This window comes from Cydia splendana, chromosome Z, assembly GCF_910591565.1.
Source record: "Cydia splendana chromosome Z, ilCydSple1.2, whole genome shotgun sequence".
Taxonomy (NCBI): Eukaryota; Metazoa; Arthropoda; class Insecta; order Lepidoptera; family Tortricidae; genus Cydia; species Cydia splendana.
Genome location: NC_085987.1, coordinates 14,827,044 through 14,898,836, shown reverse-complemented (window position 1 = coordinate 14,898,836; position 71,793 = coordinate 14,827,044). Strand labels below are relative to the sequence as shown.

The 71,793-nt window shown below is 37.8% G+C and overlaps 2 protein-coding genes and 1 long non-coding RNA gene across 3 annotated transcripts; 2 read left to right on the top strand and 1 right to left on the bottom strand.

Moving 5' to 3' along the window:
- Positions 1-11,170: 11,170 nt before the first annotated feature.
- On the bottom strand, positions 11,171-24,437 carry LOC134804404 (methylcrotonoyl-CoA carboxylase subunit alpha, mitochondrial). The gene is made up of 14 exons (XM_063777434.1): positions 24,173-24,437; positions 23,891-24,089; positions 23,041-23,258; positions 22,487-22,634; positions 22,263-22,400; positions 21,919-22,014; positions 21,443-21,626; positions 20,770-20,960; positions 20,305-20,436; positions 19,739-19,909; positions 19,346-19,466; positions 17,422-17,612; positions 16,825-16,956; positions 11,171-12,151 (listed from the first exon to the last, which is right to left on the bottom strand). The coding sequence occupies exons 1-14, from the start codon at positions 24,202-24,204 to the stop codon at positions 11,981-11,983; spliced, it is 2,124 nt and encodes a 707-aa protein (XP_063633504.1). The 5' UTR covers positions 24,205-24,437; the 3' UTR covers positions 11,171-11,980.
- Positions 24,438-27,950: 3,513 nt separating this feature from the next.
- Positions 27,951-34,874, top strand: LOC134805285 (flap endonuclease GEN). The gene is made up of 11 exons (XM_063778600.1): positions 27,951-28,145; positions 28,230-28,324; positions 28,393-28,597; positions 29,369-29,458; positions 29,823-29,976; positions 30,210-30,342; positions 30,549-30,710; positions 31,855-32,023; positions 32,396-32,540; positions 32,940-33,017; positions 33,947-34,874. Exons 1-11 carry the CDS (start codon positions 28,083-28,085, stop codon positions 34,834-34,836), a joined length of 2,184 nt encoding a protein of 727 aa, XP_063634670.1. The 5' UTR covers positions 27,951-28,082; the 3' UTR covers positions 34,837-34,874.
- Positions 34,875-39,244: 4,370 nt separating this feature from the next.
- On the top strand, positions 39,245-59,631 carry LOC134804437 (uncharacterized). Its single transcript, XR_010146125.1, has 3 exons — positions 39,245-39,782; positions 48,316-48,442; positions 59,521-59,631. It is a non-coding gene; the product is annotated as an uncharacterized LOC134804437 (long non-coding RNA).
- Positions 59,632-71,793: the final 12,162 nt, after the last annotated feature.

The window sequence follows — 71,793 nt, the reverse complement described above, 5'->3', positions numbered from 1 at the left end:
TTAATCAGATTGGCGAAAATTGTCCCGTCTGGACTGGGCATTAAAAAAATCTAAGGCCCGTCCAGACGGGTTGTGATTGGAATTGATAATACAGGGTGTCCCATATTAAGTGACACGTCACAGTGACACTGAAGGTAGACCAGGCCAAGAGGACCCAAACCAACTTAACATGACCCCAGTAAAAGTGACACGGTTTTCGAGTTATGGCCAAATTAAGGTTTTTCATTAATTTTGACCGTTTTTAAACAATGTTAGTGCCAGTGTGCACTCGGAAAGGTCTCGAAGTTAGTTTTTTTATGTGTACGGCATCATGAATAGTTAATTAAGACAACAGAATAGGTATTTTAACGATAAACAATGTAAAATGCAAAAATGCACTGGTTTAATTTTGAATTAAATTCACAGCGAAACATTAATTTCGACTTTGACCACCTGTCGTGAAAAAAAAATACTAAAAAAGTAATGAGCAAATAACGTCAAGCTATTAAGCATGTTATAATAATTATCATCTTTCGAAAGCCTCATAAAATCATTTGCTCATTACTTTTCTAGTAATTTTTATTCACGACAGGTGGTCAAAGTCGAAGTTAATGTTTCGCTGTGAATTTAATTCAAGATTAAACCAGTAATTTTTTGTATTTTACATTGTTTATCGATAAAATGCCTATTTTGTTATCTTAATTAACTATTCATGACGCCGTACACATAAAAAAAAACTAACTTCGAGACCTTTCCGAGTGCACACTGGCACTAACAATGTTAAAAACGGTCAAAATTAATGAAAAAACCTTAATTTGGCAATAACCCGAAAACCGTGCCACTTTTACTGGGGTCATGTTAAGTTAGTTTGGGTCCTCTTGGCCTGGTCTACCTCCAGTGTCACTGTGACGTGTCAGTTATGGGACACCCTGTATGATCAGAATAAATAAAAATGGCGTCAATCTCATTCATCGAGCATCCACACCAAAGAATAAAATACTCACTAGGTCCAGACGTACACAATTTCATAGTGGAATCAAAGAAAATTTGAAATAGAGGCGGATTGTCAAAGTAAATTATGTAGCTACAGTAAATTTACTGCCATCTTTCGACAGAAGATTAAAACTGTTAGAACGCCATTTGACTTTGATCCTTATTCTTTCACTGATATGTGTTAATTTGTTAAATATTGAAATTAACGCCATCTACTCGACACTAGGCCCAAGGTATGGTGCAATCTTTTCGAGCGATGGCGCCATAACCTTTGGGCTACTGTCGAGTAGATAGCCTTAATTTAAATACTAACTTAACACATAACTATCAGTGAAAGAATAAGGATCAAAGTCAAATGGAGTTCTAAAAGTTTTAATCTTCTGTCGAAAGATGGTAGTAAATTTACCATGACAATAAATCTCTATACACTCTATTCTCTTTGATAACAATGCATGAGCATGAGTAATGAACACTATGAACATAAACACGTCACCAGCCTTTCTTAACTTCGTTCCAAGTGTTCCACGACAGCGACACTCACCATTTTTTAATTTGCCGTCCTTTACTTCAGTCAAAGTATAATTAATAGCCACAGCACACAGCACAGGCACAGCCGCCACAGTATAATTAATAGCCATAACATACTACCGCACCGCACCGCGAGCTCTATGCGGTGCGGCAGTGTATTACGGCTTTAACTTGACAATTTGATCAGATTGGGCAATAAATTGTCCCGAGTGGACTGGCCTTTAAGAACGAAAAGGACAGAGAGCCTATAGCCCCCTCCAGACTAGGAGGGGGCTTAACGCACGAATATTCGAGGGTGGAACTATGGGTGGAAGCCCTAAACGACGGCGTTGCATGAACAAAAGATTTCCTTTGGCAGCATTGGTCCTTAGGACCCAAGGATGGATTTAAGAAGTGGAGCCACCGAGATTTTTGATGTTAATTTTTAGGGGGGGCTCTCAACTTTATCTTGATATCTATATCATTTTAGTTACTAGGCCAAGTTTGGTATCGTTTTTGTATAAATCGGGGATGCCAAATTCATTTATGATATCATTCCGGCACCATTCCGAAGTAAAAATACATAAAATATGAAAAAAATACATGTTTTTTTATTCCTTTTCACGCTCAAACTGCTGAACCGATTTAGTTGAAATTTGGTATAGAGATGGTTTGAGTCCCAGGGAAGAACATAGGATACTTTTAATTTCAAAAATAATCCCTAAAGGGTGTAAAAAGGGAGGTGGAAATTTGTATGGGGATTCAATTGCCGCTGAACCGATTTAGATAAAATTTGGTATAGAGATAGTTTAAGTCCCGGGGAAGAACATAGGATAGTTTTTATTTCAAAAATAATCCCTTAAAAATGAAAGGTAAGGTGTTGGATTGTATGGGAAATCGATAAACGCTGAACCGATTTCGATGAAATCTATGTCTACTTTGATTTAGTCGAAAATGATACTAAACTTGACTTAGAACCTGAACTTAAAGAATCATAACCTCAGACGTCGCAGACGCTTAAAAACCCCCCCACCCCCCACCTGCATCAAAAATCTGGGTGGCTCCACTTCTTAAATCCATCCTTGGGTCCTAAGGACCAATCCTGCCAAAGGAAATCTCTTGTTCATGCAACGCCGTGGTTGACCTTTTTATGCTCTGAGCACCATCAACTAGAATATGGAAAAACGATAGAGGCAGTTAACGAAATTTCGTTATTCGCGGTGGGCCTTCAGAGGTATGTCGCTCGGCACATCTATTGAAGGCGTGAGCGCAGTCTACTTGAGGTAGGTACGGAACCCTAAAAAGGACAAAAACGGAAATTAAAGGGCCTACTACACGTCTATCATCCTATCTAGAAGTCCAGAAGGGACAATCAAATTGCCAATTTGACTGTCAATCTCATCTACCTATGTATACCTACCTACATAATACTTATACCGACAAAAAAAATGTTTTGGATCATTTACCAAAGACAGTTTTGATGGGATTTCAATTTCGCAATGTCCAATAGACTTACAAAGTTTGTTATGGGTAATATTTCCAGAAAAAATCACGTTTCACAATTAATCACGTTTCATAATAATTAGAAAACCATGTCGAATCACGTCTACATACTTTAGTTTACCTACACTAATCAGCCGTCGACTTACAAAATACTTTAAAGTTTTTATACTCAATAGATAAGTATAAGTACACAATTACACACCCAAAAGAGCAATGGAAACGGATCATTTAAATAATATAGAAAATCAATACAAAGTGGCCGTATACCTTGCTCTGTAGTGTAGTGTAGGCATATTAACTTGACCAAGTGCGAGTTGAACTTGCGATCCGAGAACATTCGTTTTATGTACTTTCGGCAAGCCGTACAATTTAGGCGGTAGTACAATCGGCAGCTGTCAAAAATCGTCAGGTGATTGTTCTGCCGTGGTTGAGCATTTACTGGAGTCAGGACCAAACCACTGGATTGAGCTGCATAATCCTAAAATTCTTTCCACGGATCGGCGTTTCTACAGTAGAAAAGTAAATTAAAAAAAAAATGCAATTTTAATCGGGACGTGGGTTGTAAGATCTCAGACATCTCAGCAGGGGCGTATTTACCCTAGGGCCATCCGGGCCGTGGCCCGGGGCGCCAATCCGCCAGGGGCGGTATATCGGCCGTATGGCGCCCCTGGCGAATTGCATTTTGTTTTTCTTCCTTGACTTCTGGGGCGGCGAAACGTATTGGCCCGGGGCGCGAAATTTCAAAATACGCCCCTGCATCTCAGTCGTTAGTAAATGTAAGCGGAAATAAATATCAATAGTTGAAAAATCGATATCGTGTAGTGTATGTAGTGTGTCGACCGAGGACCGAGTAACATTCCAAGTGCGCAAAACGTTCACGCTGATAAAAAAGACCGAATGCCGGTAGTTCGAAAAACTCACGCGGCTCGTGGCTAGAAGATGTTGATGTCAACTTTAGCCAGTCTTTTCCGAGACCACCAAATACCAAGACTTTGTGAGGTATCTATGGCGGTGGCCCAATGATGAGTGATATACCAGAATATCACCATCGTACGCTAATAGGAGCTGGTTGTTAACCACGCGCTCCATCACCTTGGAGAGAAGGGAGGTAATCGCAATTGGCCGGTAGTTGGAAAGGGTTTGTGCGATCACCCTTTTTAGGGATGAGATGGATCCAAGCAGTATTCCAGGAAGTCGGGCATTTACCTGAACAGTATGAAAGCGCGTTGAAACCGGAGCCAGCTCTGGAGCGTACGTTTTTAGCACAATAGCGGGTATACTGCTGATAGTATTTTTTTACAAGGTATTTTTGGCATAAAATGGATTTTGTTGGCATAAATAAAGGATGGCTCACGTTAGACCGGGCCGGAGCTTCGTTTTCTATGGACAGCACCACGTGATCACCGATCAGCCGTCATAGAAAATTACATGTCGGACGCCCCGGCCCGTGCACGGCCTGGTCTAGCGTGATCGAGCCATCCCTAAAGCGTAGAGGGTTTTTTAAATTTGTAATTTAATAGTTACCTACATATTTATATTTGCCGCCTTTTTCTACTGACGGAAATAGCGTGCCAATAATAGCCACCTTTCAAGCTATATTTTAGTTTTCAAATTTCAAACCCTAACTACACCCGAATCGTCCCCGTCCCAACCCAAACGTGCCAATTGTAAGCAATCCTAACGCAGGTATTCATTATTCTAAAACAAAATTCGACAAGCGTTCGGTTAGCGACCGGGTTCTCTAAATAAGCTGTTATAGCTCCAATACGAGTTAGCCGAGCCTTTTCCTTTGTTCCTAAACTCTGAAGGTGCAGGGTTTATCCCCAGGTGCGGTGGGAGCTTGTTTTTTTTGCTTTTTTTGTGTTGCCGACAAAGGCAAACACTCTAACCTGTTCTGTGCGTCCCAAAATCTCATGCCCTTGGGGAGGCGTGGATGGAGAACCAGTGCTCGGTATCAATATGCTTACCTATAACATTAGGGAAGATGGTACCTTCTTCATATTAAAAAAAAAACATAAGGTAAACCGTTTGTAAATTGACGACGCCGTTTGTAAACGGCGGATTCTTACAATTTGCCTGCGACATTTACATACCGAAGATGGACACCAAAGGTGGCTATAGGATGAGATGGTAAGACAGCACAAACTCATTGAGTTTGAACTTGTTTGAATCGTCTCGGCGAGTAGTAGGTACTAGGCGCCAATATGAATGTAACGGCAATATTTGGAATTAGGTTCCCGTTGTTAAATGTTAAGCACAGGCTTCTATAGGATGCCACTGCAAATTACCAAGATAAAATAAGGACATTTATAAATTAGGTGGGTACGAATAATTCGGATCGAGTTGAGACTGCTACACCGTCCGTACCTAATAATTTATGTCGTTTAATAGGTAGGTAAGTAAGTAACTTAATTTTGTTTTGTGCAAATAAAACGATGATGTGAACAAAACAATTGATAGGTTGGTAATGTTATTACTGAATCATCGTTTGTAGTGTTTGTACGTACTGTTTCTAAATGGAACAGGTACCTACGTAGGTATATATCATTGTTTTAATAATGTACCTACTTAAGTACGTATAACGTACTGCCTATGGTTGAGATTTTCATGCTACCATCTCCAATTTAGATTTAAGCAAAATTATTGTTTTCTCAGTGTAAAGTGATTTAAGTAAAATCTTTTGAGAAGTAAATGTCCTAGACCATAAAACGAGATAACTATCGTACAGTATAAAGTTATATACTTACCTACTTACGGTACGTATAGTACTCTATTTTACGTATAGAGTGAGGGTTAACTTTAAACCAATCAGGAGATCCCGCACAAACACATGGGTTTGTTGTGTCGATCAGCTGTTCGTGGAATGTCAAAAAAAAGACAACAAACCGGCTACCCCGGTCGAAGCTGCGCAGGTAACAATTTGTATGTGAAGTAATAATAACTAAAGTTTTAATTCACAACAGAGAGTCAGTAAAATTGACGTATGACGTATGACGTCAGTAATATCTTCTAAGGACGGGCCTTATGGGCAATAAGAATGCGGCCAGTACAGCGGTGTGCCACCGCTACAACGCGATTGGTTGATGAGTTCGCATCGCGCGCGGGATTGGTCGCAACTAGCTGCGTTAGACTGCACGATTGGCTCGAATTCGTGAGTGACATCGCTGAACTAGCTCTATCTTTAGTGCCTGTAAGGCCCGTCCTTAGATATACGTCAATGATCAGTAGGTGATTGCAACCGCGTCGATGCGATACGCAACGCAAGGCATGTTTTCAAACCTACTTAATTTTATCTATTTGTTAGGACTATTAGGACTTCATATTTCGTTGAAAAGAACTTACCTACTATGTTGTCATCTGGCAAATTTCCATAATAAGGTGGCTCGATTGTGCCGGTAACAACTGAAGAACCTTGATGGAAATAGAACAACGCGGAGCGTGCAGCTATCTTTAGGAAACCGCACAACAGCTATAGGTGCTTACCGAGATAAGGTGCTCCGGACTAGGTACTCGGTTGGGACAAACCGCGATTACGTATTTTAGATAAATTCTACGTCCGGTATAACAAGATATCAATGTCACTTCTTTGTTTCGATAAAATTAAACTTCTCCTGCTTCTGCAACAGAACTTTTACAGTAGGTACCATAGATCTAGTATTACATAGATGAGCTGTACGCGTGCCTCCGAGAGGGACAAAACATGCGCAAAGCGACAATATTAAAAACACGTTTTAACATTTCTGACAACATACCAAAAACAATCTACGTAATTCGGTCGGGTTATTTGTTGCCCACCATAAACCATACTAAATTTTTGGTGGGGAACAAACAAAAAGTGAGACTGACGAGGACAAGCAATAATACCGCTTTCTCTGCTACTCCTACTGAAATTTCCATAATTGCATCTCGTTCGGTCGTTTGGCTCCTCCCCCGTGTCATCTCTAGATTATTGTACCTCTATGGTAGGTACTGTAGGTAGGTACAGTCACCTGCAATAATATGTTACACAACGAAGGCCGCAAAAACATCTGACATTATCGTATTTGTAGAGCCATAAGAGCGTGTCACATTATTTTGGGGCCTTCGAAGAGTAACATATTATTGCAGGTGACTGTACAATAAATATAAGTACCTAAGTAGGTACAATAACAATAAGTTTTGCGCCAAAATCGCGGTAACTACTTACAGATTGCATTCTGAATGACCTGATTAAACTGAATGTAAGAAAATAGCGATGTTTCTGAAACAGAACGATAAGTATTCTAGACAGGCTAAAGCGCAATAAGTCAAGTAGAAAAACATATAGCATTATGCATTAAGTACATATATACAGGGTGGCCCATTTAGATCGGTCAGTATGGGAAAATCTGAAACTATAAGACATACGACGATCTTTTCTTAGGACCATGTCGTCGATTTTAGTAACAAGAAAAACTGCATTTATACATTTAAAAAGAAAAGTGTACGCAGCTCGGGAATCGAACCCGGACGTTTGAAAAATAAAACTAACACTAACAAATGGCCCCCGAGGTCGCCCGATTTAACCCCACTACTCCCATATTAAATATTGTATTGAAATAAATGGTGGTCATTTCGAAAACTTACTAATATAAATTAAAGCATATGAAAACAATGCATTTTATTCATTTCAGACATCATGTTTCATACTGCTTCATTACTATTTACCTCTTTAAGACCTACACGATATCTAAATAAGAATAGGTACCTAGTGTTAAAAAGTTTTATGTTTCAAAAGTTCCGGGATCGACTCCCGATTTGAGTACACATTTTTTTTAAATGTATGAATGCAGTTTTTTTGTTACTAAAATCGATGACATGGTTCCTAAGAAGAGATCGTCGTATGTCTTATAGTTTCAGACTTTTCCATACTGACCGATCTAAATGGGCCACTCTGTATATTTTAGTACACTCTCCTAATTACAACCATTTTGCAATAACCTTTATTGATAAAGATTCCCTAATACCGACTCGACTAGCAAGAGTTAAGAGAGAGTGGGTATATATTATCGATCCCGGTGCGTAGGTACTCCAAGGCTAACTGAGCGCTGTACGATTCGAGTTGCCCTCTAGTCTCGGCTTCTGAAATAACGAAAGCCACATAAAGTCAAAAGTAGTTTCTTTTCTTTAACTCGCAGGAGTTATACGGGTAATAAAAACGTTATATAAATAAGTAATTACACAAGTAGGTACACACCTACTTGTGTAATTACTTATGTAATGATGAAAATCATGTTCGGTACCTAGGTGCAAAGCTTAATAGCTGAGATAATTTGAACAATTTTAGCCATACCTATGTCTTCAACGAAAGTTGATAGTTTAACTGTGTCTAATCTAGACACGCGGCAGCCTGTCAAGTTCAATCAAAAGACGAGAACTGGCGACGCAGCGGCCATGTAACATATTATATATCACACGAACTATTTGGAGCCACTTTTGACCCCTACGTACTTAACTTAAAATCTAAACATAAACATATGACATTTGGTTCATTTATTAAGAGTATTAAGACCCTTAAGGCTAACTAGAACCCCAAATTTCATGAATATAGCTCAACCGAAACCGTCATTTTTAGCGCTGACTTAACATCAAAAAACCTACCCCACTTCCAGATGACCTAGAAACTTGAAATTTGGTATCCAGCTGGGAAATTGTGTGATTACGAACCTAACTAAGATAAAGTAACAGTGTTTTTTACGATGTGTAATATTTTACAATAGTTATTTGTTTTACAAGGGGGCAAAGTTGTTGTTTAACCGCTCGTGCTAATATTGATACCCGAGCAAGCGACAGATTCCAAAATTGAACCACGAGCGTAGCGAGTGGTTCGTAAAATGGAATCTTGAGCGTTGCGAGGGTTTCACAGCACGAGGGTTAAACAATGCCCCCGAGTGAAACACAAAATTTTTCACCACATCAACCTGAAGCAAATATTAAATCGTCGGGTGACAAGCAAAAGCACAGTATAATAAAGAGTACTAACGTACAGTATGGACACTCCCTGCCTCCCGTTGAAAGTGCCGCCCACCCGCTCTCGGTTACCTCACAGTTACCGGCTGGCAAGGACGCGACGACGCGGTGCGCAGAGCGGAGGCCACGTAAAATATTCAAATATTAAACAAATATTTACAAAACCTATCAGATGACACTGAAAACAACACAATATATATATATGAACAAAAAATCATGTTTCCAACTTACGTAATATTTTGGTGGCCTGAATTTCCTTACAAAAATTTTGTTACTTCGTTTATACTGATTCAAAATAGGAAACTATTGTATAAATCGAGCTTAGATACCCACCTTACAGCATAATACGATTCTTATTTCTTCCTAATTCGCGCAATGAGTTTTGAGTCATTGAGGTCATCGAACTTGACAACAAAATGGCGGGAACCCTAGCACGTCTTATCTCACTCACACAAGCATGGTACGCGTTCACCTACACGAGCTTAGACTGTGTGCGTAGGAACGCGTTTGTTTCATACATTTGATCGCCAGTGTCCGAGGTGTGGCAAAAGTCACTAACTAACAACCATTGAAATTATTGGACAATAAACCGTGTTACAATTGTAATAAAGTGCATTGTTACTTTAATTTTTTGATAGTACTTAGTGTATTTTGCTTGTCACCCGACGAAATGTAAAATATCAAACAAAATCAAACCAAATCAAATTCAAATGAATGTTATTAAATATTTATCAATTTTATCATCCAAAAGTCAATTCTACCAGCAACATAAGAAAACAACTCAAAATTTGGATTTGATTACTTTGCCTCACATGTGAATTACTGATAGCAAAGTACAACTTTGCTATCCGTTTTTGAAGTGCAAAGTAAGCCTTTCCGAGCTGGTGTGATGAAAAATATTGTTTTTATTTATACACTAAGCACCTATCAAATTTGTAACAGCAAAAATCTATTTTAGTTTCGAAATCAACTATGATGAATACTAATAACTAATAATTTCAGTACAAAAAGTAATGATACCTAGGTATACCATCAAAAACAAATGTGAAATGAGAGTCAAGTTCAGTATTAAGAATATGCATCGTTGTTGACTTCGCCCTATATGGGTGCCACATTCTAGTTTGGGATATAGGTAAATAAAATTCAGGATTATTCTTGGATAGTTTTTATACTAAAATATATAGACAAATATATAATATAACAGATAGTTCTGACACTTAATATTAAATGAGCGCTAGGAAGTTTTTACAGGCCTCTGTTTTACCACGGTAACAATTGTCACCTGACAATAGGCCTGTTGCAAGTAACAAAGAATCATGGAAATAATGGTTTCAAAGAAACATATATGTTAATATGATTCTAAAAAATGGCCCAATCTCAGTATAAACTGAAGGATTATTAAGATATTCAATAAAATAAAAGTGCAAAATTCTCCAATCGGCCATTATTACTGAAACGCCAATCAGAAGCGTTCCAAACAGTGACGTCATCAATCCATAACATATTTCTTAGAGCAACATAGACAACCTCATTGACCGAAATCTATACGTCCTCACCAAAGAGTTCGAAAGGTGCAAAAAAAAAATATTTCGCCACTAAACATTTATTACGTCCAATAAATATTATTACACGATATAAAATAGATATCTATTTGTTATTATTTAAATAAAATGCTAAATAATACGATATTTCAACAACAAACTTTTTTAATTATTTGGCTGAATGGAACTATCATTGCCATGTTGGCTGTCGTAATTAGAAAAAATGAAAAATTAAAAAGTAAAACCGGCGCTCGGTGATTTTCACTCAAAATTTACATGTATCTAAATAATTCATCTTAAACTGCAACCGTGTGAGAGTTTTTGTGTAAAATGAGTTATTGTGATAAATTGTTGTAATGTATTTATCATCCCTAATCGTAATATATGGTGCTGAATTAACAATATCATTCGGATTCAAGGGAAATTCGTAACTGTACAAGTATGTAAACAATGTCTACCACCCTACCACCAACTAAATAATGACGTCACAAATGGCATGCGAGGCGTTTTCGCGCGAAGTTTAAACTAGCTATAATAAAATGCAATTATCTATGTTAAATCTTATGAGTATAGCTGAAATATTGTGTTTTTCGGAACCAATACAAGTGTACCGACAATAATAAAAGGGATTTCAAAATTTGTCATCAGGCCTATTACAATTCGCCGCGCATTGCTTCTCCAGTCAGCAGCAAGAGTTGCTAAGCGGGCGAGGTGTTCAAAATTACCTTGACCCGCTCTTATTCTCTTAAGAATAATGTCGCGCCAATAACATTTTGGACACCTACTTCTGCTGCTGACAACAGTGAGTGCCCGGCGTACAATACTGTGTTGATCTATATGCGGCTTCGCTAACCCGCCTATGATACGTAATACGTATTGCATGGTTATTGGAGTACTGTTAATTTTGTTGCCGGGCAGTGAATGTATTAACCCTTCGCGTGACAAAATCTCGCAGCGGTACAATGTATTAGAACTGTATCTCATGAACCGTGATAGCTAATAGACAGTTTAATTTTCACAGATGATGTATTTCTGTTGCCGCTATAACAACAAATACTTATTTAGTTATTGTTACTTACTTACTATACTTACCTACTGTATATACTTACTTCTTAGTATAATAAATAAATTTAAAAATTGTAAATATACTTAATCAAATTATCGCTCACGGGCGCAAACTAACGAATTAGCATAGAATAGAATTAGTGCATGTATCTCATTAAGTGAAATGTAAATTTCTTTTGAGATGAATAAAATTCTTTTACCACAAATATGTACTAAAAAAAAGTACGGAGCCCTCGGTGGGCGAGTCCGACTTGCACATGTCCGGTTTTTTTCAGAAAATTTTAATAAAACTACTCTAAAAACGATGTGTGTCATCTGAAAGGCTAAATACCTGGACAGGAAACGGACAGGAAATAGTAAGTGTCAGGTGAGAATAGTCAGGTTGTTAGGTGGATGGTGGTGTTTCAGTTGGTAGTAGAAGTGTCGGGTAGGAGCAGCACGACCTCGGCGCCCTTGCCGACGGCGTCGCCGGGCCGCGCGGCCGCCAGCCCCGCCACCACGCCGCCGCGGCTCGCGCGCACCACGTACTCCATCTTCATCGCGATCACCACGAACAGCGGCTGTCCTTTCACCACCTATACGAGTATGACCTTTGTTTAAATACATACATATAACCGTATCCCACTATTTGTATAGGTTTTGGACATGTTGTGTCACTCGGAATTGAGCTCAGTCGATTCTTAAAGGTATCTAACTAACTATCCCAAAACATGTATAGTTGTTTTTCATATTTCTAGGTTATAGTTATAAAAAATAATATCATTTAGCCAACTTTTATAGTATAAAGCAAGGTCTTTCCGATGTGGACTGGTCTATTATCGATGACATTGACACGGAAAGTGCCACAAGTTACTTTTACACAATTTTGAATACGTTAGTTAATGATTTCGTTCCAAAGCGTAAGGTTTACTCGACTTCTAAGTATCCTCCCTGGTATAACAGGCCATTAATTAAAATTATTAAAAACAAATTGAATGCTCATGCTAGATGGAAAAAATACAATAACGCTATCGATTATGCTGAATTTAAATTACTAAGGAAAAGAGAAAAGAAACTTAGTAAAGATTGTTATACTAAATATATTGCCCTCAGTGAAAAGAAAATTACTTCTTCGCCCAAATATTTTTGGAGTTTCATCAAATCAAAATTTCCTGCAAATGAGATACCTTCTAATATGTATTATGATGATAGATCCACCTCCGAAGGTGACGTTATTTGTGATCTTTTTAACAACTATTTCAGTTCAGTCTTTGTTACTGGTTGTAATCAATCACGACTTCCATCTCCTCAGTCTTCTTCCACCCCTGTAGATATTTCTAGTATTAATATTACTGATGATTTAGTATATAAGCATCTAAAACTCATATGTGTTAATAAGGGCGCAGGTTTTGATGATATTCACCCTTTTTTAGTTTCTAAACTTTACGCTGAGCTCGCGGTTCCCTTGGCTAAGCTTTTCAGAAAGTCTCTCAATGAAGGCATCGTCCCTAGCATCTGGAAGCGGGCTATCATTACACCGGTGCACAAAGGCGGCGATAAACATAATGTTAAGCTTTACCGACCAATATCGAAACTTTGTGTATTCGCTAAGATTTTTGAAAAAATTGTGACTAATGAAATTACTTCTGTAGTCTCGCGACACATCTCTGTGCACCAACATGGTTTTTTCAAAGGTAGAAGCGTCGACACTAACCTAGTCACTTATACCGACCATATTATTAATGCTTTGGATGCCGGTTATCAAGTTGACGCCGTGTATACCGATTTCTCTAAATGCTTCGATAAAATAGATCATTCTATTTTACTTCAGAAGCTTTTCAGGATCGGTATACACGGTGACCTTTTAAGGTGGTTAAAGTCCTACATTAGTAATAGAAGTCAGGCGGTTGCACTCAAGGGCTATAGGTCAAAGTTTCTACCCATTCCCTCAGGAGTTCCCCAGGGCTCGCACCTGGGACCTTTTCTATTTGTTTTGTATGTGAATGATATTGATACTATTTTTCAGTCTTCTTCCCACATTCTTTACGCAGACGATACTAAAATATATAAGACTATTAGAAATTATGATGATTGTGTTGCGTTACAATCCGATTTGTCACAATTTGAGGACTATTGTCAGCGAAATCATTTAATTCTAAACGCTGAGAAATGCTATACTATCACGTTTTCCCGTAAACATAATCCTATCACTTTTGATTATAAACTAGCTGGTAGCAGTGTCTCACGTGTGTCGTCGATTCGAGATTTAGGGATTACTCTGGACGCTAAACTCTCCTTTAATGAACATATAGATAATATTGTGACGAGAGCATATAAAAAGTTAGGCATGATCTTGCGTTTAAGTAAACCATTCAAAAGTACGTTCACGTTAAAAGTCTTGTATTACTCTTTCGTCCGTAGTATTTTGGAGTTTGGCAGTGTTGTTTGGAGCCCACATTTCGGTATTCATAAGTCTCGACTTGAAAGGATTCAGAAAATTTTCTGTAAGTCCCTTGATTATAGAACCGGCCGCTATAACTGTGACTATCTTTCGTCAGCAGCTAGACATAGTCTTCCTCCTTTGGAAAAAAGAAGAGCATATCTAGATATTTTATTCTTATTTAAAATTATTAGAAATTATATAGATGCCAACCCACTATTAGAAAACATTTCCTTCAAAATTTCTCGGTACCACTCACGTTCTAAACCTACCTTTTCTATTTCTTCCTGTGGCACACAGTATGCTAAAAATTCTTTCTTTAGGCGCACTTGTAATATGTATAATGAATCGCTTAATGATATAGACATTTTTATTCATAGTTTGTCCGTTTTCAAGAACAAAGTTCGGCATATTTTGTTTTCTAGTAATTGAAAAATTTGTTTTTAGTTATACACTCGGCGTCACGGAAATCGCACACCCACGGATTTTTGTTTCAAGCCGTTATAAACCTTATGTTGTTGAAGGTAAAGTATGAGTGTGTGGGATCATTTTAAAGAGAATGTAACCCTTCATTTAAAAACAATGCAATAGTTACTAAAGAGTAAAAAAAAGGCACCTTTTTTAATAAGAAATAAAAATCGTATATTCATGCAAAAAAATCAACAAATTAAAACACAATAAAATCAACAAATATCGGAATACAAATGCCTAAAACTAAACTTAAAACCTAGTGTTGCCTCCTCTGGCCTTAATGACTGCCTCCATGCGAGCCTTCATGGACCTCACGAGAGACACGACGTATTCTTGAGGAATAGCATCCCACTCTTCAATGACGGCATCTCGAAGCTGTTCCAGGGTCGCAGGTGCAGGATTACGTGACCGCACCTTCCGTTTTAGCTGATCCCAAAGGTGCTCTATGGGATTCAGGTCCGGACTCCTTGCTGGCCACTGCATGACGGTGATCCCAACCTGATCAAGGTAGTCCCGAACAATCAACGCTGTGTGGGAGCGGGCGTTATCCTGCATGAATGTGAATCCAGGACCGACAAATTCGGCGTATGGAACCACATGGTCCTCCAGGATCTCTGTGATGTACCGATGAGCAGTCATGGATCCCTGGCCTCGACCACCACCAGTGCGGGAAACACAAACGAGCTCGGTTTTGCCGGCGAGGGAAATGCCACCCCAGAACATGCAGGATCCTCCTCCGTATCCGACGGTTTCTTCAAGACAGGCCTGTGAATAACGTTCCCCTTGCCTCCTGTACACTTTTCTGCGCCTATCGTTGCAGAACAGGCACACCCTGGTCTCATCGGAGAAGAGGACAGCCTTCCATTGGTCGACCGTCCAATCCTTGTGTTCGCGAGCAAACTCACGTCTGACTCGCCGATGCTCTGCCGTCAATTTGGGACCCGTAGCCGCTCTATGGGGCATGATCTTCTTCTCCCGCAACCTTCTTCTTACTGTAGAGACACTCACCACCGTTCTCCGAACTGCTTGCAGCTGTTGCTGCAGCTGGACAGCGTTGGAGAAACGGTTCCGCAAAGACGTCGACACAATAAAGCGGTCGTCTCTTTCGGAAGTGCAGCGTTGTCCTCCGGATCCAGGCTTCCTGGTGAAGCTTCTAGTCCTCTGGAATCGATGAACTGCTCGGAGAACTCGGAAACGGCTTATGTTGAGTTGCCGAGCAACCGCAGACTGCGTCATTCCTGATTCCACCAGGGCTACTGCTTGAGCTGCTTCTGCTTCCGTGGTATCCATTTTCAAAATCAAATCAAATCAAAAAATATTTATTGTATGGTTATGGGTGAGGTTTACAAAGGTGGTACAAAATATTTATGTTCTCCGTATCCTGCCTTACAAAAGCGTACAATATTGGTAAGTTGTCTTAGAACTAAATACAATTTTTAAACTTCAATAACACTTTTAACAATAAACTATGCTAGATAGACTCAATAATAATGAATAACGTGTACTAGCTCTGTAAAAAGTCATTTATGCTATAAAAGCACCGTTTGATTAGCCAATCAAACATTTCTTGGGGTGTTTTCTTTCTCCAGCTGTTCCGGTGTGACCTCTGTGAACTCTGGATACCGAATGACCCATATTCCACTTTTACCCCCCCTTTTAAACCTATCCAAGGTAACGCAACTAGCGACCCTTACAACGCGTATTGTAGGTGTTCTTTCAGAACGCCGTAATTTCGAGATTATTATTATTTTTCCCAAAAATGCTTTACTCATGTTTTAATGCTTATTAATTGTGCTTTTAAATGATGTATATATTGTGAGGGTATAATACATATGATAAGAGCTATATTCGCTTAAAACAAAAATCGGTGGGTGTGCGATTTCCGTGACGCCGAGTGTAGTAGTAGTAGTAGTAATCACTTTATTGTACACAACACAGGTTTACATAATATTTTTAGTTATATTTTGCATTGTTTTCTTATTTTATTTGCGTGTAGTATTCACAACTATACCTTCGGGTAATTTATAATTAAGTAACCTACTACCTTTATTGTAATAGTCAACCTAGTAATATATGAAACTTTAGGCCTATTTTTAATAATTTTTGTAAGACTTATTTGTAAAAGGCTGTTTGTTTTCTAAATAAATTAAAAAAAAAAAAAAAAAAAAAACTTTAAAACTTGGATTCTGAGTATTGAGATATAACATACCATTGAAGTACATTTATTACCAGGACGTAATTAGATTAGGAATAGAAAGTGTCGTTAGCCCTTGCATTAATGTTCATAATCACACATTTGCTTGCGCATTTTTCTGTGTAGCTATAGTGCATTTCGTGTGTGTCTACACTGCGTGTTACCTTATCGCCTGGATTAACTAGTATTCTCTCCAGCACGCCGGGCGTGGGCGAGCAGGCGCTGTCTGAAGACGCCTCCGAGGCCCCGGCGCCGCCGTACTTAGCCCGAGGGAGCAAGGCTATCGTTTGACCCTCCTGTGGAAAGCCATAGGGTTACTTATAAATCTTATAATAATACGCTACTTCAGATTCATAGTGGCACTTGACGATACAAAATAAGAGCCATTCAAATATGGACGTTAATTAAAGTTGAATTTGAGGCACAAATAATTTGTAGGTATAACGCCACTATGTAATATTATAACTGGAGAATAACAGCTAAAGTAAAAGAAAAACTGTGAATCAACAAGAAAAAAACGCATTTACGGCTCACGGTCAGCTGCGGCTACGCCTCTCTCCTACTCACTCTAACAACATCAGGAAGTTTACCTTAATCGTCGCTCCAGCCCTAGAGATCTTCACCTCACTCTATCAATAGCAGAGATTTCAATTGGTCATAGACCAGCAGGTTGACTCTGGTCGCCAACGACAGTGGTAGGTCTCGCATCGCGCACGCCCTCACTCAACCATGCCTCTCCCCGTCTCACTCTAACAGTTCACCTCGTCGTAGACATGGAGCTGGTCTTCGAACGCCAGCAGGCCGACGGTGGCGCGCCGCCCCTCCACGACGCTGGTGAGCCGAGCGCCGCGCTCGCTCTCGCTCAGCCACGCTTCGGCCTCCTGCCATTCTCCCTCTCCCACTTTCACTCGGTACAGTTTCGGGCCGACGTGTTCTACTGCTACTGCGATATCTGAAACGACGAATGTTAAATGACGTGTAACGCTTGTTATCAATAAACGATTGATTGACTCCAATGATTAGTTCGTATTTTTCATAGGCATAGCACAGTAAGGCCCACTTGCACCATTCCCCTAATCCGGGGTTAGCCGGTTAAACCTGGAGTTACCATGATTACCAGTACAATTTGACACTGGGTTAAAACGGTTTAACCGCTTGACCCCGGGTTAGCGGGATGCTGCAAGTGGGCCTAAGAGGTTACGCACAAGTTATGTGTTTGAACCTAAACATGTATTTAAACCAATAGGGCTGTGTCAGTGTACGAGTATGTGTGTGTAATTAGTCAAATCAGCTACGCAAGTTAAAGTTAGCATAAGAGACGAAGACTGAAATCGGACGATGAATTCACCTCCTATTAATGAGTTATTAAAAATATAGTAATAGCAAATAGTTAATAGCGCAATAAGTATAAAGACTCGTTAATGTTTTTATTTCTGTGCATTTCCATCAGGTAATTTGACATCATCATTACTGCTGTGAAATAATATATCTATTAAAAACAACCCTGCTGCAATAACGTCACATTGTTAAAATGTTTATACGACAACGGTTTTACTCACTTGAATTTTTAGTCGCTATTGGCGACATGTTTCGGGCCCGTCAATACATAACATGTCGCCATTAGCGACTAAAAATTCAAGTGAGTGAAACCGTTGTCGTATTAACATTTTAAAATATGTCTCACGAAAGTTTAATATCGGTCAACATTGTTAGCCTAAAAACGCTAAGGGTTATTATTTAGGTAATAGTTCGATATCTTTGTAGATTCGCTAGGTGCACGACTGCTGCTGCCCTCATTTTGTCGACTTTTCTACGTTAAATGTTATGAAGTAAAATTAGTTCCAACGGCTGCCACTAACATTAATGCTTGACATTGCATAAGATAAGGGTCGGTTGCACCAAACCGTCTGTCACCGTTAAAGCGGATTGTATTGTATGGGAAGTTTCATACTACATTGTTGATCGACGTTAATCAGTCCGTTAAATGTGGTTGGTGCAACTGGCCCTAAGTGTGTTTGTGGCAATCTGCGCCACTTCTCCCTCCACCGACTTCGCACGTAGCCAATACTTATTACTCTTATCACAAGGAAGCGTAAAATTCATGCCGATGACAGACAAATGACGTCAAGCTACATACAGCATGTTTCAGGTTTTACGTTTATTTGTCGTTACCGTAATACCTAATATGAAAAAATAGTATTAATCATTAATCGCTACTGTCTAATTAACCTCTTCTGTTTAAATAGACATACCTACACATATTGACACTTGCGACATAAGATATACAGTAAAAAACATTATTATCTGACATTGTCATACCTAATTATAAATAAATTGGAGGCGTGCGGTAACAACAGATTTAAATTTAATTTAATAAAATCGTATACACTAAGCCTTGCTAATGACCAAAGTCGCCATGGAGGCTATAAAATTATTGTGCCAAATAATTCCTTGATTAGTTATAAATATTTAACAAGTTTAACTGCTGTCAGCTAAGTTTGCCACCAATTATCTGTCATTTCGTATTTACAAACATCCTGTGCGTTTATATACGTCATTATGACGAAAGTGGCATGAATTGTACACTCCCTGATTATCACATACTTATGTGTGGCTCATTGTACTTTCCTCATGAAGTAAGCACCATCTGACCAAACTACTTTATTTCCTAATACAATGACACACCTTTGCCGTCTAGTTTCAGAGAAATAGTTTTTCGGAGTTGATAGTTCGGTCGCCACGCACTCGGTGAAACGTCGATTCCATTATTTGCCTCACTCTTGCTTGCCTTTTGGGACAGAAGCACCTAAAACATTATAATTGATAAGAAATGATAATGATCGAGACTATTAAGTCAATCCAGTTTTTTTAATTATTTAAGCAAAACCAATTAACATCATTTTATGTTCTTAAAAATATTTGAAACTAGCTCGGTCATACTTCTTTACTAATAGCATGGTGTAATAAAGCGACACTTTGCCTGATACACAGGGTTCTCCATAATAGTAACAAAGGCCTTAATTATATGTGACATATTTCTGTCCGCTATCTAGGTACGTCATAATAGTAGGTACATACATGTCCTAGCGCGGCGCTGCGGGCCGTGGTGTGTAGCCGGGCGGGCTCGGGCGCGGCGAACAGGCGCGCCTCGTGGTGCGGGATGAAGGCGGTGTGCACGTCGCCCGCCACGAACGCGGGGTCGCCCGCCAGCCGCAGCAGGAAGTTCACATTCGTCTCCAGATCCGCCACCTATGTCACAATAGTATTTTGTGCAACAGGTTATGCAAGGGTTATGCAAAGACAGGCCCGAGAATTACAAGACCTAATTATGTACCGTTGCACGCTAATTTTTTCTAAGACAGCGGCAATCATCTAAAATTATAAATCAAAGTAAACAATTGTTTATAGATCTTTGCCTAGAAGTCAGAAACGTTCGGCCAACACTGTTTATTTATTTTTATTTTATTTACTTTGCGTGCACTTACATACTCCCGGAAAGCACGATTCGGTGAAGTGGAACTGCGTACTTAGACCACAAAATGATGGCATGTTAGATGACTGACTCAGACAGTCATATATATATATATATATAGGGTTCACACACCTGCTAGATCGTCCTATACCACCCGTCTCTTTTAACGAACCTGATACTCGGAGAGCTTCGCCCTCGTCTTGGCGAGCGCCTCATTGCGGTCGCGGCCCCACACCACTAACTTGGCTATCATGGGGTCGTAGTGCACTGAAACCTCCGCGCCTTCTCGCACGCCAGTTTCTACCTGTAACCATGAACAAAAAGTTACTAAGCGTTATTAAAGGCCTATAAAATTAACCTCATAAAGCCCAATGTGCATTACAATATACGCACCATTTAAATCTAATTATAAACCAGATAAACAAACGAAACTCATCTAAATGTTGTATGGTTACCAGGTTAAATGAGGAAATGGAGGACTGCTCCAGCCAAAAAGACAAGCGGTAGGTAGTACACGCGCCGCTGTACTTGAGGCACGCAAAAGACAGTGCATAATGCCCACGGGCGGCAGGAAGCCTGGTGGCGTGTAAGCGCCGCGTCACCTGCGCCTGTGAATGCTGTTACTCAGCACACGTACCCGGCAGTGTTGCTCGGGGGTCGGCTGCACGAGGCGGTGTAGGGTGCCCGCGCGAGGCAGGAAGCCCGCGCCAGGCTCCTCGGCGTACACGCGGCACTCCACGGCGTGTCCGCGCCGCTTCACCTCCGCCTGCGTTAGCGGCAGCGGCTCGCCTGCCGCCACCCGAAGCTGCCATTCCACAAGATCAGTGCCTTAGAATAAATGATTTCTCGTTAAAAACATATAAGTTTCAACATTCAGGTAATATACAACTTTAACTAAGTTAGGACCAAGTTGCACCATTCTACTAGCCCGGGGTTAACCGGTTAAAACTGGAGTTACTATGGTTACCAGTACAATTTGACACTAGGTTAAGGGTTTAACCGGTTAACCCCGGGTTAGTGGGATGGTGCAAGTGGGTTTTACAAGGTTAACTAGAGGGGTTAAGTTAAATGTTGTTACATTCGTTCGATACAGGTTATATTGGTGTTTCGCTCGCATAGTGGCATTGACCGCCGGCCTCATGGGCGGGACAGCAATATAAAGTGCGATAGAGATAGGCGGGTCAATGCACGAAATTCTTCGTGCTTAGCGTCCTTAATTTATTTGGAACAATGAGAATCATAAGCTTAGAATCCTTCATTAAATGTTTGTTCCGATAAGATTCAATTTAGTAGGTATTGTGTATTCGCACCAGTGATCATCTCAGTGATAGGGTGCTCGACCTGCAGACGGGTGTTCATCTCCATGAAGTGGAAGTCGTGCGTGGCGCGGTGCAGGATGAACTCGACGGTGCCGGCGCCCACGTACCCGACGGCCAGCGCGGCGCGCACTGCCGCCTCGCCCAGCGCCGTGCGCGTCTCCTCCGACAGACCCGGCTGAAAACGGAACAACACCATAGGGATGTACACTGTGTATTAATTACACTGCACGAAACCAAGCACTAGATAATTATGAATATTGAATCAAGTGTTACATTGCGGAAATCCATAACGCTCTTAACCATGTACAAAGGAACTGGATTATTCCTTATACATACGCCTAATATAATGCAGAAAGTAAGCCCCGGCATAATCATTTCAGACAATAAGTACTGACATAAAATGCATATTTTTGGGACCAAAATAGTTCTATAGGTTTGTTTTTGTACAGATTGAAATGTGTACTCACCGCGGGTGCCTCTTCAATAATTTTCTGATGTCTTCTCTGAACTGAACAATCTCGTTCAAAGAGATGCACTGCGTTACCGTGCATGTCGGCGAATACCTGCGTTTAGAGACTGATATAGAACCAATATAAGACTTTTCCAAACTTTTGACGTAATTAAAATCCCAGGATACGAGTAATAGGGAGTCTATCTATTTATCAATAAATTATAGAGAGTATTTAAGTAAGTTCAAACATTTTATTTAGTAACACTTGATGTAAATACAATAAAAGAAATAATAATGCATGGGTATAATGTTTTAAGTTTAAGAGATTAGGACCTAATTAAATTATAAATAGAATCGTACTTGCACTTCAACATGTCTAGGATCAGTGATGTATTGCTCCAGTAGCATATTATCGTCACCAAATGATTTGAGAGATTCTCTTTTAGCCGATTCCAACTGTTGCAGGAATTCCGATTCCGTCATTGCGATACGCATTCCCTGTAATAAACGAAAACAAAAAATGTGTTTTAAGTACAATGAATGCCAAATTGGTTACTTTTTGTATAAATCAGTTTTTTACTTACTTTGCCACCACCACCACGAACTGCTTTGATCATTATTGGGAACCCAATCCTCTGTGCTTCTGCTTGCAGCCTATCTATACTTTGTTCTTCACCATGATAACCTTTAACTATAGGTACTCCTGCACTGGACATAATGGCTTTGGAAGTACTAAAAAATACAATTTAGTGTGAATTATTAAATCTTACTAATAAATATTAGAAACATGAAAGTTTATAAATATGAATGTATGGACTTGTAGATGTTTAAAAGTTTGTGAATATATGGCAAACATGGCTGAGCAAATATGGATGAAATTTGGCACCCAATTCACTATGATGGTGAAACAGGTGTTGAAAATTTGTAGTTATGGATGTGTGGATAAAGTTGCGGGAATCTGCTAGCTGAAGTAATTATCATGTTACATCATGTATTTATATTTTGTCAAATAATCATTCTTCATGGGCTTTTTACCTTTCTGTGAAAACATAGTCACTCAATAAAATACTAAAAAAACTAAAATAAATTAGTATTGTAAGATAACAATTGATAAGGTATGAATTGATAAGGTAATCACCTTTTTATGCCCATATCTCTAATAGCTGAGGTGGGGGGTCCAATAAATATGATATCTTCAGAGGCACACTGCTCACAAAACTCAACATTTTCAGAGAGGAACCCATATCCAGGATGAATGGCTTGGCTGCGAGATTTCTTGGCTACTTCAAGTATTTTATTTTTGTTCAGGTAACTTTGTGTTACGGAAGCTGGGCCAATATTGTATGCTTCATCTGCCTGAGTAATAAAACAGTGATAATAAGTAATATTTCTAATCAACATCTACATCAGTTAACCCTTTAGTGATAATGGATGATTTAACAAATTTGAGGTTTAACAAGAGTTGGGGAGTTAAAATCTATAACAAATAAAGTCCATATAGAGCTGTTCTATTTATACATTTGCATGCCACTGGGGATGTTTCCAAGTACTATGGGACCACAGGAAACATACATACATTAATGAGATAAGAAGAGAACCACTAAATTACATTTAAAAGAAAGTAGACTCCAACCAAGCTAACTCAGCAGCAATTTTGATAGCACAGACTGTACAGTAAGTGTTATTTTAAACACCATAACTTCATAGAAGTTTGACATTTAAAATAACACTTGCACAGTCTGTGCTATCAAAATCGCTACCAAGTTACCTTGATCTGACTCTACTAAGACTCTGTATCATGTATAAAATAAAAGATTATCACTCTTAGAGTAGTTGTGATCAATCTACATATTTAATAGTATTAAGGCTGAACATTTTTACAAATAAAGATATAGGTCTAAATACAGATTTCATTAGGGGTCCCATTCCTCTAATGAAATCGCTCATTTTCGTAGATTAAAGTTGATGTAAAAGGAATGAAATACTACCATTTCCACATGGATAGCATTTTTGTCTGCATCCGAATACACAGCCACAGTGCGGATACCCAATTTCTTAGCTGTACGCATAACCCGGCATGCTATTTCTCCGCGGTTAGCAATTAAAACCTTATCAATTTGCCGTAATTTTACACCAGCCTTTGTTTGGGCATTGCTTATCCGTCTGGAATTCTTCAAGCTCAATTCACTGAAAAATAATTTATGAATTAAATATAGAAGATTGCTCATGACTCATAAAATATTGTAAGGTGTGTTACTTATTAATCTTACCAAATTTTATTCAATCTTTTCAAGTACGACATAGTTGCTACAATGTGGGAGCCTCAATGTGGTATGATAACGTGATAACAATATGCCGGTCGGGCCCACCACGATGAGAGACAGAGATAAAGCCATAAAAACTGATTAAGATTCATACGTCACCAAGCTATTACCAACTCATTACGTTATCACTGTTATCGTGTTGGAACTTAAACATAATTCAACAATTTTTATTCAACGCAAAATCAACACAAACATCTTTGACAATGACAGATAAAACATATGTTAAATGTCATATGTCACTATTTAACATAGAAGGTAGGATCGTCTAGAAGTGGTATACGCGTGCCACCGTGAGGGACAAAACATACGCAAATGCGACATTGTGATTGGTTGAATTTATTTGTTGCCCACCATTATCCATGCTAAAAAAAGGGTGGGGAACAAAAAATATGTGAGACTGTGATAAGGACAAACAATAATAGCGCTGTCTCTGCTACTCCTACTGAAAGATACGTAAGACTATCCCGTTCTGGCAGTTATCCCCACCACTCATGCCCAATCCAGTTTAATACTAGATTCATGCTATTTAATAAGGCTGCGTTTCAAAATATAAAAGCGTTAACATGACTATCGCACCGCACCGCGACCTCGGTGCGGTGCGGAGCATTTATCGATAGTGTGTAAGCTTCCATCGCACATAATTATTATTAATAGCGGTGCGGTGGGCATGCACGTCGCACCAACTGACAGGTAATAATAATACTGGTGCGCTCCGCACCAATTTCCCTAGTGTGTAAAGCCCCCTTCAGACTATGCGCGTGAATCGCGGGCGAACCCGCGAACGCGAGTGTGGAGTCGAGTTCGCTGTCTGCGAAAATCGACTCCACACTCGCGTTCGCGGCTTCGCGCCCGAGTGTGGAGGAGGCTTAAGCTGCATCGCACCGTTTGACAGCTGTCATTTTCAAATTATGACAGTGGAATAATAATACTGGTGCGCTCCGTACCAATTTCCCTAGTGTGTAAGCTCCATCGCACCGATTGACAGCTGTCATTTTCAAATTATGACAGTGGACGGCAATGTAGCCAGCCGATGAAATAACAAAAATGCGGAAGCAGTGCTTTAAAAAGACACACATTTTTTAAGATTTTCATGGAAAAAGGTGCATTATATTACCTCACGCCCTTCATCTACCTCTAAAAAAGCGGAACCACATTAATTGAAATTCAATCTTAAAGGATTCCATTGCAAAAATTCATTAAAAAACACGGAAACATGGGACACTTGGCAACACTGGCGCACGTGTGCGGCAGTCTGTAAGCTAGGATCGCACCGTTTTGACGGTTCGGTGCTATAGTGTGGAAGCCCAAGCCAGTACGAGCTATTCCTAGAACCGCTCCAAGGTCGCGGTGCGGTGCGATAGTCTGTTAACGCTTATAAAGATGTCGATATTTTTCGAATAATGGGCGTTCTAAAGTAGCTAACACACTATCGCACCGCACCAAGGTCATTGTGGGACGCACCCATAAGTAAGAGGGAGACAGCGATATCTCTTTCTCCCTCTTACTTATGGGTGCGTCCCACAATGACCTTGGTGCGGTGCGATAGTGTGTTAGCTACTTAAGGGACTGTCCCCCCCCTGGGGTCTATGGTCATACGTCAAAGTCAAATGGCTCCTCTACACGATGGGCCAACGCCGGCCACTGCAAGGGACGCATTTATGCGTTAGAGGGAGCAAGTGATATTGCTATCTCATTCTACCGCATGGCTGCGTCCCTTGGAGTGGCCGGCGTTGGCGCATCGTGTAGAGGAGCCAAACACGGCAGTCCGCTACGAGATAGCAGTATCACTTGCTCCCTCTAACGCATAAATGCGTCCCCCAGACTGGCCACGCTGGCCCATTGTGTACAGGGGCCTTAATAGACGTACGGCAGACCACTTTACACACGATCGAACGTGCGCCGGACCGCACCAATGTCGCGGTCTAGTGCGGCCGTCCATAAAGGCATATCCAGATTAGTCAATTTTTCGCCAATCTGATTCAATTGCCCGATCGAATCAGGAGGTGCGGACGCAAATACCAATTTGGCTCGCCGAATTCAACCGCCGATAATGACGGATATTACCGATAAAATGAGGTGCGGACTCAAGAATACTAATTTTTGAGGCCAGTATTTTCGTTCTGGGGCATTTTTTCAATTTAGAGGGCTCTAATATCACCAGAAATCTAAAGTTGGAGATTGACGCCAGATCAGCGAATTCGACTAAAGTAAATAATACCGTAAATTATACGGATCGGGAATCAGAGGCATAGCTTATGATTGGTTTAAATCTTATCTAGAAAAGCGCACACAACTTGTCCAAATAGAATACCTAAATCCATCTAACAATCAATTGGAATCAGTTCGGTCTAATATAACAGAAATAAAAGGCTCGATCCCGCAAGGAAGTGTTTTGGGTTGTCTTTTATTTTTATTATATATTAACGACCTACCAAAAGAAATTAATGCTAAATGTACTTTGTTTGCAGATGACGTCTCTCTCCTTTTTGATTTTAAAAATAATGAAAATTTTAATTTAAAACGTGTTGTGGGGCAATTTAAAACTGACACAAACCTTAAATCATATCAATCTGTGGATGCGCGACCATAATCTAGCAATAAATTCAAACAAAACCAAATTGATTCAATTTTATCCTTACCAAAGAACTCCATTACAATTAAAATTATCGCTTAATAACACAGAAATTGAAGAAGTAGATAATTTCAAACTCTTAGGTATTACTCTCGATAACCATATGAACTGGAAAACACATATATCAAACACTAAAACCAAGATATCACAGTTTTTGTATGGACTGTTTACGCTTCGCAAAACCACTAACTTCAGTACTGCACTAGCCGCCTACTATGCCTTCGCTAATTCATGGTTCAGATATGGAATTTTAACATGGGGAAACAGCACAGATGTGCATGACTTGTTTGTCATGCAAAAAAAATGCGTTTGTGTGCTAGTCGGAATCCGAAATTGGGATAGCTGCAAACCTTATTTCATCAAACACGGCATACTCACTCTTCCATGCCTTTACATCTTAGAGTTATGCATATATGTAAGAAAAAACATACATTTGTTCAAAGAGATACAGAATAAAAGACAAAAATACAAACTTGAATTACCCCAGCCAAAGTTAGAAATATACCGCAAAAGCCCTCATTATGCGGCAGTAAAATATTATAATCCCCTCCCAAATTATTTAAAATCAGAGGAAAGTGACACTTCGTATACAAAGAAGTTGAAATCGTTCCTTGCTGAAAAAGGAAAAAGCATATTATTCAGTTACCGATTTTCTCACTGACAGTTTTGTTAAATAAGTTAGTTAATAGTAAATAAGTAAGTTTTGATCTCCTAAAATTATAAAGCTAGTTTGTAGTTTTTATTTGTTCTTAATATGTACCTACTTATATTAAGGAAATGTTTGCCATACCCTATTAGGGTCCATGAGATACCATTATTGTAACAACTTGTTTTTACCATGGTGCAATAAACGATAAACGACTCCACACTCGCGTTCGCGGCTTCGCGCCACGAGTGTGGAGCGGGCATCAAGTCATAGGTTGTCAAAAATGTCATAATAATTCGGTTGCTCTTACTTTGAATTTGAACTTAGGTATTTTCTTATTATCACGAGTATTTGTGTGATATTATCGTAGTGATTATATGCTCTTTGATATTATCGTTACTTTGATAATTGATTCGAAGTTTTAATGGATTAGGTACTGCTATAAAGTATGATTTCGTTTGGGTAAGGTGAGGCCTTCAATATGATGAAAGAAATTCCTCTAAGGCAAATTTACTAAATTCAATGTTTTCTCTTTGAGTGTAACTACTTTTATATAATAAATTTGGACATTTAAGGAAATGGGAATAAAAGGACTTTGGACTGTATTAACCCCATTCAGTGAAAAGAAATCTCTTCATGAGGTATGTTTTATCATATTTAGCTATTGTCTTTTTATTTAAGTACACATGAATGATTACATATGTATTATATATTTAATTATTCAGATAAGAGGAGAGGTACTAGCTGTGGATTTGGCAGGATGGGTGTGTGACAGCCAAAATGTTACAGAGTACCATATTCAGCCAAAGTTATATTTAAGGTAGTATTTTTGTAAATTCTTAGTCTATAACCCTTCAAGCACTCCCAGATTAACAAGCTTTTTTTCAGGAATTTGTTTTTCCGAACCATATACCTCCTCTTAGCTGACGTAGAGCCGATATTTGTATTGGATGGAGATGCACCGGAGCTTAAACGAGATGTGATGGCTACTCGTAATGCTATTCAATTCAGAGGAGCTGCTCCAAGAACTGAAACTGTGACTAACAAACAACCTGACATTAGAAGAAAAAGATTCAGTAATGTCCTTAAAGAGGTATGAAGATTCAATAGTTTCAATGAAGTTTACATTCCAGGGAATACCACCGCAGTCCTCATCTGACCCGTCAAACTATTTAATTTTTTTGCTTATTTAATAAAAGGAGAAACTGACCGCAATGGTCATTTTATTTTTAGAACTGGACCACTGAAGAAACTAATTGGTGACCCCTGGTCTAGTCCACTTTTATTATTATAAAGTATGAAAGCTTAATCAGTTTTAAGTTACTATATCATCACACATTTTTCTCAAACTTGGGCCTATACAAACAAACTACAATGTACTTAGATGATTATCATTATATTCACATTGGTAATCTAGTAATTTGTGTCATCACTACTTGAAACAAAATGAAATGAAGTAAATTACTGGTATCAGTACCAGTAATTTACTTCATTTCATTTTGTATTTGTCAATTCCAATGCCTGAGCATTGGTATCCGCAGCCTTAAAGCCAAATTTTCTGATTGTACCACAGAACAGGGTACTCCTTTTCTATATAAACCTGTGTGATAAAATGATTACTTATATGCTTCTGCACGCAAAGCTTCCTGCTTGGAATGATGATGATGATAGATGAAAACTACCCTATGTCCTGCCCCAGGCCTCAAACAATCTCCATACCAAATTTCATCCAAATCAATTCAGCAGTTTATTTGTTAAGAGGTAACAGACAGATAATTACTTTTGCATTCATAATATTTATAGTAGGCATTTGCACACAAACTATGAAATATTGTTTTAGAGCATGTGTATTACCTGCTTTCAGTGTGAAACACTTCTGAAGTCAATGGGAGTAAGATGCATAAAAGGAAAAGGAGAGGCTGAGGCTACATGTGCACAGCTAAATGCTCAAGGTGTTAGTATTTTATTCATATTTGTTGTTTGTGCTTGTGCAAATATAATCTTAGGATCTTGGATTACTCAGGAATAAGTTTGTTTATAAATATATATTTAAATAGATGAGACGTCTTAGTTTGTGTTTTTTGTTTTATTATCACTTTTCATATTGCCTTTGTATTTATTTAGACTAGGTTGATCACAAGTTGACTGTTCCTGCAATGCCCAAATTGAAATTGTGTTGTTGTTGAAATGGCAGTCCCAATTCAAAGTACAGTCAGCCAAGAAAGTGGTCTACCACTTTTCGACTCTATCAATCAGATGATGATGATGGTTGGCTGACCGTACAAGATAATTTATTAATATTTTGTATTGAAATGTAGCTAGTAGACGCTGTAGTATCCCAGGACTCGGATTGTTTCGCGTACGGCGCGCGACGCGTGTATCGTAACTTTAGCGTGTCAAGCGCGTCTGGCGGGGGCGCCATGCAAGGCTCGATCGACTGTTATGACGCTGAGAAAATGTTTCAGAATAATGGTAAGCTACTTTATATTTGTTTATGTAACTCTTTCCTGCACTAAATATAGCCCTACTGTTTAGCTACTTTAGCTACGTTGGTTTTTTGAGGTTTCCCGAAGGTTTAGTTTACGACTTAAGTTTGGTTTAAGTAATTAATTTTCATTTTTAGAGCGTAGCACAAATACAATCTAAAAAAACGTTGCACGAAATTCTCTTGACCGGTTAAGTATAGGTATTTATTATCTTTGTAGGTTTCGGCCGCAACAAAATGGTGGCTTTGGCTCTGTTATGTGGATGCGATTACGGCCTCGGCGCGTGTGGGTCCTCGATAACCACTGTATTGTCGTATCTGCATACTATTTCTGACAAAGATATAATATCCAGGTAAACCCCTACTGTATACGGCACTCTTTAAAGTTTGCTGAACACCTTATGACAGTATAATATGTACATACATGACATATTTTTATAATTTGTTCGTTAAGACTGGCTAACAGCAATAATTGTGTACATAATAACATAGTGGATGAAACTTGGTAAAGGGACAATCAATATTTAATTTTATAATAAAGAAACATTTGTTGAACTAGGCTAGTGTCATGGGTCAGTGATCCTGAGCAGTACGAGGAGAAATCGCGCTGGGTGTCCGCTCCGGGCCGCTGCGATCGCTGCGGGCACGTGGGCCGCACGCACGCCAAGAACGGGTGCCCCGTGTGCGCGACCCATCGCGGGTGTGAGGACAAGGGACACAAGTTAGTACATTTGTTGTACTAGGCTAGTGTCATGGGTCAGTGACCCCGAGCAGTACGAGGAGAAGTCGCGTTGGGCGTCTGCTCTGGGTCGCTGCGACCGCTGCGGGCACGTGGGGCGCATGCACGCTAAGAACGGGTGCCCTGTGTGCGACGGGCTGTCCTGGACTCCCGGCTCGGTCTCAAGGACGCATACTTGGTGGAGGCACTCAACAGGATGCAAGGTATTCCCCCTATTTTAATCTGACGTGTTCGAGTTACTCCAAAAATCCCCTCTTGGGCTCTCCGACCATAAATAGTGTAACCACTAACCGACTGGTTAGCCATCAAGGCTGCCTGTTGATCGGCTATGATGGTAGATGGCGTATTGAGCGCGTAAGTAATAGGTCAATACGTACTATTCTGAAATCGGCGCCATCTGTATGCAGGTTTGCAAACAATGCGTATGCGGACCGGCGCCGGACGGATAATTAACTTTTTAGAATGATTGCCATTCCGCGCCACAGGTGGCGATGTAGGTTTGATGCGGCTAAAAGTGTGAATGTCATCGCCAACTTTAATTACAAGCATTTACTTAAATAGCTTGTGTCGGTGTATTTATTTGATCCATTTCTTGTAACTCAAGTTGGAACCGTTGCCTTTGTCCCATTGGGTAGGTACCACAAATTGTAAGGCGTCACAGTAGATCACGTCAGAGATGGCAGAACGAACAAGACGCCTTTAGAAATTTCTCAAAAATAGAAGAACAGCCCTTTTGCCTAGTAGTGGGACACGGGCTTGTAGATAAATAAAAAACGTCATGTTTGTTTCACTTGAAATTTGGACTGTTTCCTTCATTTAGGTACTAATCTTAGTACATGTTGGAGGTTGGTACTCAACAGAATGCACCTTGCATTCTGTCCCCCTTATGTGAATCTGACGAGCTCGAGTAAATCTAAAAATCCCCTCTTGTAGGGGGGCGTACCATTACGCGAACGCAAATAGTATAATTAGTAAGTACCTACTACTTATACCCACTAACATATTTTAAAATTTCCTTTATGTTAGTCTTCTGACCTCTGTCACAGTTATTCCCTAGCTTAAGGCCCGCAATAACAACAAGAAAAGAGTATCCACCTCTTCAGTGATTGTACAATATTGTGCACAGATCGAAAGTGAACGCCGTAAAACGAGAGCTGGCGCTGCGCACTCGGGCGCTTTCTTGCGGCATGCCGTTTCCAGAACCTAAAGTTATGAAGGAGTTCCTAGATTCTACTCATGAAAATGTAGACGTTGACACTCTGAAGAAATCTATCCCGAGCCTGATACAATTTGTGGTATTTATTTTTCTTTATTTTATTTCTTTCTTTCTTTTAAATTAATTTGAGGTGTAAGTGGATGGATTTCCAAAAATAATGTTTCCTTTATCGATAACCCAATATCTTTATTATTAATATTATTTGATCATTAATCCTAGACTAAGCTATCCTAGAGTTATGTTTTTCTCTCGCTTCTGTATGAAAGTGATACTTATTGTACTTATTTATTTTCTTAAAATTCACTAAGGTAAAATCTGTTAGGTGTGTGAGCACAGAGAAACAATGAGTTGATTAGAATCCTCGAGACATCCCGGCGGGATAAAAATGAGGTCTAGTGTTTTTGGAATTTCTTATAATTTATAAACTTTAATTTTCGTATTTTATTTTTAGAAACTTATGTCGTCAAAACTGGATTGGTCCGAAAAGTACAGCGTGCAAAAGTTTTTACCTCTTTTGACAAAATGGCATTTTCAAGACAACGTAGCCCAAAAAACCCTTCAACCAGTTACAATCAAGAAAAAACGAAACCCTAAAGGCAAGTATAAACGAGTAGGTACTTAACCTTAGTCATTAGGTAGTTGCTTTCGTAGTCTAGTCGACAAGTTCAAAATGGTAAAAAATAGAGATAGGATTGGTTCTTAGGACCCAAGGATGGATTTAAGAAGTGGTGCCACCAAGATTTTTGATGTTAGTTTTTAGAGGAGCTCTCAACTTGATCTTGATATATAGGTACATCAGTTAAGCTACTAGGCTAGATTTAGATTTAGAACCGATTTAGTCCGTACTTGACCTTTTTATGTCATATACAAATGCAACTATATAGACGTAGACGGACTTGCCCGATAGACGGTCTTCCCATAATTTACCTTAGGTATATTTTGATGGTTCTAGTTCTTGTAGCGCGGTTTACCGTCGTGTTTAATGTCCATTGCAGGTGTGCCCAGTTACGAGGTCCAGTGGACCGATATAGACGGTCAGTACGAGGCCCTTATTTCGGATGAACAGTTTGAAGGCAAGTATTCAACCTCGTAAGGCCTGTATTTTTTAATCAGTGTAGAATGTACCTACTCTCTACCATAAATAGGCCTTTAAATCAAAACGCAGCCTGTTTTTTTATCGGCCTGCGTAAAGCAAACAAGGCCATATTGTTTATTTAAGTATGTAGGTACTTGTTATTTTTTAATTTGCCATTTTATACCTGATTTCAATAGAAATTGTCGATAATTTAAACCTTCAAATTTACCTTAATTACTACCTACATAATCTCGAATTGTTTAATTTACCAACAGTTCCCATACTTTAATATTTTTTTATATTTTTATTTTTCTTTATTTCTCTTTGGAACCAAAATAGTTATTTGTACAACAAAAGAGCAAAGTTTGATATTTATCATCCAGCTAGGTCTGAGTCCACCTTAGTATGCCAAAAGTATGTGAGTAGGGGCATTACCCAGGCATTGAAGGCGCGCACTTTGTTGCCTCCTGACAAAAGATTGTTAAGAACTTTAGTGGAGCCGACTGAAAAAGCGCTCCTTCACCGACTGTCTAATACCCTCGTCCTCAATACTCAACGACTACGGTGACATTTCTGATTCAGAGATAAATAGATCTGAATGACATTGTCTCAGAAAGTTATAACTTTATTGAATTTACTACCTTCCCCCGTTATTTATATCAATTATTAGTTAAAATATATCGTAAATATGTTGGGTTATATTATTACGTCTAATGTTCGTTTACCTTATTTGCCATTGCTATTCAACTCTGTTATAGAATAAATACCGCTGAATAAGCTATTAGTATTCAAAATAGCACTGCAATGGTTATTGTTGCTTTGGAGTTCAAATGTCAGATCTGAACTTTTACCATTATCTTACTTATTAATAACACGTTCATTAGGTATATTTTAAAATTACCGTACGTTCGGGTGTATTTGTTACAGAAGATGAAGATAGAACTACTCCGTGGACGACAACGGAACGCCAAGACTTATTACGGAAATACTATCCGGACTTAGTCGAAGCCTACGAAGAATCAATTAAGAAGCCACAGAAGGAAAAGAAATCAGGCCGTAGGAGGAAAAACGATGTCGAGGAAGGCGAAAAGCCGAAGAGAAAGTATAACCGAAAAGTAAAAAAATTAAACGAAAAGCAAATTCTTAATCTCACGGACTCCATAAGAAATTATGATTTGACAAATAAAACGCCCGGGTTGAATTCCAGTAAGCTATCTGTAAAGGTTGTTAAACTCAAAAGAAAATTAAATAATAGTTCTAACAGTAAAGGACAAAGAACTGTTAATAGTTTTATTACAAGTAAAAAAATAAGATGTTCCAAGATGTCACATTCATTACGGAAAAGCTTTAAAAATATGTCGCTAAAGGATGAGAACAATACCAATATGTTTATCGGTCTTCGAGACGATGAGACTTTGGTTAAAAATAAATCAAAACATTTGCTCAATATTTTTAAATTTGCCAGTGAAAGTGTCCACGGAAGTGATCTGTCGGACATAGTCGACGACATAGTAGCCAAAGCGCCTGTCATGAAGACCGCAAAGCTCGACCAGAACATGGTTAAACTCGTTTTTAATAAACATTCTACGCCAAGAAAATCAGTATTTAGAAATAGCGCTTTTATAGAATTAAACTATAATTGCTCAACGCCACAACGCAATTTAAATAAAGCCAATTCCACATCGGAAATAAACGGTGACACGAATAAGAGTTATTTCTTCGATAAGTTCTCGGAACACCGTGACGCCTTTGAACTTTCTCTAGAAAATCACGACTTTCAACATTCTATTAGCGCGGTATACGAAGTCTGTGACTGAAGCATAGTGTTGCATTGATGTTAATGTAGGGAATGACATTTTCTCCTGAAATCTCGATACGAGTACAAGGGATTAAAAATAAAAATAATTATGTATTACCTGCAAATGTGTTTTTTTATTTGCCTTTGGGTAGACAATGCCGCTTTTGCATACTTTGCATGCTTGACCAAACTCGGCAAACCACATAATACCTATATCCTCTGCGAAAGTATGCCCTGCAGGGTTGCCGTAGGTTGGCAAGCGGCGAACGAACATTAAATTACATTCACGTCTGTCGGACATAGATATACTCATAGACATAGATATACTTACACGTTTTCGACAGAAATTACAAAGTTTAAAGTACCTATTGCTTGCTATTGTTAAAGTTGCTTACTATTTACGAGTATTACTGATTGATACAGAAATACGATGATATCAGAGTTAAATTTGGAACATAGTTAAGAGCTTTAGGAATATAGTTGGGTGGTTTTACGGTACCAGTAGGGCTTGCAAATATTCGAAACTTTCAGGTATTCGAATATTCGACTTTTTCTGACGACATATTCGAATATTCGAATAATTATTCGAATATTATAAAAAATAAGAAAAAGAACGAGAAATCGGTTTATTATCGTTTTATTCAAAAACTTATTTCACACATTGCTAAAACTAATGATATTTTGCAGAAATCCACTTAATTGACTAGATTTTATCATCCTACTATGAGATGCCCACATTTATAAAAACAAGTAAAACGCCAAAATAAGACGTATTCAATATTTCTAGATAAAACTTTTATTATAAATGGGCCGTTGAGTGAAATAATATAACTTTAATCATCTAAACCAAACCTAGGTATGTAAGAATTTTTTTTTAGTAGGTAATTTTTTTCTGATTTAAATTAACTTGTAGTCACTCAGAGGCCTTAATTAATGGTCGGCTTAATTATATAATATTGGAATATTTAAGGGAAAAAGTTAGTTGACTACTGGATTATTTGTCAGCTAAAGGTGCATAGTTAGATTACCTAGTTGGGCACTTGGGTAGGTTTGGTATGATCAAATTTGAGAATTGCGATAAGTGCGGGCAAGGTTTAGTCTTAATAAACATAATGACCCTTTAACTTAAAACTTATGCACCGTAAAAATAACATACTTTTTGATTTCGTTTTCTTTCAAATTGAGTTAGGTTTCACTGTATTCACGAAGTCTATCGAGAGGAATACAGTAAAAATATTATTTCCTTCGTATTTGGGTACCTACCATTACTCATTCACTGTAAATACCCGGAAAACACACAGAAACTGTAACTGCAGCGGATTAAATAGATTTTTTATAGTAATAAAAAATATTCGAATATTCGAAACCTGAGCGGCCAAATATTCGAATATCAAAACAGGCCGAATATTCGACAAATTCGAATATTCGAATATTCGAATTGCAAGCCCTAGGTACCAGGTAGGTACTCGTACTACTCGTAAGTATTAAAGGCAGCCAGGGCTGTCTTAAGCTATGCTGGGGCCCTTGGGCACATAAGAATTTGGGGCTCTTTTGGAAAGTAAAGAAAGCGAATTAAACTAACATTGGTCTGCTATGATCTTCCATTTATTTTTTACTAGCTTTTGCCCGCGACATCGTCTGCGTGGAATTAGTAATTTGGGTACCATAATTTTTAAACAAATCTGCTTTTTATTACATCCTTCTTTTCACCCCCAAAATGGATGACTAATTAGTCAAAAATGCGAACATTCTTTATTTGCAACGAAAGGTCTGTTGAGCCCTTTTTAATTTAAGATATTATTTTCTTTTATTTATTTATTAATTCTGACGTTATAAATGCATGCACGAAAAAGTGTCACGTTGTGGACAAATCTCCAAGGTAACGTTGTGGACAGATCGCCATGGTTACGTTACGTAATGTAATGGTAATGTTTTCAGATTCAGATTCAGAGTTTTATTTCTTATGACGTTATCACGCAAAATTATCGTCCGTAAACCGACTTTACAGACAACCATATTTTTGTATCTTAACATCACTTCCACCTCCACTCCAACTTGGAGGTTCGAGAAGTTAAAGAAGTTGTAGAACTTGATAAAGTTAGAGAAGTTGAAAAAGTTGAAGTTGGAGAAGTTGAAGTTGGAGAAGTTAAAGAAGTTGGAGAAGTTGAAAAAGTTGGAGTTGGAGAAGTTGAAGTTGAAGAAGTTGAAAAGGTTGAAGTTGAAAAATTTGGAGAAGTTGAAGTTGAAGAAGCAGGAGATGTTGAAGTTGAAGTTAGAGAAGTAGAAGTTGAAGAAGTTGGCGAAGTTGAAGTTGAAAAGGTTGGAGAAGTTGAAGTTGAAGAAGTTGGCGAAGTTGAAGTTGAAAAGGTTGGAGAAGTTGAAGTTGAAGAAGTAGGAGAAGTTGAAGAAGTAGGAGTTGAAGTGAAAAGGTTGGAGAAGTTGAAATTGCAGAAGTAGAAGTTGAAGTTATAGAAGTCGAAATTTGAAGAAGTTGGAGAAGTTGAAGAAGTTCGAGTTGGAGAAGTTGAAGTTAGAGAAGTAGAAGTTGAAGAAGTTGGTGAAGCTGAAGTTGAAGAAGTAGGAGTTGAAGTTGAAAAGGTTGGAGAAGTTGAACTTGAAGAAGTAGGAGAAGTTGAAGTTAGAGAAGTAGAAGTTGAAGTAGTTGAAAGGTTGGAGAAGTTTAAGTTGAAGAAGTACGAGAAATTGGAGAAGGGGGAAAAGTTGAAGAAGTTGAAAAGGTAGAAAATGAAGAAGTAGGTTCTCCTACTGAAGTTGGAGAAGTTGAAAACGTTGAAGTTAAAGTTGAAGAAGTAGGAGAAGTTGAAGAAGTTGAAAAGGTTGGAGAAGTTAGAGTTGAAGAAGTAGAAGTTGAAGAAGTTGTTGGAGGTGAAGTTGAAGAAGTTGAAAAGTTTGGAGAAGTTGAAGTTGAAGAAGTAGGAGAAGTTGAAGTTAGAGAAGTTGAAGAAGTTCGAGAAGTTGAAGTTGAAAAGGTTGGAGAAGTAGGAGAAGTTGAAGTTGAATAAGTTGGAGAAGTTAAAGTTGAAGGAGTTGAAAAGGTCGGAGAAGTTGCAATTGAAGAAGTAGGAGAAGTTAAAGTTGAAGTAGTTGGAGAAGTTGAAGTATTTGGAGAAGTTGAAGAAGTTGGAGAAGTTGGAGAAGTTGGTGAAGTCGAAGAACTTGAAATAAAGAATTTGTAGTTGAAGAAGTTGGATAACTTGAAGAAGTTTAGGAAGATAAAAGAAGTTGGAGATTTGAAGAATTTGTAACATGGAGAAGTTAAAGAAGTTAATGAAGTTGAATACATTGGCGCAGTTGAAGAAGTTAAATAGGTTGGAGAAGTTTAAGTTGAAGAAGTTGAAGTTGACTAAGATGAAGAAGTTGCAGAAGTCGAAGAAGGTTAGGAAGATAAAGAAGTTGGAGTTGTTGAAGAAGTTGGAGAAGTTGAAGAAGTTGAAAAGGTTGGAGAAGATGAAGTTGAAGAAGTAGAATTTGAAGAAGTAGAAGTTGAAGTTGAAGAAGTAGGAGTAGTTGAAGTTATGGTTGGCTATGGTTGACTGGTAGAGAATGCCTTTAGGCATTAAGTCCGCCATTTGTACATTTTATTTGTATTTTGTGCAATAATGTTTAAATAAATATATACCTACAAAAATTTGTACCTGGTGAGGGTGGTGTCGGGTCTCGGAGGCCAGACATTTCTAGAACAGTCTAGAACATTCGAGAGTATTCGAGAGCATTCCACAGCATTTCTGAACATCTGGAATGTTGTCGAATATTTGAGAACATTCTAGATCATTGTGGAACATTCCAGACTACTTTAGAATGTTCTAGAATATTCTATATCCTTCCCCGGGACTCAAACTATCTGTATACCAAATTTCAACAGAATCGGTTAAGCGGTTATTGATTCCCCATACAAACTTCCACCCCTTTTTTCACCCCCTTAAAGAGGGATTTCTGGGATAAAAACTGCCCTATGTCCTTCCCCGGGACTCAAACTATCTCTAAACCAAATTTCATCAAAATCGGTTCAGCGGTTTAAGCGTGAAGAGGTAACAGACAGACAGACAGACAGACACACACTTTCGCATTTATAATATAATATTAGTATGGATTAGTATGGATAGGTAATCAAATATAATGTTACTGTCTGTCCTTCGGGGCCCCTAAGAATGGGGGCCCTGGGTACGGGCCCCGTGTGCCCTTATGGTAAAGACGGTACTGAAGGCAGCGGTCGGTTGATTTGTCGCGTCGGCTTCTCCATTATTACGCTCGTTAGTACCAATTGCTTATCGTTACATCTAAGTTAGATAACTACATATATCAATTGTAATATGTAAATCCTTTAGTAGTAATATATTATATAATACACTGTGGTTCTAATAGATTATTACAACGTTTATATAAAAACATAGCTGTCTAGTAAAAAAACTTCACATCGATGGCGAATTCAAGGTTTTCTAAGGGCGATCGAACTGTAAAATGCTACGAGAGAGTCCAAATCCTTTTGACCTCCTCCCCGTGCGAGAAAAGGAGGCGCGGGCGGTTTATTCACCCTTATTTCGTGAGTTGTCGCAGATAATCGGAGAGGTTCGGGAGGCTGCGTCATAGAGCGCGCGCGCGAACCCGGGCGCTTCGTCATTGCGACGGAGGTTGTCGTGTGTCGGCACTGGTCCGTGCAAGCGCTCGCTCCGTACCGCACCGCCGCGCCTCGTTTCCGTGCGACCGTCGTCCCGCGAGACGTGAGTCGCGACCTCGGTCCACTGTCCGTCCGCGCCCGGCAGGGGTCTCTGGCTTGTATACCGGTCATCTTCAACGAGTCCGCGCCGACCAGCACCGTCAGAACTTAGGTACCGGTGCGGGTATCCGCGCAGTGCATGTGCTCGTGTAGTCCTTAGCTCTGTGACCACGCTCCCCGGGACCGACGATTGTGGCGCGATGTAAAGAAGCCGCGACCGCGAATCATGTGTAAGTGGGTGCGTTGCGTATGACGATTCCCCGCATAGCGATTGTCGTTCGCCGGTAACGATTTTCCGCAAGCATCAGCTCAAGCGAGTCTTATTCGGAATAAAATGAATGAATTACGAAGCTAGAGTCAGACCAAGAAAAGTCTGCAACTATTTTGATAGCATACGTGGTGCAAGTGTTATTTATACGTCATCATTTCATAGAAGTTTGACGTTTAAAATAACACTTACACTGCGTGTGCTATCAAAATCGTTGCAGAGTTATCTTAGTCTAACTCTACCCGCCCCTGGGGAGCTGCGGTTGTGTTTCAACCTCTACTGGGAGTGGATAAAGTTGCGCACGTGTATTGTTAACTTTGAGTATAATTGATTATATTTGGTGCTCTCATTTCCTTTAATCAATCCAAAAGACCAATGAATATCATAGGTTATAATTAGCTCCGCTCACAGTAGGGGAGACTGCCTCTTCGATTACCATTAATGCCAATGTAACAGGTGTGACGATTTAATAACCATAAACTGCCGATCTTACCAGTCGCATCAAGTTGTAGTTACGCCACATGTGTAAAAGGCATTACTATCAAATGCTACATTTAGTTTAATACCCTATAAATAAGTATAAATTATGCTATTGATTTAATTTATCATTTTATGCCAATGTTCTTATTTGAAAGTCTCATTGTTATAAAAGTCCTGGTACCATAATGTTACTATACCTACCTTACTATACCTAGGTATTTAGTCCACAATATAATAAATATTTATGCAACTTTTTGCAGGCAATACCTTTTATGACTATAAGACTTTAAATAGGTTATCTAAATAAATAGTTATTTATAATGCAAGTGCGGAAAGTAGGAAATTCGCAACGAGTGGTGAAAAATTAAAACACGACCGAAGGGAAAGTTTTAAATCGACTTGCGTTGCGAATTACCTATTCGCACGTGTAGGTACCTAACTATTGTATAACGTTTTACAGTACGTATGGCCGTTTAAATTTTCGACATAGGCACGGAAAGTGCACCATATGTACTGTAAAAATAATTGATTACGTTCAAGATTTAAGTATGAAACACACCCAATGTTATGGTACGTAAATTAAATACGTTAATATTGTTAATTATACTTAAGCATGTAATTAAATCCAAAATTATGATTCGCTTGCTAAAAATGAAAGTATATTTAATTATTAGGTACTACATTATATTAAGATCCATTTAACCATATCGAACCACATAACCATTTGCAATAGTATCAATTGCATTATTTCATACTTATATCTTTTGTTTGCATACCCAATATACCCATATCTGTAACAGAGTTAAGAATATTGCAAGCGCGTTGCCTGAATCATTTTTTGGCGTAGGTATAAGTATTATTAAAAGCCTTTGTTCACTGCTTACGTAACGCTACAGCTACTTAGAGATTGTTCACAACGAAGTCGCGACGTAATTACATTTTATTAATTAACTGATTCGTATAGCTGTAGTTCGTTAGCATTAGTAAAACCCCCGCAGAAGTATTGCTTGCGTAGATACGATTGCTTAACTACAAACTATATACACTATACACTTCATTAACGTAGCACTTGACATGTCAGGATTTATATTTAACAAATAAAACTTATTAACACGCCATACACACTTATAACATTTATTTAAAGCCTATTCAATGTCACATATACGAGTATACCGAGTCTACCTTCTTAATGTACATACTAACTAACAGAAGAGCTCATAACAGTCATAACTCATAAACTCCTGTTATAAAACTGGAAATTTAAGAAATATATTAACTATATAGGGACTCATTTAATAATCCCCATATTCTAGACATGTTTCTTACATTTTTAGTTGTTTAAAATGACGCTGTTAATCTGATTTAGTACAAGAAAAACTTTATGTACGAAGTTATATCGTTTTTTTTACTTCAAAAATAGAATGAAAATCATGATATCATAGAATCATAAGTAATTTGGCATCCATCAGTATTACATTTAAATTTCCAGTGACGTACAATTTCAATTACTGCATATACGCGGAAAATTGTTGGCATCAACGTGAAGTCGGAATATCAGTGTGTCGTTTTGCCGGCTGACTAAAGGCTAGGCGACAACGAAAACATTTGTGGGATGAGTGTGAGTAACAGGCAAGCTGTAGTTGAATAGATGGTATGTGTAGCGATGTTACAGTATGAATGGTTTTGGCTTTTGCCTGAAGGGAATTGGATTGTTTGGAATGAAACAATTTAACAATCCAATTCCATTCAGTTAAAAGCCAAATGCTCTTTCTGCTTGTACTTTTGAACCAGAATTATAAAACCAAGAAAACGGTGGTACTTATCGGATATACAGTCGGAATCAAGTAGGTAACTTAACCTATATCAGATTTTAGTTTATATTTATACCTACTTTGACCATTAACGATTTGAAAACAAACAAGAAAAAATATGAGTTCTTCACGTTCCATTCCAAAGAATCGACTTAGGATGTTCGATATTGCCATTCTCCCCTCAATACATCCTTTGGTTTTTAAATTTTTTAAGCAATTCTAAAATATGCAGTAAGTATCAAAAACAAATGAAAGCAGGGTTTTTTGAAGTAAGTATGAAAAAAAAACATCTTTAATAATAGTCATGGACAAATTTAGAGGACCGCAAGAAAAAGGTTTAATTACTGGATTACAGCACCTAAAGTAATCCCAAAATTAGTAGCTAAACTGTTTTTTACGTTCCTTTAAATTGTCCGTGAGTGTAGTTAAACTGCCCACAGATAAAATAATTTCATTTAAAAAATGGCATTCATTGGTCGCTTCCGCGAACTAAAATGGATGGATTTTTCCTGCGTTCTTGGAAAAACCGGTCATTTTTCAGGAATAGAAAATAAAATTACATGGACATTGAACTTTTATACTGTCTGATTCGTTTCAGTTTCAAAGCTTGCTTTTATCTATAGTTCGTTTTTTTAGCATTAGAAAAAAGGTAAATAATCTAGACGAGTCTTTTTATTGAAAAACACTTTAAAAAAAATAAGTCACGGCAAATATGTAGAGTCAGACCAAGAAAAGTCTGCAGCGATTTTGATAGCCTAACGCAGTGCAAGTGTTATTTTAAACGTCAAACTTCTATTAAATTATGACGTATAAATAACACTTGCACTGCGTGGGCTATCAAAATCGCTGCAGACTTTTCTTGGTCTAATCTAACAATTATGAATCATTTAAATAAATAAATAAATAATAAATATTATAGGACAATTTTTACACAGATCGACCTAGTCCCACAGTAAGCTCAATAAGGCTTGTGTTGTGGGTACTAGACGACGATATATATAATATACACATATATATAAATACTTATATACATAGAAAACATCCATAACTCAGGAACAAATATTAGTGATGACTGATGAACACACAAATAAATGCCCTTACCATGATTCGAACCCGGTACCTCCTGCTTCGTAGGCAGGGTCACTACCGACTAGGCTAGGAGGCCGTTAATTTAACAAATTTTAATTTAATCATTTACGATTATTTACATTCTTTTGCTTTTATAAGTAAGGCCCATCTCTCACGAGGCTACTCTCAAGCGATTTGTGTTTCGTACCTACGCGTATCCTACGCGTCGCTTGTGAGTACCCGCTATATTTATTTCCTACGTTTCGCACACGACGAGACGCGTCGAGGACGCGTTTGATATCAGACGCATGATACTGTCTCGCTGGTCGCACGCTACTCGACTCGTATACGCGTTGTATACTCAAGATGGCGGCGGAACAAGCTTTTAATATAAATTTCGTTCAAGAGGTGGAAAAGTATCTATATTTATATATTTATAAGCTGCCTGATTATGTAAGAAAAGATGTGACAGAAAAGGCGTGGATTGAAATAGGAAAATAATTCAATTTGCTAGGTCAGTAATAATATATTTATTTAAATTTTTATACACACTAATTGGTTTGCCAAGGGAGCGAAGCATGCGGGGTTATTAGATAATTGACAAGATAATTTCTCAGATTTTGTGGTGATGTTGTTCCGCAAATGACACAAAATAGTCCCATTTGCGTAGCACCGTGTGCGGAAACAAGTAGCATACCAGTAGGCGACCATGGTTTGCATCTCGGTCGCGTAGCATTTGAATAGTCTCGTGAGAGAAGGGCCTAATAGTTACTGATTTTTAAAATGCGTTTTTCAATTAAAAGATATGTCAAGATCGCGTCGCCTTTTTCTAATGCCTAAGAAACGAACTATAATGCAATTTTTTTTAGGATTGCGTAAAATAAAAACCTACCAAACTACGGGCGTAGCGCTACGTCGTAGCCTGTAGCGATTGACTAGCGAAAATGCTTTGTGTCGGCGTAACGGCAATTGGCCTTATAGACGGAGAGCTAGCTACGGAAATAGGTTTGCAATTTATAGAACAACGAAATCCCTCTAATAGTTAGTGTGGCATACTATCATTATTAATTCCTGGCCTGTTCAACGGTGGGTGTGAGAGGTGTCAAATAAATTGAAGGTGTACAATTTATAGAGCTCTGAGTTTGTGTGATATAATAGCTAATTATGTATTTAATTCGAATATAATATTGCCAGGCGTTAAATTGGGGGAAAAGTAGTGCCAGTTGACGTCCAAAAGGCGCGAAAAAGTGCCAAGTCATCTCATTTACTGGGTCAAATTTTATCGTGTTTCGTTACCCAAAGGGTAAAAACGGAACCTCATTACTATAAGGTCCCGTTTTCGGTCCCCTCTATAAATTGCACACCTTCAATTGTTTTTACAACCCCTTTGTTGCCCAACCACTGTTACACACACCGCTGAACAGCTGCCAGGCGACCGGATTAATTAATAATGATAGTATGGCACACTAACTAGAGGGAGAGGGAAATTGCAAACCTATTTCCGTATCTCTTAGACCATTATTCAAATTTAATAAACGTCAAAAATAAATCTCGATACGATATGGATCGGATCTGTCAGTGTCAAAACGGAAGTTATTGTTTGAAGAAATGACGGCGATGTAATTTGCCGAATGTGACGTAATTGGCGTTGAAAACGTTAGCAAATTCACTGCCAGCGCGAACTACGCGCTACGAGCCGATATCACAGTTTTTCCATGGTTTTCCCGATTGTAACGTAAAGCGCCTACGAATACGAACAAAGAACCCGCCTAGCGGGTCGCTGGCAGTGAATATGATAAGCGGAGAAGTAAATTGTGCATTGTTGATTTTTCTGCTCGCGAGTGTATTGGGTGCTTAACCTATTTAACATGCATTTAGTCACGATCTGCTACGCCGTAGCCCGTAGCTTCAGGCTATTCTTCTATTCTATAGTAGCGACGTTAGAGAATTATTTTTTATTGAAACGCTCACTCCAATACACAATTTACATCAGTCATCATCTTACAAAAAAATGCCCTAAAAAACAATGCGTGATGTACTTCTGTTTTATTTTGTATGTTGTTTGGAATCCTTGGAAAAATGTCAAACTATGTTTTGCAAGCAAAAAAAAGTTGTGCTCCCTGCGTAATTTGCAAAAAACTGCAAAAAGGTCATTGGGCGTTTTGTTCGGACATATGACCCACAGCGTACACAAACGAAATAGGGCTAGGTATATAGGTAAATGTATCTGCTACTCAGTGGTATATGAGTCGCATACTTGCAAGCCATGGGAGAATTGAGAAAAAAATAAAAATCATTTCTTATCATTATAACATTTTGCAATAAATTAAGTCAGAACTATTTTTTTTTATACTACATCGGTGTCAAACAAGCATACGGCCCGCCTGATGGTAAGCAGTCACCGTAGCCTATGGACGCCTGCAGCTCCAGAGGTGTTACATGCGTGTTGCCGACCTTTTCAAAACCTGTACACTCCTTTTTTGAAGAACCCCATACTGTAGACCCTCGGGAAAACCTCGGAAGGGAGCTCATTCCACAGCCGGAGCGTCCGCGGGAGGAAATTCCTCTTAAATTGCACAGTACGCGACCATTTAGGTTCTAGGGTGTGAGGATGAACACCCTGCCGACGGCGAGCGGTGCGGTGATAGATAGATAGCGGCCGTTGGCATCATGTCAAATAGTTCCTCAGAGCACAGCCCATTGTACAAGCGGTCGAACACACACAAGGAGGCAAAGTCTCTCCTTAGACTTAAAGGTTCAATACCGCTTGTGAGTTTGGGGTCATCGACGATTCGTACAGCGCGCCTTTGGACTGAGTCGAAGGGTCCAAGCTGGCATCCAGGTGCTCCTGCCCAAAGGTGACAGCAGTTCTCCATTTGGAATTATTTCTAAAATACTTTGGATAGCTGCTGTTATATTGCGTTGCTGTTGTTATATTGTTTAATAACGAGAGGAACAAAAATAAAATCCAGTTCTAACAAAAACAATATTTTTATTCTGCTTCATCAAAATCAATTGTTAATTCGTCTAAAAAGGCAGCAGGCGCGTCAATCACTTCTTGATGCCTGGTCCACGATAAAAAATAGACTACGCTTGCAACATGTGCACAGCTTCCCACAGCTAACTATTTTGTGCCGGTTGATACATAAAAAAAAATTACATATTAAGAACTTTATGTATATCGGAAATTTATATATATCGTTGTCTGGGTACCCACAACACAAGCCTTCTTGAGCTTACCGTGGGGCTTAGTCAATTTGTGTAAGAATGTCCCTATAATATTTATTTATTTATTTATTTATTTATAATTATATTTTTTTATCACTGGTAACTCGTGATGATCATGGCCCCCGCGATACAGGCCATGCCTAGTGGGGGTTCACTGTAACGTCCCTGTTAAATTTTTATTGTCAGTAAAAATATTGTTATTGTTATTGTTATACATTAGTTGCCTTCCTCATTATAGCAATTTCATTTTTTTACGATAACTAGAGAACTGTAGAACTTACTGACCCTTTCTTGCACTTAAATGAAAGGTAATTAAATTTGCTACAACTTTATTCATCGCAATATATATCATAGCATGAGCGATTGTGCCAATATTTGTCCTGAAATATCGGAATACTAAAAATTTCATTCTAAGGAAAAAATACCCTTTTTTTAATGTTCCATATCTCTTGAACTATTTAACATGCGGCTCTGTACATGGGCTTAAATTGTTCCAAATTTAATGTTCTTTTAACATTACATAGCAAGTTTTGACCAAAAACCCATAGTTTTATAATAAAAGTGCAAAAACTGAAAAAGCTCCGATATTTTTGCAGTTTTTTGCAAATTACCCAGGGAGCACAACTTTTTATTGCTTGCAAAACATAGTTTCACATTCCTCCAAGGACTCCAAGGATGTTTTTTATTGTAAGATTAGACTGATGTAATTACATAACCTACGAGCGAGATGCACAGGTGAATGATAACAAAATAAGACATCAATTTGTAAGTTGAATTGGACGCAGTCGAAAATTGGGTCGTATTCGGGTTCTTACTCGCAATGCCTTTCGCTCGCACCAATATAAATGGGATGGCTCACACTAGATCGGGCCAAGCCCGGGCCGAGGCGTCCGACATGTCATTTTCTATCGTGTCGTGCTTTCCATAGAAAACGAAGCGCTAAAGCTCCGGCCCGGCCCCGTCCCGGCCTAACGTAAGTCATTATTTCATACGAGCGAGATGCACCGCCGCATCATAACAAAATAAGATACCAATTTGTATGTTCAAGGTAAATAGTCTTTCGGAGAGAGAAGAGTCGTGGAATGTATTGGGGGATACATTCCACGACTCTTCTCTTTCCGCACAGACTTTAAAAATGAGGGCTCAATAGTACATTGTGCAACGAGGGGGTTAAGGGAAATATTGGAACCGACGGTGTTAAAACACGACATCCGCAGGCTGACCCGAGTTTGCAATATTCTTACCCCCGGAGTAACACACAGTATTTTTCATCACACTTGCGAAGAAAAAACTAAATTTTAAGCGAAATAATTCTTAAATACGGTGACATTTCAAACATTCGTCCACCATATTGTATCTAATTTTTTGACGGGTCAGGTAACGAAGGCACCGATCCGGCATTCTGCCACGATTGAAAATTATGTAAAAATATTTACAACGGCTATTAAATTTTATACTCAAGGAAAAAAATTAAAAATTTGGAGTATCGCTCGCAGACGTATCTGCTTGTTTAAAAAAAGGGCTATTAAATTAGTCAAATTAAATATTTTTAAACATAATTATGAACGTCAGTATTTCAAAAGTAAAACTCATTTATACTTGGTTCGTATTCCGGCCGCATTCCTGACAAACGGCCAAAATTTCTGACATGTCAGGAAAATTCCTGACGTCTGGTAACCCTAAGCAAGTGTGATGAAAAAACTAATTTATCCAATTAGACAATAGATCCAATCTTAGACCGCAATTAAATATCGAAATTACTGTGTGATTTTAAGTGTTCTGAATACGGCCCTTTAAATGTACACATACATAAATCTTATATTAAGTATACGCAGCCAAGCGATTAGCGAAAGAAGCGATTAGTTAAGTTAGCTAGGTGTTTATTATGCCCGGTTGTGATATGTGCAGGCGCAAGACGGTGAGCGGGAGTTGGCGGGGGAGATGTCAGCGCCGGTGGCGGCCAGCTGATAGCATGCGGGCGGCGCGCGCGCCCGCCCCGACCTAGCCGGACACACCACGACCGCCACGTTCACGGGTACGTCTTTTCGATTTACTAGCTGTGATAGTTATAGTCAGGTTTTTCATTTATGTACTTTTGCAGATAGATGGAGCGGTTTGGAGGAGGCCTATACCCAAACAGGGGTTCTTGCAACAGAACCATAGTAATAAAAAAACGTATGTAGGTACATACACAAACACTTAGACTCAGCATTACTTTTAACACTTAGGATTATTTTTATAAATCTAGATTATTAATTATTAAATTATTATATAGAGGAAGTACTAACATTAGGAAATAGTAATACTTAGGTTAATATGAAAATTGTAATCTACAAATGCAAGTAAGAAATAAAAGGCTTTTTTATTTTTTATTTTATTTATATAGATAGATAGATAAGTCGCTGTCAGTCAAAGCAACGAAAGAACAGCAAATACTTGTACCTACCTATAATACTCGTATAATAAACACACGAGTATTGTTCTTATTTATACATACAAAGATTTCTAAAAAACACTTTAAACACTAGTCGTAAAATTTATTTTCATACTCCACGAGCGTGCAATATAAAATTGCCTTACCTACACTACCTTTAAAATACTCCTAAAGTAATGTCATTATTTTCTTGTTTACCGAATTACTTTTCTCACTGCACCCACATTCGAGAATTTCTGTTTTGCCCTATGGTTGGCTGGTAGACAATGCCTTAATTCCGGCATTAATCCGCCATTTGGACTTATTTTTTACTGTGCAATAAAGTTTAAAATAAATAAATTCTTAAGTTTTAATTATACAATACAGTTAGAGGGAAACGTTGTTGCTGTTGAATGCATTTGTTGCGAGTTAAATACAATGACAGCCGGAAAACCGAAGCAGTGGATTTAACACATTCAGTGCCAGTGACTCCCTAGGGGAGTTCACTGTTCTTAGGCGCTTTTCGCTACATACGGTTTTTCCCGTGTTATCGGCTACGCTCGTAGCGCGTAGCTCGGGCTGGCACTGAATGTGTTAAGTTGAAATGAATAATAAAAAGACACACGCTTCCCGAACACAAGTTGGGAACTTTGTCGTGTGCACGTGGTCGCTCTACTAAGTACTATGTACTTAACCCATCCGAAGTTTAACATTTGTTTAGGTTTTGTGTTGAAACAATGATTGTTTACTAATTTGCCGCACCACTGCGGCCAAATTTTGTTTTGAAATAATTTGTAAGTGCCTAATATGTTTCGTTCTTTAATATCAAAGTTGAACCCGCGGTGTTAGAGTTAGTTATCGCTACACTTCTAGAACTAAATATTTTCCCTTAATTTTGTCTTTGGTTACCGCGATAAGTAGTTACCTTCTTACGAAATAAAACTATAGCCGGTCAAACAAAAAATAAATAATTTGGCCAAGCCCGAGATAGCTCGAGGCATTTAGTGTTCCGCTCGCATCGTTACATTTTACAGAGGTTGTTTGCCTGTTTTTAGGACAGTGCTTTAACACAGAACAATAGTACAAGTGTCTAAATGCGAAGGCCGAAGGCCGAGCTCCGCGTAGGGCCGAAGGCCCGAAGCGTCCGGGATGTTAGTGCTTTAACGCAGAACAATAGTACAAGTGTCTAAATGCGAAGGCTGAAGGCCGAGCTCCGCGTAGTGCCGAAGGCCCGAAGCGTCCAGAACGTCAGTGCTTTAGCACAGAACAATAGTACAAGTGTCTATATGCGAAGGCCGAAGGCCGAGCTCTGCGTAGGGCCGAAGGCCCGAAGCGTCCAGGATTTAAGTGCTTAATCACAGAACAATAGTATAAGTATCTAAATGCGAAGGCTGAAGGCCGAGCTCCGCTTAGGGCCGAAGGCCCGAAGCGTCCAGGATGTTAGTGCTTAAACACAGAACAATAGTATAAGTATCTAAATGCGAAGGCTGAAGGCCGAGCTCCGCGTAGGGCCGAAGGCCCGAAGCGTCCAGGATGTCAATTCTGTGTTTAACCACTGACATCCTGCAGGCTTCAGGCCTTCGGCCCTACGCGGAGCTCGGCCTTCGGCCTTGGCATTTAGACACTTGTACTATTGACGTGTGTTTAGAACTGACCTCCTGGATGCTTCAGGCCTTCGGCCCAACGCGACTACAGCCTTTGGATCTTGCGATTTAGACACTTGTACTTTATAATACTTGGAAAAGTTACGGGAGGCGCGCGTCTGTCGGACGCTTCGGACCTTCGAATCGGTCCTACGCAGAGCTCAGCCTTTGGCCTTCACATTTAGTTAGACTCTTGTACTATTGCTTTGTGTTTGAATACCGAAGTCGCGCATCTCGCGAATGCTTGATGTATTATAATAATTTTGAGTAAAATCTTTTCGCCCGACCTATTAATGTGATGGGCGCCGCAGGCGCCCTGTAAGTAACAGCGCGCGGAGCGCGCTGAATGTCGGGCTTCGCCCGACCTGTTAGTGTAATGGGCGCCGCAGGCCCCCTGTAAGTAACAGCGCGCGGAGCGCGCTGAAAGTCGGGCTTCCCCCGACCTGCTAGTGTGATGGGCGCCGCAGGCGCCCTGTAAGTAACAGCGCGCGGAACGCGCTGTATGTCGGCCTTCGCCCGTTCTGTTACTGTGAAGGGCGGCGCAGGCGCCCTGTAAGTAACAGCGCGCGGAGCGCGCTGAATCTCGGACTTCGCCCGACCTGTTCGTATAAATGGCGCCGCAGGCGCTAACATAAGAGCGTATTTTAATGCCAGCGGCCTGCGAGCTATTCCATGCCATATATATAGACTTTAATATTATTTAGAACTGCTAAAAAATGTAGAGTCCGTCTAACCAGATCCCGTCCTGTTACGAGAAAATAATTTTGGAAGACGTTTATAGCTATAAACGTATTACGTACATATTAATTATATACAATTAATAAATAAATGTAATGGTACTTAATGAAAAGGAATATTGTGTATATTGTTTCGACGAATCAGATACTCTCAATAAAATCTATAGATGAGGCCATAGCTGTCAAAAAATATTTAATGACTTTATTATCTCTATACGCCTTACTAACTCTATGTGTCCTATTGTGAAAAAAAAACACAACGACAGTGAAGAACGGGATTCTTAATTTGAATTTTTCAGATAAACTGCAATAATAAATATGATTCTTACTGAGCACATTGAGCTGTCCAATGGTTGGAAAGCCCGTTCGAAATTTAAACTTATTTGCAATATAATAACGTTGTATTTTGTAAATCTCTGTCATACTTATAGCCTTATTCAGATAAAATTAAATATCCCACAAAAATAAGCAAGCAGAATTAAACTTTGTGTCAAAGACATAAGTCATTAATTTCAATGCCAAAGTTTTTACTAAGGATCTTTCTCGCTAAAACTACTTCCTAATATGAAATGACCAGTGTAAGCATCAGTTAGCTAGCCCTAAGCAACCAAAGATCAGGCTGCAGTTGAAAAACTAATAAAGATAAAGTTAAGCTGATAATTTTCCCGCCGTTTCCAAGCTTGTTTAAGTTGGGTATAGACTGGTCAGCTGCCTGTTAGCTATAGTTTTCGCGAAAATCGCCAGGATAGAGGTGAAAATTTTTGTATGAAAACTTGCAACTTTAAATGCATTTTTTATCGAAACTATTGCACTCTAAAATGAAGTCAAAATCAGTCCATCGACTCAATTTTTTGCAAGCTTTCTAATGGTACCCCACATGATTCTTACAAATAAAAAAAACTTTAACCTACCCCTCTCAACCTTCAAATTTCCCCCTTAAATAAGAAATAAGCAGTTTTGACTTATTTACAATATGCGTGGTGGTAATTGCTATAACTGTTCCAAATTTTAGGTATCTACGTCAAACGGTCTCTGAGAAAAACGCATTTAACTGATTTTCAAGACAGAAGTGATCCCATAAGTGTTCCGTGAACAAAGTTTTGTACGAAACACTAAAAATAAACTACTTAAACATAATTTTCACTCTAAAACAGAACAGAGATCTGGCTGGGTTTTATTTTCTTTGGTCATCTGGACCCGTACCGTGAGTCACAGACAGTGTCAAAACTGACATATACGCTACCGTCTACGTAATTTACTTTCTATACATCTCGCTCGCACTAATATGCGAGCGAGATGCATAGAAACTAAAAAGTAAGTTACGTTCTCGATAAACGCTATTGATAACGATGTCAGTGCCAAACTAGTGGTAGCCACACTGTTCAGTCAGTCAGTCAGTGTCAGTGTGTCAGTTCTCTTGAGATCACTGTTACTACACCATCACATCTATATTTAATAATCTTGCGGTTGGCACACAACTATTGAGTTGCCTAATCTTCATTAATTTCTATGTTTAAACCATATCGAATTCAATACTCGACACGGTTTAAACCATAGAAGGTAGCATCCTATAGAAGTGGTATACGCGTGCCTCCGTGAGGGACAAAACATACGCAATGCGACAATATTAAAAACACGTTTTAACATTCCTGACAATATACCAAAAACAATCTACGTAATTCGGTCGGGTTATTTGTTGCCCACCATAAACCATACTAAATTTATGGTGGGGAACAAACAAAAAGTGAGACTGTGACAAGGACAAGCAATAATACCGCTTTCTCTGCTACTCCTACTGAAAGTTCCATAAGTGCATCTCGTTCAGTCATTTAGCCCCTCCCCCGTTTCATCTCTATATTATTGTACCTCTATGGTTTCTTCTTCTTCTTCTTCGACCTAGCGTTTTCCCGGCCTGGCGCCGGGGTCCGCTTTCCTGCTCAGTCTTCTCCACTTTGTACCTCTATGGTTTAAACATAAAAAATAATAGAAATACCAAGTATCAACTAACTACAACTAGTATCCTATTCAAACTATAGGTAGGTACGAAAACTACATTGTTATTAAAATCGGATAAAGTAAGAGTACAGTAACGGCACCATTCATGAAACATTTAAGAGAAATTTTGGAGAATCTAATATCTATCTATACATCTAATAAAACAAAGTCCCCCGCCGCGTCTGTCTGTATGTATGTATATTCGCGATAAACTCAAAAACTACTGAACGGATTTTCATGCGGTTTTGAGACAGGTTTAGGTGTATAATTTGTTAAGGGTAACCCGTGCGAAACCTGGCGGGTCGCTAGTTTTTGATATATCATAATGTCACTGACACAGCCTGTAAAATTTCTACAGCTTTACGCGTTGAATGTCTTATTCGTTTTTTATATTTTCGCAGTGTTTAATGAAATATACTGCAATTGGTTTCAACACAATTAAACAATTAAATTTTTTTTTTTCATTTTATAACAGTTTGAAATTAAGGGAACGTCGAACATAAGTGGTACTGTTTCTCTTTTATGATCACTGATAAAATGATGCCAGTGTTTAAATCCTGATGTTAAATACCTACTTATTTTACAGAATTTGTAGTACTTTTCATTATTGGTGATAGTTTACCATATAAAATCTTTAGAGTCGGTCTAAGCTAACTCTGCACCCACTTTGACAGATCAAAGTATGGGGGTGACACTATACACGTCATAGTTTCATAGAAATTTAACGTTTATGATGACGGTTCCACATTTTGTTCTGTCAAGGTATGTGAACAATTAGCTTGGTCCACACTAACAGCTTTAAATTTACAAATTCTTCGGTTATCCGCAATGTCAGACTATAAGATTTAAACGCCAAGCAGGTAATTGATTTCCGTAATTAACGTCGTCTACAGGAGAGCTTTGATTAGCTAACGAATATTTGTGACGTTCCACGGGAAAAGGTACCTTATGAGGGTTTCTAGTTTCGGAGATATTAAATGTTTTGAAAAGAGGTGAAAAAATGCTCATTTTTTTTTTATTGTGTGATCTGAAACCTTAATGCGTAACGTTTGTTTACCTGTTTTTATTTTTGTTATAAGTTAGTTATAAGCCTAGTAATGTCGTCTCAGAGTTTAGTAGAAAAGGTACCTTATGGAAAAAAGATTGAAAATTCCCAAAATAACTAGTCAATACGGGAAAAGAAGTTTGGTAGAGAACTGTATTAGCATTCTGCAAAACTAATTTGATAATTTCAGTTCTGGTTGGGGCGCCTCGCAAATATTATAACCGTACATAGACCGACATCACAAATCCAAGTAGACTGCTATTATACCAAAGTTACTCTCGTCAAGTCTTTCTTAACTAGAATAATCTTCATTTGGTTTGGTCGCATGCAGTAAATCAGCCATTGGTTTGCTGAAAAATGCCAATACCCGACGCATTACCTTATGGAATATCTGAGGTCATTGAACCTCAATGCCGCTTATCTTCAATAGCAACCGAAATATATTATTGATAAGAAATAGACGATTTATACCATCTTAACCCCAAAATATTATTAGTTTATCCTAACTGTTCCATCATCATCATGCCTCATCATGTAACTTGACCACAAGGTACTTTTTCATTACATACAAATTATTGGTCTTTTTTAAGATTATTATGACGAAGACTTAATTAAATTGGGGGCAGTTTAATGTAAATTAATATTTTCTATTCATAAAAGATAAACTATAATATGATTGATATTTTGTAGTGATGTATTATTAGATTTATTTCCATAAGGTACCTTTTCGTAAATGTATGGAGCAAATACTGTTATTGTTATGTAAGTTTAAAGTGGCATAAGGGGTTAAATATAGTATTTAGTTGGGGTTTTAGGATTTATTTCATTTGAATGACAGAATTTCTTTCATATGTGCTCAGAAAAATTGATTGTGTGTCACATTAAAAGTAAAAATATTCAATTTTGTGATTTTATATGAAAAAGTCAGAAAATACATTTTCACCTCTAAATCGGTATTGTTTTTTGCTTAAACTGTCTGTCAGTGTCGTTTTCTAATAGATAAAATTTAAATCTTGAGAGCTCATTGCAATCAATCGTGAAAATGAAATAAAACTTTATTTTCAAGAGATTGGTTAGTATACACATAAATCAGTCGATATCAAAAGTTTCTATTTGCATTACAGAACAAGTCGCAATATTTTTTTAATCTCAGATATATAAGGCATTATTATTTGTAGTCAACTATGTAACTTACTTCAGGAACATAGTTTTTTAGGCGGCTAAACTTAATACTTCTCTATCGTAAAGTTGCTCATTTCACAACATTATTTTCAAAAAATCATATCTCTGTAACTACGCAACCTAGAAGGTTGATCTTTTGTGTTATCGATAGCTTATTTATTGTAGATTACTGGGGTATGCATAACTCCATACCCGCCATAAGGTACCTTTGACCGTGGGACGTCACATTTATGATGTTGAACCGATGGCCAATCGCCGTTTGACGCGTGACAGATTGTGGTAATTCCAAAAGTGGGTTACAAGGGCAGAGGTTGCTCAATCTAATTAAAAAAAAATACATTTGACGTCTATAATAAATAAAAAAAATAAAAAAACCGGAAAATAGCAATTCGTAGATTTTATCGGAAGTTAAAAAAAAAAAGTAGGTACAGTAACTAATTACGTCAATAAAATTAGATCCAATAAGCGATTTGCGGAATTAATTCTCGGCAAGGTGGACTTCGTTTCGATACCTTCATTTGGTCCTAAATGCGTGTAATCTGAGTTAGCACAATCCCAGAAGGTGTGCATACATTTTGGGAGCCTTGGGAGATGATTTTTTCCTTGGATTCCCAAACCACTCGATGTAGAAGGCACCCACCATCAATTACCGGTTGTGTGGACCAGACACTGATGAAAAGTAATTATCAGATTTTAACATGATTAGGTATACCAAAAATAAAGACATTCAAAATGGGGGCCATTTTTTACCTTTAGGGTCCTCAGATATCAATTCATCATGATTAGAGGAAATTTTGCGTCGGACGTAGGTACTGTTTTCGAGCTACGAGCAAAACTGAATAAGAGCAAAATTTTATGCACATCTCCTGGGTTTGCACAAACTCGATACGCATTATACGCATTTAGGACCAAATGAAGGTGTTTCAAACGATTTCCAGCTTGCTGGGAATTAATTCTTCGAAAAAATCTAATTTGATTTGCCTAAATGGATTTTCACGCAACTTTCCATCTGCTAAATCTGTAGAATAATGAATTAATGATTTTGTTTTTTCTTTAATATTTTTGATTGTCCATAATCATAGAGAAATATAAGTAAAGAAAGAGTGGTAACTCCATACATCAGCTTTCTTACCAAATCGCGAGTTATTTCGTAGTCGACATCTAACGGCAAGTAGTGGAATTATCAGTAGTACCACTAACAGATGTCACAAGTGACGCTAATGAGGAAAAATGTACTGCTAAAACAATTTACAACTAATATTATAAGCAGAAGGAGTTGAAAATAGAATCCCGGGTAATCCGATTATAATGTTAGCTGAAAATTGTTGAGCATTAGAGTTTTCGTTCGTCGCGACATCTATTATCAACTAGCAGTACTGATAAATTCCGCTACTTGACACTAGCTAGATGTCAACTACGAAATAACTCGCGTTTTGGTAAGAAAACTGATGTATGGAGTTACCACTCTTTCTTTACTTATATTTCTCTATGTCCATAATGAAAATCCTACAGTGCTCTTTATGAGAATTCCAGTAAGGTGAGGAGAAAAACTGCACCACCACATAAAAATAAGACTCCTTTCATTATTTTTCAAAACCTGTATGTATCCTGCCACTTTCCTCGTTGCAGCGAAAGTGTAGCAATACTGTGTGCTGAAACAATAAAAAACTAATTTTATTAATTGGATATTCTTAACTTTTTGAGTTTTTATTATATCTACTTTATTGAATTTATTACTTTTAATATCTATACTATTTATAACAAGAGTTTTTGTATGGTGTCTTTTTAAACTTCATTAAGAACTTTACCAGTTGCTAAATTTGAATTGTAGATCAGTTGCAATCTTTGCATAACAATAATTTGGAATATATTTCGCTTGTTCTTTTTCTCTTTTTGGTTGCGAAGTTTGAAGATGTGCCAAATTACTGCTTTGGGATATTTACGGAGTGCAGCTATCTCCGATGCAAAATTATGTATTGAAGACTGAGCGATGGCGATGACTGGCGTGTATCTATTAAATTATTTCGTAAAAATATATGGCATACTTACAACATTAGTGACTCGCAAACTGCGAATAAACTCGTTTGAAAGTCGTAATTATCTCTATAGATAAAGATTTTTCTTAAAACGAGAGGTAGTCCTCTACCATAGCAATTCGTGGATTCCTATTCTTTGTAAAAATCAAATCTCATCCACAAATTACCACAAAATGCCATTTACCGGTCTCTGTAATACTATTATAATCCGACATTTAAAAATTATATTATTATAATCTGACACAAATATTTGCAGTAATGCTAGCAAGTGTGATGAAAAACATTGCGCTTAACACGGTCGAGACGGGGTCATATATCCCTTATTCAAATATGTGTTCACTTCCTAAACCAATCAGCTGCGTTTACCTGGTATCGAATTATCGATTTCTGTTTATTTATATAATTATATTACCGTATTTTAAATATTTATATTAATGTTTGAACTATATATGTTTAGGATTCTGTTGTATTTTAACCAACGCTAAGGCACTTTGCTAAAAACCAGTTTAAACCTAGGCATTTAGGAATACTAGTATACATTAGAAATAGCGTTTTATATTAAATTAAACGGGTTTCTACAGTAGCATATATAATATTTCTTGGCCAAAGATAGCCGTTTCCATTATTCTTGATTGTACGAGTAAAACTTCTCAGCAATCATTAAAACTCACCCTTGGCGTCGGTTACAGTTAAGATACATTCCATTTGTATGGGATGAAAGCACAAGTTTGCGCGGCTTGGAGGGTTTCCTTTAGTTGTTATATACATTCACGGCATGCGGCAGACGTCTCTTCGCAGGAAATTGCAATCCATTTTATTGTAAAGTAGCCGAGCTGCTAGGTGAACGAAGTTTATTCTTGCCGTATTTTGCCTGTATTCCTTGGGTTAAATATTGAAAGCCGATTATGTTTCAATCCTCCTATAGGTATTAGTGGGTATTATTAAATTTTGCTTCTTCACTTTACGCTAATTAGGTCTTATCGGATATATTTTATATTCATTTTCCTTATCCTTATCCTTAATTAGCTTTACTAGGTACAGCCCGAGGTGGGTCGGTCTGGTCGAGAAACATTTTCCTTTCTGGTCCGTTCATTGCCTTTCTTTCTTCGACTACCCCCTATCGTTTTTTACGCCGTCCAGTCACCCGAGCTCAGACATACCGCTTTTATGGCGTCTCTCTATTTTGCCATTCAGTAATTTCAGCGGAGCTCTGTTCATTCAATCGTTCTACGTGCCCAACGCAGCAGACTATTTTAACTTACTTACTTTATTATTTATTCGTTTTAATAAAATCAAAATAATGGATCCATTAAGTTCCTATTTCTGATTATAAAAAGAGTATAAGTGAAAAAAAATAGTAAAGAGACGACAAGACGTAAACCATAAATCCTGTTAAATAAGTAGGTAGGTATGTATTTTAAAATCACTTTTTATACACCGGCAATCTTTTACTGAGCTGCGTTTCATTAATAGACATTAACTTAATAATAACTTAATAACTTAATAATTTAATAGACTATTTTAAAGGATATGTCGCCATATCCACTGTCTATAACTGGGGAAAGAAAACATCCTTATTTTGTATCATACCAGTTATACTTTTAAACGAGCAATTCTGGACCTAACTAGATCGTTTTTTCGCCATTTTCGTTGTATATGAATGAATGAATATGAATGTCATATGATTCATATGAATGAATGAATGAAAATGGCGAAAAAACGATCTAGCTAGGTCTTATCAGTGGGAAAACGCGCATATTAGAATATTTTTGTATTTATTCCGAGCAAAGCTCGGTCTCCCAGATATTTTGTTAATTATGTTCAAAGCAATTACAGTATATTTCATCAAATACACTCGATGATCGCCTTTAACCTCTGGGCAGTCTGGGCAAAGAAAGCGTCCGCCCTATGGTCGCCAATGCGTTTTTGTCAACCTTGACACGTACATATGCAAGAGGCCCTTTAAGTAACTTCTTAGGTACAATCTTGGAACGGCTTTCTTGGAGCTACGCTCGGGGTGACCAATGTGATGACTAACTAATGTGATGTTATGTGATGACAGGTGCGCTGGAGGAGGGCGCGCTGGGCGGCGGCGGCGGCGGCGGCGCGCTCGGCGCGCTGCGTGCGGCCGGCTCGCCGCCCGCGCACTGCCTCGGTGCCAGCCGGCACAGTCTCATAGGTTAGTGCTCAATCTTCGTACATATTTTCGTTACTTCTGTGTCAAAACTTTATAAATTCATGGCGTTTTTAGGGTTCCGTACCTCAAGAAGAAAAAAAAACGGAACCCTTATAGGATCACTTTGTTGTCCGTCCGTCCGTCGATCTGTCTGTCAAGACCCTTTATCTCGGGAACGCATGGAGGTATCGAGTTAAAATTAAAACCATATACTTATGTTTACAGCCCTTTGCGGCTGTGGAAAAATCAACTTCTAAGTTAACTTAAAACAAAGATACGGCCATTTATGCCGCAAAAAACGTATATTTCGACCCTCGCAAGGTAAACAAAATGTATGAATACCCACTTATGTAAATATTTACATAAATGTAAGGAGGTAAAACAGAAAATTTCGTGACCGTTTTAATAAATATAGCAGCGCGTAGGTACACGACAAGGTATTAGGTATTTGTACATGTTTGTATAAATAAGTGCGTAGTAAGAAAGTAATTGAGCTACAACTTCTACCCACGACGCGTGCCTGAAGGTGTCTATTCGCTCCGCGCCGTATTACGCCACGTTGTCTCCGGCGATAGTAGGTACTGGTTTAATTTGGCGACATAGTTTAATTAACAGGATTCCAACTCTCGTGTCTTGGTAAAATTGATGACTTGTGTACCGAGTGGTGAAATCGCGGCCTCGCCGAGGCCCTCAGGAAAGGGGGTGGGCTAAAGTTACTCGTAAACCTACGCTACGTGGGTTGGTCCAGCGTAACGATTGATTAATCTACTTTCAGATAATTTGTGTTACTCATCTGAAAAAGCGTTACTTAGCCCAAATTGGGTAACCCTTGTCAATGGTTTCCACGCACCGATGTACGTGAATTTTCCTACTCGTTGTGATACTCCATATCTTATCCTTCCTATTTATTCGAACTATAATATCGCATTGGTACAATGTCATTTATAGGAATGTCCATACTGAAACTTTACTCAACGTATACCTATGCACTGACTCTCTTATGTGTTTCGTTTTTGTTATATATTTGCATGCTGCGTAATCGGTGCATCAACATTTTTAAAGCAGCAGTGTTGCCGATCCTTTACCTTACGTAAATTGGTATTTATTCAAACTGCCTCACATATCTCAAAGGCACACTTCACTCACGGATTCGTAACATCTGTCATGATTCATGAATTCCCATTACGTACCTAGGGCTTGCAAATATTCGAAACTTTCAGGTATTCGAATATTCGACTTTTTCTGACGACATATTCGAATAATTATTCGAATATTATAAAAAATAAGAAAAAGAACGAGAAATCGGTTTATTATCGTTTTATTCAAAAGCTTTTTTCACATATTGCTAAAACTAATGATATTTTGCAGAAATTAACTAGATTTTATCATCCTACTATGAGATGCCCACATTTATAAAAACAAGTAAAACGCCAAAATAAGACGTATTCAATATTTCTAGATAAAACTTTTATTATAAATGCGTCGTTGGGTGAAATAATATAACTTTAACCATCCAAACACCTAGGTATGTAAGATATTTTTTTTAGTAGGTAATTATTTTTTGATTTAAATTAACTTGTAGTCACTCAGAGGCCTGTAAAAAGGCATGTACCTAATTCCATTGTATTTTGAATCTTTATTGACTTTGTTTGTTTTGGCAAGTTTTTATTCCTAAAGGTCGACTTAATTATATAATATTGGAATATTTAAGGGAAAAAGTTAGTTGACTACTGGGTGGACTATTCGTTAGCTAAAGGTGCATAGTTAGATTACCTACTTGGGCAGGTTTGGTATGATCAAATTTGAGAATTGCGATAAGTGCGGGCGAGGTTTAGTCTTCAAAAAATCGCTTAACGCACGCTTGCACTGAATAAACAGAATGACCTTTATAACTTAAAACTTACGCACCGTAAAAATAACATACTTTTTGACTTCGTTTTCTTTCAAATTGAGTTAAGTTTCACTGTATTCACGAAGTCTATCGAGAGGAATACAGTAAAAATATTATTTCCTTCGTATTTGGGTACCTATCGTTCCTCATTCACTGTAAATACCCGGAAAATACACAGAAACTGTAACTACAGCGGATTAAATAGATTTTTTATACTAATAAAAAATATTCGAATATTCGGAACCTGAGCGGCTGAATATTCGAATATCAAAACAGGTCGAATATTCGACAAATTCGAATATTCGAATATTCGAATTGCAAGCCCTATACGTACCACATTCACCCCCTTTTTATGTTGTCGACGTTAACTTTCGTATTTCACTCTTAAAGTGTTTCGTTCATAGCTGTCACACTCAATGCATAATCATTACGTATGCCTTTTGAGGTAATAACGTAATACTAAATATTAACACTTGTATGTAATGAACATGATTGCAATAAATAAATGAAATGAAATTTGTGAATAACTTGTTGTACAGTGTACACGTATAGAGGTACATACTATAACTAGTAGTTCGCCCCGAACTGAGAACTCGCGGTTCGTCAAAAAGATCAATTGAATGCAGTGCTACTTAGTCCGAGATGGGCATTTCGTAATTGATTCCTGATTCCACGATTACTTGAAATTACTTTGTAATCTGATTACCGATTCCCAGATTACTTTGTAATCTAACAATACCGAATTACTAATTACAATCCCATTTGAGGAATCAGGAATAAATTTTTCGAATATTACAATTACTAGTAATTGGATCAATGTCGATTCCTCATTACAGGAATGCATTACTTGATTCCTTTCAGATTACATTTCGTACTACTACTATCAAAAGTACATTTCGATAGTAGATATAGATGTTGTTGACTTACTAGGATGTATCTATACCTTATTTGAAACAGGTGTGCAGATTTCGAAAATGGTGACCATTTTGGAATCCAAGATGGCGGCCACGCATAATATCATAAAAGTCGTCAACGATGTCGTTTTATAGGTTTTAGGGGGCGCAGATTTCGAAAATGATGACCATTTTGGATTCCAAAATGGCGGCCATGCAGTATGTCATAAAAGTCGTCATGGATGTCGTTTTATAGGTTTTAGGGGACGCAGATTTCGAAAATGATGACCATTTTGGAATCCAAGATGGCGGCCATACATAATGTCATAAAAGTCGTCATAGATGTCGTTTTATAGGTTTTAGGGGGTGCAGATTTCGAAAATGATGACCATTATGGATTCCAAAATGGCGGCCACGCAGTATGTCATAAAAGCGTCCCACGCAGTATTTCATGGATGTCGTTTTATAGGTTTTAGGGGACGCAGATCTCGAAAATGATGTCCATTTTGTAATCCAAGATGGCGTCCATGCAGTATGTCATAAAAGTCGTCATGGATGTCGTTTTATAGGTACTTACAATTTTATAAGTATATGGGTACAATAAAAAACTTAGGTAATATAAAAAAAAAAAAGAAAGCCGACTTCAAAAAGGATAAAATAAAGAATTACTGATAAGTTGATAACGGACCACTGGGCTCTGGAATATCGGGGATCATACTTAAAAAAAAACCACAACCGAATACAGACCCTCCTCTTTCTTGGAATTGAGGTCGCTTAAAAAGAGGCAAAGGATATCTACATGACATCAATATAATATACAGTGTGCACAGCGATATTAAGACAGAGCAGTGGAGTTGCCAACTAATATAATTGTAAAATGGCGAGACAACGTTTCGTCCGTTCGGTAAGAGACCGGTCGGTCTGAGCCAGTCATTAGTTCAATTTGTATGGGAACTGTGCAGTCTGTATCGGCCCTAAAGCTCACATCGACTCTACTACACTAAAGCCAGATATTAAATAAACGTTATAATTTGAAGTTGATTATCTCTGACATTAGCTTGGTTTGACGTTAAATAAGCTTACGCACGCCTAAGAACCAGAGCACACTCCGATGTGAAACATTTACTTTATACCGATACCGAGGTATCGTCATCATCATATATATAAAATTGAAAAACCAGAACGGGATAAAAAACGAGCGAAGAAGAGAGATGGCGCCTTACAAATTTCTAAAAAAGTTTTTGACAAGTATCTCGAATACGACGCACGTATGATAAGAAAAAACTGTTTAAATCTATTATCTACATATGAGAATAAAACTAGAACATAAAAACTATCGCTTTCGATGCGTATTTAATTTACAATAAGGAAAAGAAATTTTCATAACAATCTTCATTTTACGACTTCGACCATTTCTCGGGAACTCTCGGTTGCTTTCGTTTGGCGGTGCTACAGATTAGACCAAATAATCCGTAAGTTAAAGTAAACTAAATTATGTTTGTCATGTTGGTATACAGGTATTTCTGAGTTTTTTTACACGAAGTAAAATAAAAAGTGCTGCCAACCTCAACCTTAGTCCATAGCCCATACGAGTGAATTATGCCATTTATGACATATCAATCAAATTAATATTATCGTATGGTTATCGTGTTAATAATTTGTATTTTACTGTTTTAAATTTCTTTATGAGTTATTATTATTCAAATTGATTTTCATGGCTCGGCAAACATTGTCATTCGTCCAGGGAAAGGGCTGCCGAGATGAGCCAAAAATACAAAGTTATAGAATGGGAGACGAGCGTACTTGGGACAACAAAATGGGAGTCGCCCGATGGCGAGAGCTATCGCAAGATCGCAAGAAACATGACGTGATCTGGTATCGGAGGCCAGTACGGTTACCATCAGTTTGTCACTGACATAAACGCCGTCGAGAACGTAATTTACTTTCTATACATCCCGTTTGCACTAATATGCGAGTGCGAGCGAGATGTATAGAAAGTAAATTACGTTCTCGACGGCGTTTATGTCAGTGACAAACTGATGGTAACCGTACAGGTGAGTCCTTTGGATCGTTGCGTCACCTTAGCCGTAGTAATGTTAAGATCCAGAAAGGGAAATGGGGACTACCTACGTTTGTATGAAAAGGCGATTTATGGGTGGTGGTTGTCCATATTCGTGGCTTAAAGCGGAAAATAAGTAATCTAATGAACGTTTTTGCAACTAGGCTTACAACAATAAGTAATAATTTTATGTTAAAACAAGTTTTAAATAAATACCTACCAGTGGCGGCGCGTGGAATTTTTCGCTAGACAACTCGGAGCAAAAAAAAACACCTACATGAAACACCTACATTATGTACTTATTTTTTCATGATAAGCGAAGGTAAAGTAAAGCGCTAGGTGTGTCCTTGGGTGCGTTCTTTTGCAGTTAGTGTATAACCACCTTTGCCATACTTGTCATCACTGACGTCACATAAACAGTGTATGTCGAGTATGACAAAAGCGGATTCCTACTCCTAAATTCCTAACAATCCTAACTAATAAGTTTTTTGCAAAAATTTCATTTTTGGTACAAGATTTTATCGCTGACTATACTTTTCTTACGACAGAAAACTAATACTCATCGAGACAATTCTAAAAACCCCTAACACAATTAGGTTGCGTTGTTTCATCACAGAGTTCTTATGGCGACCTCCTGTCTCCATCATCAGATCAGTTCGACAGTATGATATTATTGTATTGTCATCAGAACTACATACAGGTGCCAATTTTCATGACGCTACGATCCTTGGAAGATGGTTAAATTAGTTACCTTAGATTCCATTACATAGTTACATACAGATCGACCTAATAAAAGCTTGTTAAAAACAAGGACTGACCTTGAAACACCTGCACGAACAATACGCAACACTAATAACACTCAAAAATTCACTGCTTTAGTCTTTATGTATAAATATATGCACAAAACTAAGTAAAATCTCATTAAAACCTATAAAACTCTAATAAAAACAACAATAACAACAAATCTTGGCAACAACCGGAACGGAAGTGTTGTCATAATATTATTCCATTTTCACCCACGACCCACGACTTCCAAAATCTATTACTACAAATTTATAAACAGTACTTTCTTTGAAGAAACCCTCGTTATCAAATTACCTTAACTAAACTTGCGACTCCATAATATTCTTGGATTTTGTAATAAAATTTCTTTTTTTAAAGGTTTTTTGAAAATTTGGTATTAATGATAGCAAAATACAAAAAAATGTTACCCATTAATTCAATTGAATGTTTTGGTACGGCAACATTAACCACACGAGCGGCAAACGCGACTCGATTCAAAATTGTGAAACATTACACTCCAATATAAATCTTACTTATTTGTATTTAAGGTTTAAATTCAAATGAAGCAGCACTTACGCCACTCGGACATTGACTGTGTGCGTGCATTTTTCCAATATAAACCTTACATTGTTACGTTTAAGGTTTTTATTTAAATGAATAACTCGATACAAAACCGTGTTATTTTGATGCGTAAATACGCGGACTTTCTTTAGCGAACTTTATGAGCGTGTGCGTGAGTTTTCGTATGTGTGCGGTGGCTCATGAATGAATACTCAAGCTTAAACTTAGTCGCCCGCGCGCCCGCTATGATTAGTTGATTTAATCAATAGTGAAGCTTTAGTAAATCGTGTTATCGATTCCAAGGTAATACGTAGTGTTTTTATTATGGATATATATGTAGCAATAAATTTTAGGCAAGCCGGTGGGAATCGGGTTGTATGAAGCCGCCGCTACTGATACCTACGTACGTTATAAGAAATTTTCGAATTTAGTTATCTAAATAACGGCTACCTACTTGACAAATAAGAAATCCTTATCACAGTTATAAACCCTGGCAGGGATACATAATAATGTCGGTATTTAACTAAACATAAGACAAACTCTTTATTTCATTTACGCGAGCGGAGCTGCGGGCCCGTCTAGTAAAATATATACACCGTGTTTTTATTGAATAGAATAGAAATAGAATAGAAATACATTTATTTATGACAAACAAACACAGATGACAAAAACATGTTGACAAATATACAATGTATAACATTTAGTGAAAAATGCCATAAAAGGGTCACAACTCAGCATGTTGCTGGCAAAGCCAGCGCTGTTCTTCCGTTGTAACCCAGGCGTACGCCGTTCGACGACGAGATTGAATTCCGTTAACTTCGGGGTATGGTTAAGTACGTTTAAGAGAACTAAATGGCATAGTTAATTTACAAAAAAAAAAACTTTTATTAAAAAAAAAAATAAGTTAAAAAGTAATTAAATGTAGGCATAGCATGGCATAGGCCTAGCATATAGCGTTATTGTACACGGGCATTACATTTAACTCAACCAAACAATTGAAATCTATGACATATCAATGTCATTTCGAAGATCGATCGACCGAGATTGTACTTAAGACTCAACCAAACAGTTGAAATCTATGACATATCAATGTCATTTCGAAGATCGATCGACCGAGATTGTACTTAACTTTAGTAGCAAATGTATGAACTCATTCTAAACACTAATCAATATGTAAACCGGCCCTAAGGCAAGTGTACACGCTTGTAGATGCCTGAGAGGAAAAAATTAATTATTGATTATCTCCGAAATGGAGTTAATTAGAATATCGGTGTCTTTGACAAAGTTACTTGATTTAAGCTCAGGAATGCACCCTTGAAATTAACGGAAATAAAAAAAACATGGTGTATAGGATCTCTCAATTAAATATCCATATACTAGTAATCGGAAATAACTGTGATCGTGGAGCCGGGGCGGCGTCGCAATCAATCATTAACTAATGCGACGATATGCATCAGTTCACGCTTCCTGAGTTTCCTCTCTATTTTTACCCGACTATGGCGAAGCTAAAAGGAAAGGTTTTTATGAAGTTCATGTCTACATATTAGTAATGTCTCACTGGAGCTATCCGAGTTTGATATATAAAGGTGTGAGTGAGAGTGAGAGAAGAACGCGAACCTACGGGGCCTTATTTGTAGAAACCCGTACTCAATCAGTATAGAAAGAATCGAAAAATTGAAACCGGCAAAATTTACAATACCTGTCCATTTCATATCACCCTTCCTCAACTTAAACCAAGATTTAGCGTATAAGCAATTGTACGTTTGATATTTTTTTTATATGATGGAGGGTATTCATTTAAACCAAAAAAAAAAATAACAAAATTTGAATAAAACGGATATCAGACAAAAAGACTGCGCCGTTTTGTACCTAATCATTATTTATAAAAAAATAAAGAAGCCCATAAGACCCGTTTTGTCCTATCGCTTTAGACGGAGAACCCGTATTAGGCTCCTCTCCTCTAACGAACCTGAAATAAAACTAGCTCTTAAATTTTGCATTTTATATAGGTATCTGTTACATAATACGAACTCCCAAAATACCGACGTGCTGAAATCTCCGTGTTGTCCAATAGGTCACTACAAATTTAGTAGGCTGCCCGATGCCCGTAATACATGATGTTACTCTGACGCGGACGTCCGGGACAAGATTCGGTAATATATATAAGGTACTAAATATAAACATTCTACCTCCATTCTGCGTTCAGAATAGTTTTGTTATCCAACTGGCTCGTGTTGCAAATTTGCAGTCCTAGGTTACAAAAATCACATTGAAATCTACCTATCTTATAATGTATCTCTAGTGTAGTTACTACGTTTTTACAATATATCGGTACTATAGATCTAGAGCTACATTCAGATTATATAGGTATCATATTGACATCTGATGATTTGATATTAAATCTCAGTCTCTCTTATTCTTATTTCAAATCCAAATTGATTACGTTTTTGACATCCGGTTCGAGCGCCATCCTGATAGTTAGCCTCGTGATTAATTCCTTTTATTTAACAAGCTTTTTATTAGGTCGACCTGTATGTAACTAACTGTAATGGAATCTAAGGTAACTAATTTAACCATCTTCCAAGGATCGTAGCGTCATGAAAATTGGCAGCTGTATGTAGTTCTGATGACAATACAATAATATGGTACTGTCGAACTGATCTGATGATGGAGACAGGAGGTGGCCATGGAAACTCGGTGATGAAACAACGCAACCTAATTGTGTTAGGGGTTTTTAGAATTGTCTCGATGAGTATTAGTTGTCTGTCGTAAGAAAAGTACAGTCAGCGATAAAAGCTTGTACCAAAAATGAAATTTTTGACAAAAACTTATTTGATCATTAATATGGTTAAAGGTGTAATATCGATAGCTTCTTTAAACGCGTTTAACCACCATTTTGGAGTCAACGGCCGGTATCGGTAGTACACGTGCTACTTGTAAAGTCCAGCTATCGTTTTACTAGAGCTAATAAAATCACCGTAGGTATATACCTACCTACCCTGTGTTACAGGGTACCTACCCTGTCTTGTACTAACCGTACAATTTTATTCGTATTTAAAGCTCCTAATACCTACCGGCGGAATGGTCCCACTGGAATGAAGCTATATTTTTTTAAGAATGAATGAATGATTTCGTTTTTTAATTGTAAGATAAGAGCCTACTGTTAGATTGCATTTGACATGGTTATGGTTTTGATATCCCTCTCTTCTTTATTTGTTTGATAGTTTTCCCCTCTAGAATGAATTAACATCTATTCGTTCTATCATAATAGTTTCCCTAACATTTTACCTCTTCTGTCCTGTTTTTGGCGACTCTTCTCTTTTCTCTGCATTTGTTGTATTGGCATCCGACTAAGAATTTCCATTCACCACGACACATTTCATGTGTTCCAGCCGTTCCCTGTCTTGTTATTTCAATGCCCTCGTTTCACTCCCGTATTATGCTACGCTCCAGATGTACCTACACTTTATATACTCGGGGCTTAAACCGGCATTTTTCGCGTTGAATGCTTTCTTTACCATTGCTATTACTTCTTGTTATAATATCTTGTCTTAGATAACGGTAAGTTTGAAGGGTAACGAACCCTTATTAATCCTCGTAAAAAAACTAATTATTATTTGAAAACAAATTAATAATTGCCTTGCTTGTGTAAGTAATAAGTTAGTCTATTTATACCCTATAAAATTATATTTTTATATTTTTTTACATCTACGAGTAAACTAAACTAATTAGCGGATCATAAAATACGAGTAGGTACACCTACGTTCTAAATTTTAGTAAAATGTTTCTTTTATATTTCCGAATAAAATGGCTGTGACATACGGACAGATAGACAGACGGACATGACAAAACTATAAGGGTTAAGTTTTTGCCATTCGGAACCCTAAAAAGGTATAAGTACGAAGGACTTTTTTGTCTGTGATGTGATTATTACATTGATTACTTACCAAAATTCATATTACAAACAATGTTTAAGAGTATTTCTGACTACCTGACAAAGTTTTATGTTAATTTAACCACAATTAATTAATTATTATGTTAATTTGTTAGGGCTCGGCTTCCTTTTGAGCGCTAATCGTGGTAACTCGTAGTAGGAAGGCTGAGGTCTTCGTTGTAGAAAAGAAACTTCGTTGTAAAATACTCATATTTATCGTTTATTTATAACTTTACACAGCACACTTTTTAAACTATCAGCACTTTAGCTATTTACAGTAATATTAGTAGCACCATCGTACAATAAATGACAATAATACACTTTTAGGACACTTTTTGTTAGCATAGGCTGTTAAGGTCTTACTCCTAAGGTTGCTCAGATAATAATGGTCGCTTTAATGAGGTGCAAGGCCTTTTATTAGACCATCGCCCCTCCAATCTCGACCACTTCCACCTGTTCGTCAGGTGAGGTGGGCTGACCGGTAGTGACGTCACAATTGTTTAATTATTTTAACTAAAGTAAAATTGGGAAGTTCAATCACCTTACTTTTTATAAATGAACACAAGTAAATAAGAATGCGGTATTATTACTCTTATTTTTGGAAAGCCGCTAACACGGCCATACTGACCAGTGGCTCGTGCTCAGAGACACTTAGTGTTCGTATTAATTAAGTTGTAACTAGTAAAAGTACAGATTGATTTAAAACAATTACAACGGCTCATTGAGTTTACTGTTTGATTTGTATGTCAGATACAGCAGGTATCATATTGTTATTTTTTTTTTTATGAATTATCGATTATTTTAACTTATGTTAACAAAGATTCAACATAATTAATGTTTCTGTCTTATGTACGATCATGATTTTTTCTTATGATTTTAGATTAATGTTACATTTAACTGTAAATGAATTACACTTGGAAATAAATATTAAATGTATTTTAAACAGTGTAATAAAATTATTGTTTAGTTCCCGCTAACACGGCTATTTATGACTTTTGCTTCGGTCATTCTGACATCAAGTGATAATTCAATAATAGAATTGATCCTAGGGGTTTGAATGTTTTAATTATTTTCAATCCATTTTAATTCACAAGTACTTTAAAAAAGAAATTTACTTGCTTGTACCTTTAAATTAATGTTGGTTTTTTATTTTTAATATTTTTTTGTATGTTTTTATTTTTGCCAAAGGAAAAATGAGTTTACCGACGCTTCGGAAAGGCTCTGGTGGAAAAGAAGCGCCAAGAAAAACCTCCCGGTTGCCTTCTTTTATAATGCATTTAGTTAAGTTTTTATGTACCTAAGTGTAGTTTTTTTGACATCTTTTGTCGGTTAATACCGATTATTACGATTGATTAAATTTGCTGAATTGTAAATCTTGGGTTTAGTTATATTTAGTGACACTACGCAGCATACTTCCTATTTACTAAAGGTAAGTGAAATTCTATTAAAATTAGTTCTTTGGTATCTAAAGTGATTAAATGATCATAATTTGTTTATGGAATTTATTGATTCAATATAACTCATTAATATATGAGAACCAACCATGAAGTTTAACGCTTCTAAACAAAGACTAAGTAAGCATCATAAGCTTTACATAAGATGAGAATACTAAAAAAAACTGTGGTTTAAAGTCTCCACCTCATCCAAAAAGCGTTAATGATCAATTTAAAAAATAAGAAGAGAAACACAACACTACACAATGGATTTGCACGATGGGGTAGTTTAAGTGCTTTTAATTTAATATTATATTATCATAAAAGCTATTTTAAATATTTTCTAATAGAAGCTGTTATTAATTTGTTTAAGTTCAAATTAAAGCTATAGTATTTCTTTGATGTTTGGAATGATAAATTGTTTGTATTATTGTTTATACTATTTAAATTTCTGTACTTTATTTCTTAACTCATATTACACATGAAGACCAAACACGAAGTTGAACCTGTCTTGAACGTTGCTAAACAAAGATTAACTTGAATTTAGGATGAGAAGGATCAATTGATGAGCCGAAACTCGTGCTCGAGTAATCGGTTTAAAAATA

What these genes read in the sequence shown, in the direction of transcription:
- LOC134804404 (XM_063777434.1), bottom strand. Translation starts at nt 24,204, where the DNA reads ATGTCGTACTTGAAAAGATTGAATAAAATTTG. An exon ending in TTATTGAAGAGGCACCCGCG is followed by an intron (nt 21,627 to 21,918) that starts GTGAGTACACAT and finishes TTCCGTTTTCAG; the next exon opens with CCGGGTCTGTCGGAGGAGAC. An exon ending in GCAGCGCCGCGCTAGGACAT is followed by an intron (nt 19,467 to 19,738) that starts GTATGTACCTAC and finishes ATAATGTTTTAG; the next exon opens with GTGCTTCTGTCCCAAAAGGC.
- LOC134805285 (XM_063778600.1), top strand. Translation starts at nt 28,083, where the DNA reads ATGGGAATAAAAGGACTTTGGACTGTATTAACCCCATTCAGTGAAAAG. An exon ending in CAGCCAAAGTTATATTTAAG is followed by an intron (nt 28,325 to 28,392) that starts GTAGTATTTTTG and finishes GCTTTTTTTCAG; the next exon opens with GAATTTGTTTTTCCGAACCA. An exon ending in GAAAATGTTTCAGAATAATG is followed by an intron (nt 29,977 to 30,209) that starts GTAAGCTACTTT and finishes TTATCTTTGTAG; the next exon opens with GTTTCGGCCGCAACAAAATG.